Raw genomic sequence first — 72,089 nt, 5'->3', positions numbered from 1 at the left:
AGGGGCTTTGCCCTGTGCAAGTCAAATTGAGCTTTGATGAATTTTTGTGTATTCTTCTCATTGAGACGTGAGAGTTATTTAAAAAAAAAAAAAAAAATTTTGGACTTTGGATGACAATTCTTTCTCCACCCCACCCTTGATGTCAGTGGGGTTTGAATTTATGACCTCCACTGTGTTAATTAGGCTAGCTAACCAATAAGTCACGGCTCACCAATGAGAGACGAGAGTTATATGCTGGGTAATTACTACATGCATTACAAAAATTTAGATCCTGATCTAAACAATTTGCAATCAATTATGTATAATGAAGATAGGCGATAAGATCAAGCAATTGGAATATAGACATAGTTGACTTAGAGAGCATTGATGAGGTGGTTTAACAGTAGTTTAAACGATTAATTTGATCATTGAATTTAGAATTAATAGACTAATATTATTGAGATAGTGATACAAAACTACATTTCCATAGTGATAACTCTTCTTGACGTTCTTGACGTTTTAAGGGTGAGGTAGACTAAGGTATTGAACCATTTTGTCTATACAATCATCAAGCGAGATTTTCTCTCGACCTAGCAGCTCTACCCTAAACCCCAACTTTCTAGTCGGCGTCTCCCGCCATCCTTGTTCTCTTCCTCCCTGAGTCATGGCTACCATTGACGCTGTAACTGCCAGCTTTGCTGCCTCCCTAGCGCTGGCTGAAGGGGGTAAAGCCCCGGACTTGGGAAAGATTGGTGGAGGGCCAGTTAGGCGGTCTACACAATCTTTTCTTCTCAGAAAACCACTTACTCGTAAATCGGTGGATTCCAATGCTTTCAAATCTCAGTTTTTCAAGACCTGGATGGTGGAGAAGGACTTCCGCATCCAAGAAAAGGTAGGCAACAGGTTCCTCATCTCCTTTGATCTGGCCAGAGATCGGAACAAGGTGCTTAAAGGTGGTGTTTGGTGCTATGATCGAACTCCGGTCTGTCTGGAGGAGTTGATGGTGTCACCCCTATCGCTGATGTCCCCTTGAAGCGTGTCAGGATGTGGGTTAGGGTTTCGGGTATCCCTCCTCTCTATGAGGAACCCGAAAATCTCATTCTCATTGGAAATCTTCTGGGCGGCTATCTGGACTCTGACAAGAGAGAGTTTCGCAAAGGTGTTGTGCGCATCTTCTTCTCCCAGAATATTTCGAAGTCGGTTCTTCTCGAGCGTCAGGTTTTTCTGGCCCCCGGTGTAGAACCTATTCTACAGTTCCAGTTTGAACATCTTAAAGGTAGATGTCCCTAATGTGGTATGATCACACATACTGGGGCGAAGTGTGAGGAGCATGTGACCCTTTCTGATCCTAGAGTCTTGAACTGTGGTGGCGGCTCTTCCTCCTCGGGCGGTGCCTTTGCGTTCTCTACCAGGAACCCTCGAGAGTTACCTATGCTTTCTTCCTCTCTGTTGAAAAAGAAAAAGTCAACTATTCGCCGGCTAGAGCGATCCACTACTACACCTACAGGGCTTGATGGCACCGTATCAAACTCGCCAGTTTTGGAAGGTATGGACCATGGTGTTTCATTGCAGGACATGGCTACCGAGGTGAACTAGGTGGAACTGTCCGATTTAGGAACTAAGGCCCTTCCACCAGCCCCACTATGCAAGGTGGTCAGCAGCAAGTTATGACCTATAAGAAAAGAGGTCGGCAATGGGTGGCGGAACCTTCTCCTAAGAAATTCAAAACTATCTTGGGAGGCAAGATTCCCACTCTGCATGCAGAAGCTTTTGGATTGACGGACGCTGAAGATGATGTTGCGCTGGTGACATTGAATAAGAGGTTGGGCAGGCCCCTTGGAAGCAAAAACAAGGGTCCCCGGCCTCACAAGAAAGTAGTTTTGACCCCTTTGCGACTTACCTATCCTGCTGTTACTACTACCCAGGAGTTTGGCCCTAAAGCTAAAGGCAAAGGGAAACTCTAAGTTTCCTGCTTCTGTGCCTAGTGTTTGTTGTTTTTCAGAGTCTAGTGCTATGTAAGTTGGTTTCTCTAATTGTACACCAATTGAGGTTTCTAGGCGATTAGGGTTGCTATAACAAGAAGCTTAGATAGTTTTGGGTTTTGAGAATTTAGCTAGGCACTTCAATAAGTGAGCATAGTCTGTAGTGAGGGTCACTTGTCATTTGCTTAGCAGCTTGTGCGATCTAGTTCTGTTGGTATGAGACAGCTTGTGATATATATGCGTTCTGGCCATGAATAAGTTAATGAAGTTATCTATTTCTAAAAAAAAACTCTTCTTGACGTTCAAAACTTTCGACCAATGTAAGCATGATCATGAGACTGATAATCAAAGAAACATATTGCTAAAACTCTATGATGTGGTTTTTAGTAAAATTGATTTAAATCCATTTTAGCCAACTTTGACCTAGCTCTGCTAGGGTTTACTCAACGACAGCGGCGACGATCGACAAAACTCTCCAAAATGACCTACAATGGTGAATCTCCAACCAAAAAGGTGGGGCTCTTCCCCATTCTCTTCTCTGTTTGGACTAGAGGCAGCGGTGACAAAGCTTCTCTCTGTCGTGTTCCTGTGTCTATGGTATTTTACCTCCTCCTTGGTCTAGCGGTGACGAGCTTTGGAGATAAAGCTTTTAGGAGTGAAGAGGAACTTCTTACTTATCAGAGGTTTCTGTCTTTGGCTCCGGAGATGGGACCAAAGAGTTGATCCATGACTGCAGCAGTGGTGCGGCGCGACTTCGATCAGACTCCTTTCTTGGGCATGCAGTTGTTCTATGGCGGTAGTGCTTCGCTGGTGTATGAGGTGTTGCTGGTCTTTTGGGCTCGAGATTGGGATGTCGGGGATGGTACTGACACTCGTGGTGGTAGTGATGCACTTTGCTGCGGTGGCCGGAAGCTTGTGGTGGAGGAGGATTGAGGGACACCTGGTCAGGTTTCTTCTATCTTCATATGGTACTGGTCTTCTTCCGTGGCGGCGGGAGTTGTTGACATCGGCAATCTGCAGTCCTCCGATTGTAGTGGGGTGCCCTTTGTAATACCGAGCTGGAGCTTTGTGGGCTAGTGCTTACTAGTAGGCCTGCTGGGCTTGCATAATTTTAGAGGGGATGGAAGGTGACTTGTCATCTTCCATTCATAGGTTTTAGGTTTTTATCAGGTCACAAATATCATATTCTCTGAGGATTCATTTTACTATTTGCTTCAGAGGATTTTGATCTTTGTTTGAAATAAAGGTGAGTTAATTTCCTAAAAGGTGGGTGTACTGGGGTTTCCTGAGTCTTATTCTTATTCTAGAATAGGTGTTTATGGTTCCCTAAGGAACGATTCTTTCTGCTGACCCCATAGAAATGTTTTATTTTTGTATTGCTTGCTGAATTTATATAATGGACTAACATCTTTTTATCAAAAAAAGAATTAACAGACGAACAATATAATATATTACATGTTCCGTCGAAGTAACATATGAAAGTATGAAATCCTGGCTAATTACACTCCTCAAACACTTTTTAAAGCTTAGAAAGTTTCTGATGTGTATAATTGGTAAATGAAAATTTCAGGTACCAAACATTTATTGACTGTTCCTCAATAATTAGCACACGAGCTTTGTCTGAGGGTGATTGATTTGATTCAGTCCCTTAAAATGAAAGAAAGGAAACCTAGTAGGCCTAAGTAATATATCTAGTCCTTATTTCTTTCATTTACTTCCTCAACTGTTACAGAAACTCTCTTATTTTTCCAGTTCAATTCATGCAGGTATTGTCACCATCAACATCATGATATACAATCCATCAATTGTGTGTGTGTGTATTCCCATGTTAATTCGAAGACTTAGCCTCATTATAAGAGAGACAGATTTTCATGTGGAGGTGATGTAGGATGAGATTTTAGCCAATTTCAACAAAGAATCTCGAAAAGAAAGAAGCGTCTTCACATCAAGAAGAATAATTTGAATATTGAAAACTGGTATTCAAATAGACTTCTTAATGATGGAATTAATCATAAATTACTATTTTGGATATATCGTGATTCTCGAACAAAATCTTGATTGGGATTCCAATTATATATTTGCGTAATATTCTTTAGTATCTAGGATTTTATTCCAAAGACATTAACTTCAAGTAAAAAAAAAAACCCTAGGAGAGTTTTTCTCTCAACCCTAGTTGCCTACGGCCTCCTAGCCTCTCTCACCATTCTCCACCTCCTTTTACCTACTCTCTCTCTACCTATGGCATCCATTGACGCGGTAACGGCGAGTTTTGCTGCCTCGCTTGCCCTGGCCGAAGGGGGACGCGCCCCTGACTTGGGGAAGATTGGCGGAGGTCCAGTGCGGAAGTCCTCCCAATCTTTTCTCCTCGGAAAGCCTTTGACTCGGAAACCCATAGACCCAAAGGCATTCATGTCTCACTTCCACCGCACCTGGATGGTGGATAAGGATTTTAGGGTTCAAGAGCGTCCTGGGGACCTTTTCTTGTTCTCTTTCGCTGCTGCACTTGATCGAAACAAGGTTCTTCGAGGGGGCGTATGGTGTTTTGACCAAGCCCCGATCTGTTTTGAAGTGTACGATGGAGTCAAGCCTCTGCATGAACTTTTGTTTAAACATCTGTGGATCTGGACTAGGGTTTCTGGCATACCTCCTCTGTATGAAGAACCCGAGAATCTCACCTTGATTGGCAACCTTTTGGGCTGTTTTTTGGAGTATGACAAGAAGGAATTTAAGAAGGGGGTGATTAGGGTTTTATTCATTCATGACATATCTAAACCGATCATGCTGGAAAGACAAGTCTTCCTAGATACTGGGGTTGAACCCATATTGCAGTTTCAATTCGAGCATCTGCGGGGGAGATGCACTCAATGTGGTTTGCTCACACAGCCTTTCTTGCGGGGAACCCACTGCAGTAAACCCTACACCTAGGGTTTTACACTTTCCCGGAGTTTCGACCTCAGGGAATTCCTTTACCTTCTCTGTTAAGCATCAGGGAGACCTTCTCTCTCCTTCCCCAACCGTCCTAAGGAAGAAGCGGCCTGGTTTTCGTCTCGTGGAGCGCCCGACCTCAGAGCTTTCTTCTCCCAGTGAGATGGCTCCAACAGAAGTCAATATTGGGGTGGCAGCCATTACTTTGCCTCACGGTTTAGAGGGTAACGACAGTCTAGGTGAGGTTCCCGAAGTGGCTATTTCTAGTGACATTGTTATTACTCCAGGTACACAGAAGCACCAATCTGTTTTGCTGTCCAAAAAGCGGGAGCGTGGTGGTGCTTGCCATCCTAGTCCCAAGAAGTTTAAATCAATTTTGGGTGGTAAGATTCCAACACTGCCTGCTGAGGCACTTGGTCTCCTTGAGGAGGATGGCGACCTCACTTTGGTCTCGTTGAAAAAGAAGTCTGGTAGGCCTCTTGGAAGCAAGAATAAGACTCAATGTGCAAACAAGAAGCTGGATGGTACTCCCCTGAAGATTACTTATCCTACTAGTACTGGAACTTATCCTAGCCCTAGGGACAAGGGCAAAGGAAAGATTTAATCTTTCCAGCTTCCTTTGCCTTTCACTAGAAGTTGAATTTCTACTACTTGCATCTTAGTATCTCTAGTTGTACACCAATTGCGGTCTCTAGGCGACTAGGCTACTACTTCACGGGAGGTTAGTAGGGTGGTTTTATTTCTTGTGTTTAGGCTCAATAATTGAGCGAATGTGTTAACAGTGAAGGTAGCCTGTCCTTTATCTGGTAGCTTATACCATTTATGAGTTTGGTGTAAGACAATTTTGGATGTATGAGCCTTCTGGCCCTTGATATCTGAATGAAGTTATCTTTTTCTCAAAAAAAAATCTAGGATTTATTCCTGATTTTTATTTAATGTGGTTTAATTAGGTTTTCTAGTTTTAGTCTATAATAAATTATTCTTTTTGTTTTCTACTTGTATTAGGTTTATGCTATGTGCCATATATATAAGGCACCTCTTAGATTGTAATTTTCATTCAAGTTATCAATAAAAAAACCAAATATTAGAGAAGTTTTTCTATGTTTCTTACGGCTGTGCCCGTAATTGCTAGTGGATTCTATCTCATCTCATATGGCTTTCGACGCTTGACGGAGCATTTTGCTATTGTGTTCACGCTTCCCACATCATTTGGTATCAGAGCGGGTATCGCCTGCTTCTTAGCAGACGACCATTCAAGGGAGAAGTTCACTACCACCAACCTCAACGACACTGGTTGTAGAGTATCTATCAAAGAAAGTTTCGTTGAAGAGGAACATGCCAAGGGATTCGCCCTAGGACAACCTCATCAATCCAAAAATAAATAAAAAAACATGGAAAGTTGGATATTCACAACACCGGATTACGACGACTTCTGAACTACATGTATCATAAAAAACAAGGTATGTTCTGTAATAATTGACAGTGGTCTACGAGAGAACTTTGTAGCAAACAAAGTTGTGGATTATTTTCAATTACTGACAGTGAAGCTAAGAGATCCATACTGGATTCCAATTGGAGATGATGAATATGCACAAGTAACAAAGATTTGTAAAGTTCCTGTCTCTATGGGAAAATTTTATAAAGAAGAGATTACTTATCATGTGATTGACATGGACGACACTAATGTGCTTTTTGGAAGACCATGGCATGAAACCGTTAGAGGTGGTTATTGCAAAGACAACACATATTTATTTAGGTAGGAGTTGCACAAAATTAAAATCAAGCCTAGAAGGAAGAACGTCAAGTATGACCATCCTGAGGTGTGTGAAAAGGAACATGAATAAGCAACTTTGAAGATTGAAGAGAAACTCATTAAGGATAAGGAAGCTGATTCATTCATCACATCGATATCCATGTCATGCATGCCTAATTGTGTTCAAGATCAACCCAAGGAGAAGTCATTGCCCATTCCTTTTCAAGTGGAGGAGTTCAAGTTTCAAGATGCTTATTCTAAACTTGTCTACGGTATTGGATTTATGGTGATACCTTTTAATTTCGAGAATATTGAAGTTGATGGCTTATCGTGTTTTATTCCTAGTAATGGTCAAGATGCATTCAAGAGGAACTTGAGGTCGAGTTCTTTTCAAGTGGAAGAGACTGATGTAGGACGAGATTTTAGCCAATTTTTCAATATTCAAATTATTCTTTTTAATGTGAAGACGCTTATTTTTTTTTTTCGAGATTTTTTGTTAAAATTGGCTAAAATCTCGTCCTACATCAGGAGGGGTGAGGTGTCTCTCTAGAATCAAGGAGTCCAGACTCTTCCATGTCCCTCCAACAACTTGCAATCTTCTACAAGATCAGATCAATTGGCACCAGGTATATTGAGTTATTGGCCCATGCTTGCAGCCTATGGCCATGTGTACATGCAACAAATCTTGCCGTTTGTTTTTGCTATAATTATTTGCTGCTAACATTTTCTTCTTGATGCTTGGTGTGGTGGGGTGAATCAATTTTTTTGGCTTAATATGAAAGGGGGTTTCTTATCTCTTTTGTGTGTAATAGATCTTTACCTAATGTGGTCTCTGTTACGTTCATCTCGATCTATTAATTAGTGTGGTTTTTCGTCAATTTGGTGTTAAATCATGTACTTTTTCCTGCATTGCGTCTTTAGCCAATATCGTGACTGAATTTTACCCTCAAGTGCACAGTTTAGGAAGAACTTCTATATTAGGGACCAAATTGGCTAATAGAAGTGAAAAAGTAGTAAAAAACAATGATAAAGAGGTTAAACCCATGAAAAGATGTATGCGAAATTTCTTACTGCATCCAATAAATGATCAACCAGTTTCGGTCTTTCAGTCAATTTGGTGTTAAATCATGCACTTTTCATCATTATCTCAATGTGTCTTACTTTTTTTTTTTTTTTTGAGAGAATTGTCAACTCATTGCATTGATCAGCGAAATTACACATAATGACTCATCCCTGTGGGACTGTCAAAAGAGTCACTACCTAAGTAATTCAACATTTTTAAAGATCATGAAGCTCACCCAAAATCTACCCTAAAATGGTCTAGAAAATCATAAGGCCAAGACATTCCAAGTATTTTTTGCGACAAATCTCAGAGAGAACCTACGAATTCATTCCCCAGAGGAGAATAAATTCTTACATAAAAATAATCAAAAGTAAAACAATCCAGCCAAGCAACCCAGCTGTCCCATATGCCAATTAGAAGCCCAAACGAATGGGAAACCCTAGCACTAGGCCAGAAGGGTTCCAAGCCCAACTGGACCTGTTAAGGCCACCCAAACTCATGGGCACCCCAAACAAGTACGGCAGCACACCAGATCGCCTCCAGTCGACTACACCGGACGGAAAGGTCATCCCCCGCTGGACGTCGCCATCGTCGCCTCTCCCAGTAGCAGCCAACCTCCAGCACAGATCAGACCTGCATCAGTTAGCCCGGCCACGCAAACCTCCTTGTACGATGACCCAGTCCCCCGCCACCTTCACCGCCCAGCCGCTTGGCACAGAACGAAATCCCAAGGAGGCAGACCTCCCCCGGAGCTCCACTCCGTTCCCCGACGAGCCAAACCTTCCAAAACATCCCGGGCCAAGAAAGACTCGAAACCATTGCCGCTGCCTTGAAAAGCCACCCGAAACAGAAGCTCTTTAGTGGCCCCAATTTTGAGAATCCGACGACGGGGAACCCCTCCATCCTCAATCCCCTAGCGACTAGACTAGAAGGAAACCCCATCTCCTCCAGCCCAATTTGCAGATCCGCCGCCAGGAGGCCACGGCCTCCACCTACCTCTCAGAGAGAGTAACCTAAACATAAATCGTAAAAGGGAGAACTTTATTACACAAATGAAAACATACGTGCTTTTATCTCAATGTGTCTTACTTATTTAGCCAGTTCTGTTATTGTTTTTTTTTTTTTACCTCTTTAACTAATTTACTCTCTGCTACAATTACCTCTTTAGCCACGTCACATGCAGAATTAAGATTAAATTGTCAGAAAAATTGCCTAAGAGAGATAAAGTTCAAGGACCAAAAATGAAAAGAATATTATCTAGATCTTTGTCCACTGCATCTGTTACAGGTAAGAATTTCATATATATAAAAGCATGGTGACTGGTTATCATGCAGGTACTTCACTTCTGCACCTTATCTTTCATCCACATAAAGCCTCAGGCCCTCAATTTCTCAGTACAGTGTTGTGAGAAATGTGGTCATCATGGGGGGATGCTAGCAATGATAAAGATGAAAATCTCAGAGCAATATTTCTTGCCCTTCTAGCTATGATGTTAGCTATTTTCTGGTTCCTGTGGTCTAGGAAAAAGTGCTCAAAGAACCCAATACCTCCATTGCCACCAGGCCCTATAGGTTTGCCTCTACTTGGATACCTTCCCTTCTTAGGCACCAAACTTCACCGTGAATTCACTGAGTTGGCGAGGGTTTATGGCCCTATTTACAAACTCCGCCTCGGAAGCAAATTATGTGTTGCGATCAGTTCCCCAACACTTCTGAAAGAAATGGTTCGTGACCATGACACTGTGTTTGCTAACCATGTTCCTACCACAGCTGCACTAGTTGGCTCATATGGAGCAAGGGACATCGCATTTGCACCCTACGGTCCAGATTGGAGGCGGCTGCGCATGGTGTTTGTGAGTAAGATGCTAAGCAAAACCAACCTTGATGATAGCTATGCTTTGAGAAGAGAAGAGGTTCACAAGTCAATTGGTCATATTTATGACAGAATTGGCATTCCAATAGATTTGGGAAAGTTGGCATTTTCGACTGCAACCAACAACGTCATGCGCATGCTATGGGGTGGAACGATATTAAAATGAGAAAAGGCAGCTGAGGCTGGAGCTGAGTTTCGAAAAACAGTGACTGGAACGATGGAGCTACTTAGGAAACCAAATATTTCAGACTTTTTCCTTGCACTTTCCATCTTTGATGAACAAGGAATCGAGAGGGAAGCAAAAAAGCTCATTTCGGTGACCTACAAGATTCTTGATACTGCCATACAACAACGGATGCATTATACCTTGGCCAAAGGTGAAAGGAAAGACTTTCTGCAATTCGCCTTGGAATATCATAATCATGAAGATAGTGCAATATTGATTACAATGCAACAACTGAAGGCAGTACTCATGGTACAATATTCATTATCATCTTTAGTTTTAACAGATTTTAATATACTAGCCTCTCAGGAGTCAGGACCAACTATATTTTCAATTTTCCCTTCACATTAAAAGTATATGTGCCCTCTTATTGACAGGACATTGTGGTAGGCGAAACCGAGACCGTGACGGCTATAGTGGAATGGGTAATGGCTGAGATGATGCAGCATCCAGAAGAAATGAAAAAAGTTCAAGAAGAACTTACAGAAGTTGTGGGGCTGAACAATTTGGTTGAAGAGTTTCATTTGCCGAAATTACATCACTTGGATGCTGTGGTCAAGGAGACATTTCGATTGCACCCCGCACTGCCCCTTCTAGTGCCCCGCTGTCCAAGTGAATCTGCCACCATTGGTGGCTATACCATACTGAGAGGTACCACTGTCTTCATGAATGCTTGGGCCATACATAGGGACCCGAGTCTTTGGGACAACCCCTTGGAGTTTAGACCCCAGAGTTTCCTGGATCCTAGCAACAAGTTCGATTACATGGGCAATAAGTTTCAGTATGTTCCATTTGGCTCTGGGAGAAGAATATGTGCTGGACTTCCCTTGGCTGAGAGGATGTTAACCTTTGAATTGGCTTCATTCTTGCATTCGTTTGAGTGGCGATTGCCCAATGACACGAAGCTTAACCTTTCAGAAAATTTTGGGCTTGTGGTGAAGAAGATGGCTCCATTGTTTGCTATTGCAACACCCAGGTTATCGAGATTCGAGCTCTATACTTAAGGTTATCTCCATGGCAACGGAACATGCAGGCTACCATATCGTACATTATCCGTTTGAAGTTCTTGAAGTAATTGATTTGTTTTACATGGGCAAATATCATAACTTTTGAGCGCATATATGAAATGAAAGTGAAGCATGTTCTCTTTCACTATGTACATACCATTCAATCTGCATGACAGAACAGACAAGATCTTGGAAGTTTCAGTTTATTGTACAAAGAAATAAAATGTATGTATATGTGTTGCTTGATGTTGTTGAAGGATATCGACATAATGTGTGCCTCTACAAACTAGGGTTTAGAGTTGTAATAGGAATGTGTTCTAGGTATTCAATTGTATTCAGATTCTATTTCTTTTTGAGCAAGGTTCTAAAAAACGCTAGGGGCTAGTCGGGCGGTAACCCGGGGCCTAGCGCCTAGGGGCCTAGGCGGGGACTAGGCGGTTTTGTTTTTTTTTCCAATTTTATCTATATTTTTATTACATATAATTATATAAATAAATATGTAACCAGCTATTTTACTCATCCTCACATTATCTTATTGGTAACTGACTAACTATCACTTCTAATTAAATAATAAATATTAATTTTATTAAGAATGTATGCAACCACCTCTGTGTTAGCCACGTGTTGGTCTAAAATTCTTGGTTACCTCAATTCTTGGAACGTGTTAGTCTTAAGTTCTTAACTACTCAAGGGTCTTGCCTTATCTCTTTAAGTCTATCTACGGTGGTAAACAGAGATGGTGACACATCACACTTGCTTCATCAATTATTTATTTGGTTCCCTTCATCTTCGCTCCATGTCTTCACGGAACTGCACTTTTCCGGCGAAACCAGAAAATCAAACCAGAGAAAGGTGACTAATTTCAACCCCACGAGGGATCCGAAGAGGCCTATCCTCACCATTTCAACATGGGTCTGGCGCCAACTGACAGAGAAGAGTCATTGACTGCCGCTCTACCGCTGCATCGACGATCGAGAAGACTGAGAATTTGAGAAAGCCAAGCGCCTAGCCCTCAACGCCTAGCTCCTAGGACCGCCCAGCCTCCGCCTAGACCGCCTAGGCGGCCGCCTGAGAGCCCGGCGCCCAAACCATTCGCCCAGGCCAAAATCGGATCGGGCAACCCGCGCCTAGCCCCTAGACGCCGCCTAGGCGGCCGCCCAGGCCGATTTTTAGAACCATGCTTTTGAGTACCTTGTAACTCCCTATTTAAAGGGCTCCTATTATCAATAATAATCACAATTACAATTTTCCTATAACACGTTATCAGCACGAGTTCTAACCATAGCCGAAAAAAAAAAAAAAAAAAAACCCTTAATCTGCCGTAGCTTTCAAGCCCTAGCCACAAGCTCTCCTGCAACCTCCTGCCGAGCCTGCAGCCTACTGTCGCACGCCCTGCACACCTGCACACCCACCTGCACAACAGCCCACACTGCTGCCTACCTAGCTCACCTCCTCTCGCCCTTCAGCCCTGCACCTGGCTGTCTAGCTGCTGCCCCTGTAAGCCTTCGCCGGAGCTCCCTGCAGCCCAGCGCGGCTAGCCCAACACTCAGCAGCAGCCCACCGCAACCTGCTGGTCGTCGTCGCCCACGGCGTCTGAACCCAGCGTCTGAGACCTCCTTGCTGCCTAGCGCCTCTGCTGCATCGCTTTCAACTGCCAGCGAAATAGAAGAAAAAAAAACCAGAAAACAGAAGAAAGAAGAAGAAGACGCAAAGGAAAGAAAGAAAAGGAAGAAAAGAAGAAAAGAAAGAAAAGAAGAAAAGAAGAAAAAAAAAAAAAAGGGCAGGTCTGGGCCGAGAGAGAAGAATAAAAAAAAAGGGAAGGGGAAGCAGGCTTGGGCCTGGAAAGAAAAAAAAAAAAAAAAAAGGGAGAAGGGCAGCCCACTAACTGCCAATTTCTGATCAGATTTCGGCAAATTTAGCTACACGCCTGCATCAACACGCGCGTGTTCTCAAGCCCAAAATCATCACATAAGTTTTTGTAATTAAAGTTGCTGCTTTAATGTATTTTAAATTCATTTATTTTCTGCAAATATTGGAATATATGTTGCCAAATGATTTTGAGTATTTAACAAAGCGGAATTGTGGGGATTCATGCTTAACGAACTAAGAGTGTTCATATGAACTAAGAGTGTTCCTAATTAAACGAACTAAGAGCGTTCATAATGCTTGGACTAAGAGCATCCACAAGCATCAAATTGTGACCATATTAAAACATCATTGTTTGGTCTAATCCAAAAGAGATTCTTGGAAATTGATTTCTTGGTAGCATAGCTCGGAAATTTAACTCCGAAACTAATATATCTTCTCTTCTTATTTTCAGGATGTCGAATGAACCAAGACTCGACTTTCTCATGCTTGATTCAACGGGCTCAGATTACCACAGTTGGGTAACCGATGTTGAGAACCATCTCACTTCAAAAGGAATATTACCCATAATCCAGACACCTAACCCGGATCTGGGGGGCAATGTTTGAACCCAAAATAACATTTTTTCTCGATAAGGGGGACTCAAAGAAATCCGGGCCAATATCAGTGGCCCAAGCTATTTATTTGCGACAAGTTCGGAATACATTGTTTAGAGGCCAAATAAAGCCTACTTGGAGACCAAGCAATTTTGAAGCGAATCTGGATATTCATCGATTTACAATTAATTATCAAATATTTGATAATTAAATATGATGATTTGCTTGATTACCAAGATTGAGCAGGAAGGAAGGATGTGGATGTGCAAGCATGGGTTCTTATTGCTTAAGGAATAAATGGTGTGGACTTGCAGCTGAAGATATATATTACAATTAAAGATTGCCCGCGAAGATAATTAAGGACGCGAGCGCGGGCGAGCTACGTAGTGCTCGCAAAGATCGAGTTGGCCATGTATACTTCCCATGCAATTAAGGTCATTGGTTGATCAATTAAGTATCAAGGTGGGCCTAACTATGCTTTCCCATGTAATTGATGGTAGTTGGACGTGGGAGAGGAAGGAAGAATGCAATCACCTTGCTTGCAATCATCAAGGATTATTATATGATATACGTAATCTTGTTATGCATGTATAATTATCTATGCATGGCTCATTACGTGGGGCTACACACACAAATATATATATATATATATATATATATATATATATATATATATGCATAATTAAAGGCTGTTGAAGGGAGTCCTCGTGAAGATACCTCTCGAAGTCGCAAATGATATATATATATATATATATATGTATGTATATATATATATATATATATATATATATACATGCAATTAAAGTGGGCCACCAGCCAATCAATGCTTTCCCATTCAAATAGTTAGTATATGGAAGGATGCAATTATCCTTAATTGTAACAAACAAGGGATACATGATTGCATGCCGCGAGCTATGTAATGCTCGCGAAGGGCAATATCCAAGAATCAGTCCTTGGGGCAATTACATTGCTAAGAGGAAGATTACGTCTGAGATTCTAAAAGGCAATTAATCTTTGCCCATATTCTAGAGGTGACAAAGGCGGATAATATTAATTATCGCCTACGATTAGTTATCAAAACTATTAAGAGTTTTGATTTGATTCAAGGCCAATAACTGTGGCCTAAAATATAGTATTTCATTCATATTTGGAAAGTGAATCTACGAGCAGCCTATATATAGAGGCTAAAGACAACACAACAAAGGACCTCTCTCGAATCAATCAATCTCAGCGATTACAAATCCTCCCCGGAGCAAACCTTCAACCTTGTTGAAACCTAATGACCGCGCGCCAGTCCTAGTCTCTCTAAGAGCCGATTGTCAGCGTCATCAGATCAACCCGGCGACCGTGCTTCCATTCCGAGTCTCTCCAAGAGCCGACTGCCAGTGCTACTGCCACCGATACAACCAGCGAAGCAATGGTAACGCCCTTGCAACCCAGCGAAGCTAAAGTCACGCTTTAGCAAAACCCTTGCTTTCTCCAAACTTCATAGTGATTGCTCTGCTCAACCTACAACGTTGAGTATCGATTCAGTGATGCGAAGAGATCACATCCAAAGTCCTTAGCTGTAAGGTAAGGAGTCCTTTCTCGGAAGGCTAGAGAAGAACCTTGTGGCGAGGTTGGTGCTCTCCTCGTCCACAACGCTTGAAGAAGAAGTCAGGTCAAGGGACTCCCCCGACGACTGCACCCCACGGTGCTGGCACGCCTACGCACACGCTCAAAAGAGATAGTTTGCACGCCAACTGGTTTTAGGGCCAAACATTTTGGCCCGCCCAGTGGGACCACACTAGAGTCTTTTGTATTCACCATCATTGGGATGCCAGGGGAAAGTCTTGACCAAAGGAAATTCCTAAAGTGAAAAGATGGCCAATGTTGCCACCAATGGCGACACTACAACAAGAGAGACTTTCGTTCTGAAGCCTATTCCAGAGGAAGCGACCTCCGAGGTAAGGTTTGCGATCATCATGGAGAATATCGAAAATCATCGCAAGAAGATAGCCGCTGGTTTTGACAGGGAAACCGCGAAGATGAATCAGCTCATACGCGAACTGGACGAGCGTATCGCCCAACGGACTGAGGATACCAAGCGTCAAAAGCAAGTCATGGAGGTCATCGCGAACCAAAACAAGCAGACCTCATCGGAGTTCGCGACCTTGTGCAAAGAAGGTTCCAGCTTGGTTACTCAAGTCAATTCGCATCAAAGTGAATTGGAAAGTCAAAAATATGCACGCAAGGAGGTCGTTTCTGAGACTAACTTGCCTATAGGTGGCAATCAACCTAAAGGACTCACTGGTGAGTCACAGCCTTACATAGAGGCTGTGCATGGAGAAGATGGCCCACAAGAGTGTTCTTCTGACAAGAAAATAGTCTCTAAACAAATATCTAATTTCTCCACTGATTAAGCCAAATACGTGGCTATTGATCAGATACATGGGGGGCATGATATTGCCCAGGCTCACCCCCTTGATAACCAAAAGCATGTGCATAATCAATTTAATTATTACTCTGCTACTGGATGTCATGATCATGCAAAGGGCCACATGCATGATCCACTTAATTATCAATTAAGGCATGGCCCACCTCACTATTATCAATCAAGCTTTGGCCATGCTACTGGTCATGGTGAAGGTGGCCACAATCATGGCCAATTTAATTATCAATTAAGTTTTGGTCTAGAGAAGCCAATTTGTGGCTTTATTGATCAATTCAAGTTGAACTTCTTCATCTGTGCTTCAAGGCCAAACGGTGGCCTTGATATATGCGGGAGATACATCTGCAACCCACCTTGCAAGAATGGCCAGAATAATTATTCTAGTGGCCAATTTGTCCTTCGTGACCGTAAGTTTGAATATCATCAATACAAGTTAACTCTTGTTTACAATTATTCAACTTCAAATTTCTTACAAAAGAAATTTATATATGATGATACTATACAATCTATAGAGGTGTCTCAATATGATGCCTGGAAAGAAAATAGAGGCAAACAAATATTAGATATGCCTATCTTTGAAGAAGAGATCAATTCACCACTCTTTGGTGATTCTAAATATGATCTCAACATGGAGCCGATCTATGATGAGTATGATGAGAATTATAATTTAATTATTGGTTCAAAAAATCATATGCAGGAGTTTCAGTTCTTTGAGGCTCTTGATCATGAGAATTTTAACCAACAAGTGGTTAAATATAATGGCCAATCTGTGGCTTATTCTGAAGACACCATGTTTTATGACATGGTGGTTGGCGACAAAGCCGATCTTGGGACAACGTCATCTCCAAAGTTTCAATTGAAGATCATGCTGCGCCAACCAACAAAGATACTTGGGGGGCAATATTACTCTTTATACGAGCCAAATTTCTTCCAAGTTTTCAACGCGAAATATCTTTGTTATTTTCCTACAAGCTCCCACAAGAGAGGTTTTCATGTTATAAATTTTGATGCATCGGAGCTTGGAGTGAAGTATAGGTGGCCTCCCCCGTGACCTTCTAGAGGTTAGCTAAATGAGTTGCCGCTAGGTTCTTTCTTTCTTTGCTTTTAATTTTCAATTTGCATCTTTCTTTTAGTTAAAAAAAAAAAAAAAAAAAAGAGTTTCAAGTTAGTGCATCGCGGAGGATGCAAAATTTGTGTTCTTGCCTAACAGTGACTTGAATTTTTTAATATACTTAGAGGCCATTGGTTTGGCCTGGGCACATATACAAGTGGCATTTAATATGCCTAGTATGGTGTCAGCCACAGAAGAAGTCAAATCAATATTTTTGCCAATTATTGTGGCGAAAAAGGGAGGGTTGAGAATTGTTCGCAGCAAAGTGACTTTAGTTACACGTGACATCGTGAAGAAACGACTGCGAAGGAATACTAGAGGCTCATGCGCATGAAGTTATTAGAGTTTCGCGGCCACAAAATAAAGAAGAAGCTCTTTTTGGAGACTTCTGTTTGGTCGCGAAGTCCAGCGACCTACATGAGAGTTATTGAAGAGCTCGCGAGTTAAAAAAAAATAATAAGAAGAGTTCTTATTCCTTCTCGACAATAATCATTCGCGTCGCACTATGATTTGCACTTATGGCCGACATACTTTTGGAAGTTACATTAATAGCTAAGCCAACAGGTGGCTCTAGCTGATACTTGATCAATGATCATGATACATGGTCTCCATCCTATATTGGAGATTGCATGAATTTGCATGTGCAGCAATGAAGAAGTGGTATGTGCTGACACTATATATATTAAATATATAGCTACATGGTGGCTTATATTAATGGTATGAAATGGTACAGCACGTTCTTAACTTCTTATCAACAAGGCCAAGGTAGGCTTTATTGATTAGCCTAATGGTATATATATATTTATATAAAGTAACAAGGAGCACGTGGCCAAGCAGTATTAAAGGTGGCCATGCATTGTGATTCTTGAATGGGGTCATAATTCATGCATGCATTTATCACTCTGCATGGTATATACATAGGCTGCAAATTACTCGCGAATCGCGAAGACACTAGGCATAATTATCAACACTTCGCATGGAGCCAGCATAGTGGCTTGATGGCTTTTAATTAAGCATAATTGAAAACCCATGTAGTCTCAGTTTTCGCGAGGCAGCGAGTGTGATGTCTGCATATGCTATGATGGTGGCCTTGGTGGCCTCACATGCATGATCATTAGGCAGTGCAAAGCATATTCACTTTATGCGGAAAGCTTGCACTTCACGTAAGGGATGAAGGCAAAAGGGTCGCGAAGGCAGACGTATATTTTTGTCATGGAATTTTACAAGCAGTATGGTTAAAGGCCGCGAAGGCTATTCATTTGCGATCAAAGACAGCCTCTTTTAATTCTTCGCATGGGGGGCACGTATGGGGGAGGTATTTCAAAATTTTTGTGGCATGAGTTTAATGCCAAACTTTACGATTAAGACTTGTTTAAGTGTCTTAATATCAACAAGGCCAATATCAGTAGCCTTTATTGGAAGCATCCATTCTATCTTAACATATTAGACCAAATCTTCATGGCAGATTGCTAGAAAAATGGTTTTTATTGCCAAGAGCAACATTTTTCGCGTGACGGCGAGAGTTCATTAGAGATAGAGCATCTGTGATTAAAGTCCAAGGTACTCATGTTAATTATATGGCGTGTGCCATTCTTTCTAATCCATCTCACCGCTTGTCAAGGCGGTGACAATCAAGCTTCATGGCCTATTCTAGGGGCCTATATATGGAATCAGTAAGTGATTTACAATTATCAATTTTCAATTAAGCCAATTCAAGTGGCTTTAGAACAACCTTATTGCAAGACTAGTGTTGACTCAAGACCTCTTCAGTCAAAACGGGGAACTTTGACTTCTAGGTCTGGGGGGCAATGTTTGAACCCAAAATAACATTTTTTCCCGATAAGGGGGACTCAAAGAAATCCGGGCCAATATCCGTGGCCCAAGCTATTTATTTGCGACAAGTTCGGAATATATTGTTTAGAGGCCAAATAAAGCCTACTTGGAGACCAAGCAATTTTGAAGCGAATCTGGATATTCATCGATTTACAATTAATTATCAAATATTTGATAATTAAATATGATGATTTGCTTGATTACCAAGATTGAGTAGGAGGGAAGGATGTGGATGTGCAAGCATGGGTTCTTATTTCTTAAGGAATAAATGGCGTGGACTTGTAGCTGAAGATATATATTACAATTAAAGATTGCTCGCGAAGATAATTAAGGATGCGAGCGCGGGCGAGCTACGTAGTGCTCGCAAAGATCGAGTTGGCCATGTATACTTCCCATGCAATTAAGGTCATTGGTTGATCAATTAAGTATCAAGGTGGGCCCAGCTATGCTTTCCCATGCAATTGATGGTAGTTGGACGTGGGAGAGGAAGGAAGAATGCAATCACCTTGCTTGCAATCATCAAGGATTATTATATGATATACGTAATCTTGTTATGCATGTATAATTATCTATGCATGGCTCATTACGTGAGGCTACACACACTCCCTTCAACAACCTTTAATTATGCATATATATATATATATATATATATATATATATATATATATATATATACATACACACATGCAATTAAAGTGGGCCACCAGCCAATCAATGCTTTCCCATGCAAATAGTTAGTATATGGAAGGATGCAATTATCCTTAATTGCAACAAACAAGGGATACATGATTGCATGTCGCGAGCTATGTAGTGCTCGCGAAGGCAATATCCAAGAATCGGGCCTTGGGGCAATTACGTTGCTAAGAGGAAGATTACGTCTGAGATTCTAAAAGGCAATTAATCTTTGCCTACATTCTAGCGGTGATAGAGGCGCATAACATTAATTATCGCCTACGATTAGTTATCAAAATTATTAAGAGTTTTGATTTGATTCAAGGCGAATAACTGTGGCCCAAAATATAGTATTTCATTCATATTTGGAAAGTGAATCTACGAGCAGCCTATATATAGAGGCTAAAGATAACACAGCAAAGGACCTCTCTAGAATCAATCAATCCCAGCAATTACAAAGCCTCCCCGGAGCAAACCTTCAACCTTGTTGAAACCCGGTGACCGCGCGCCAGTTCTAGTCTCTCTAAGAGCCGATTGTCAGAGTTATCAGATCAACCCGGCGACCGTGCTTCCAGTCCTAGTCTCTCCAAGAGCCGACTGCCAATGCTACTACCACCGATACAACCAGCGAAGCAAGGGTAACTCCCTTGCAACCCAGTGAAGCTAAAGTCACGCTTTACCAAAACCCGTGCTTTCTCCAAACTTCCCAGTGATTTCTCTGCTTAGCCTACAACGTTGAGTATCGATTCAGTGACGCGAAGAGATCACATCCGAAGTCCTTATCCATAAGGCAAGAAGTCATTTCTCGGAAGGCTAGAGAAGAACCTTGTGGCGAGGTTAGTGCTCTCCTCGTCCACAACACTTAAAGAAGAAGTCAGGTCAAGGGACTCCCCTGACGACTGCACCCCACGGTGCTAGCACGCCTGCGCACACGCTCAAAAGAGATAGTTTGCACGCCAATTGGTTTTGGAGCCAAATAGTGTAAACACCTACAAAGCATGCTCAAGCAGTTATCTTGATGCGACGCCATATGGACAAGGTACTCAGATTGGAGTATATGTCGATCAAGAATGCAAGAGAGTTATGGGTAGCGCTAGAAGAGCGTTTTGGCAATGTTCAAGATTCCCTCCTCCCTGACTTGAAGGTTCAATAGAACAATCTACGCTTTGCTGATTTCAAGTCTGTAGCTGAATATAATTCAGAAGCTCTTCGCATACAGTCTATGTTGAGGTTTTGTGGACAACCTGTCATAGAGCAAGAGCTAATTGAGAAAACTCTCTCCACCTTCCCTGTTTCAGCTATTGTGGTATCAAAGCAATATCGTACTGAAATCAATGCTGGACGGATCACGAGGTTTCATCAGCTTATCAATGTTATATATGTAGCTGAGAAACATGACAACATACTCGTGATGAATTATAATTCAAGGCCTATTGGAACTAAGAGCGTTCATGAGGCGAATTATAATGCCCCCAAAGGAGGGCGCAAGGAGCGGTACCCTAAGAATGGGGGACATGAGGGACGTATGAGCCAATATAACAGCCCTAACCAGAAAGGAAACCGCAAGTTTGGTGTGGATACACGTGGTGGTAATGCCACACGTGGGAGAGTGGGTCGTGGTATCCCTAGCCATAATGGTGGCGCCATGGGTCATGGGGGTGGCACCAACCCTCCTAGGGAACGCCCGCAACTTGCACAACGTGCACCTCAATTAAATGGAGGCAACCACAATGATGAGTGTCATCGATGTGGATCAGTTGAGCATTGGTTCAAGCAATGCAAGGCAAGCGAGCAACTAGCTGCAAGATACAGGGCATACAGGGACCTGAGAGAGCAAGAAGTGTACCTTGCAGAAGAAGAAGAAGATGGTGGAGATGTCAATCTCACCATAGAGGACTTCAAAACTGAAGATGAAGTGCACAAGGATGCAGCAGACTTTGATTAGATTAGTCCTTTTATTTTTCCAAGAACTTTTGTAATGGCAATATGCCTTAGTTAATAAATGACAATTGTATTAACTCTCTCTTATGTGGTTGACCCAATAAAATGTGATGTCTAGGAAAGTCATTGAGATTATTGGTACTTAAGAGAGCCTCGCTCCACCAACATCTCTCTCTACTTTCGTGGTCATATTTGATTGGAGTTACCAAATAGATAGAGTGACTACAATGTGTCTTAGTTTGATTTTATTTTGGATTTGATTTTGAAAACTTTGATGTAATCATTGGCTATGAATAAGGTGTCAATTCTTTTACTTAATGTCTTAGACATACCTTAATTCAAACTTTATTATATAAGAGCCAATGGTTTTCATGTGGAAACACATTATGAGAATTGACAGTGTTCCTTTGCATCACCTCTAATGACTATAGACATAAACGAGTATTAAAGAAACTTATGTGTCGCTCTAGTGGGTTGCATGCAACCACTATTCGAGTTATTGAATCCAACCATATCATGAGAGACGACTTATAAGATTGGGATTCTGACACAAATAGGATTTGGCATGATGATTCGTGTATTAAAGACTTTACACAGACATCCATTTTCAGAACGAAGAGAAGTAAGAACCAAGAATTGGTTCGAGGAGCTGCACATGCGCCTCATGGAGCCACGATTATGCAAAGACAGGCCACACATGGCCGGCGCTGCCTACCCCCTGCGGCAAATACATGGCATTGACACCATAAACCCTTATTCAACTCCTCTCCCTACTTCTCAAGCCTATTATGACATTTTGGCTTAACCAAAACTTTCATTGGTTGATTATAAGGCCCATGTTTTGTTCTGTAAAGCCTGTTATTTAGGATTGAGACCATCCTATGCAAAGGAGATTGAGGAAATAATTCCATTCTAACAAAGAATCAATGGGAATTATGTGGATTTGATCAACCAACTTGCGGACCGTATAGATGTTTTATGGTGTTGGTTGATACGCAAACACGCTGGTCACGTGTTGTGCCATTATCCACTCATAGTGCTGCTTATACTACACTCCTAGCACATAACATATAGCTATGGGCTCACTACCCAGATCATCCCATACAGTCAATTTGACTTGATAATGCTAGAGACCTTACATCAAAAATTTTCGATGACTATTGCATATCCTTGGGTATTGATATCAAGTATCATATTCTCATGTACACCCAATTGGTCTGGCAGAAAATCCACCATTAAAAGACTACGATGGTAGCCCGGACTTTGGTAATGCGCACCAATATTTCCGATTGGGTTATGCAATATCGCATGCAGCTATGCTTATTCGTCTACGACTCATAGCATTCACTCAACTTTTATTTGCTTTACACTAGTGACTGGGTTCGAGTCTAAATATCTCGTACTTATGCATATTTGAGTGCGCGGTTTATGTGCCAATTGTGCCGCCACAGCGCATCAACATGAGTCATTGCAATGAATGCATATATATATATATATATATATATATATATATATATTTGTGTTGGCCATAGGCCTCCAACTACAAGTCCGCTATGTAAAACCATTGACAGGTGATCTCTATTTCGCTGGATTTGCGAATTGTCACTTTGATGAGATAGTCTTCCCGTCGTTAGGGGGAGATTAGAACGTCAATGTTCAACAGAAATGACAGAAATTGTAGTGGTCTGTCCCCACTATGTCTCATCTTGATCCCCTAAAAGTGACGAGATCACATATACCTGCTGCAAACATGCCTGCAAGGATTGATGTCCCCATAAGAGGACATGGTGCCACCCATAAGATGGGTACGGCAACACCACCATGGATGGTGGTATGGTGACACCACAAAGATGGCATAATGGCGTCATAGGCCATGGGTTCCGCTAGAGAGAGTAGGAGACTCATAGGTTCGATGGATTCTCGCCTTAAGAAGAGAGCGAGTTTGGTAAAACTTGATCCATTGATCATTGATACTCAAAATCCGTCTCATGAGAATATTTTGGATTGTGTTTATGTCCAAGAGACATCGTTGGGGGACGCCTCAATGTTAGAACCAATTTATGAGAATATAGAGATCTCTACGAACTACACTAGTGTACATGAGGACGTGGAATTGTTGAGACCAATGACATCGAACCTTACTCCGTTGAAGAATACCCACGTAGAGAAAATTGGCCTAAATGGAAAGATGCGATCCAGGTTGAATTGGATTCACTAACGAATAGGAAGGATTTCGGGCCTGAGATGCAAACACCTCCTAATATAAAACCTATTGACATTAATAGGTCTTCGTTAGATAGCGTGATGAGAAAAAGCGATAGTAATCTCGCCTTATGGCGCAAAGTTTCTCACAACGCCCTAGAATCGACTACAAGAAGACATATTCTCTAGTAATGGATGTCATTTCATTCCACTACCTTGTCAGTTTGGTAGTTTCCAAATAACTGAACGTGCAGCTTACGAATGTGGTCACTGCGTATCTCTATGGGGATCTAGATACGGAATATAATGAAGGTTCTTATGGACTTCATTTACCCAAGTCAAGTGACTTTAGACCATAGAGTGTATTTGCAACGAGGTTGAAATTCTCACTAAATCGACTACTTGATTGAGAAGGGATATAATAAACTATGCCCACGCGTTTCCATGACAAGTTCCGGATTTGCAATTGTCGCGGTTTATGTTGATAAACATAATTGAAACCCTTGAGAGTTAAGGGAAACCGCTAAACACCTGAAATCCGAGTTTGAGAGGAAGGACCTTGGAAGAACACGGTTTTGTCTAGATTCAGAACTTGTATACCGTGTCAATAGAAGCTTTGCATTTTGATAAAGTAAAAGATGCACTCTTATGGTCGTCAGTAGTGTAGACCCTAAAATGGATCAGTTTCATCCCAGGGATGATGACAAAGACGTGTTAATAGCAGAAGTGCTTACTTATGTACAATAGGCGCATTATTGTAATTAGCACAATACAAGACCGGACACCTCAATTATTATGAACTTGGTTGGCTAGATATAGCCCCGCGCCAACGCAACGCCATTAGATTGGTATAAAGACAATCTTTCGATATTTGAGAGGTACGATTGATATGGGCTTGTTCTATCCCTACAAAGAGAAAAGAAATGACAATAGTGTGGGATAGAAACCCACAAAGCAAAATGCCACCTTCCGTGCTCCTCCTCCCCTCCATCAAAATGACAACAAGCACTTCTAAATATTGAAGTGAACCAAATCCGATCAGAGGATAATGTAGCGGACTTATTTACTAAGTCGTTACCAAAATCCACCTTCGAGAAACATGTGAAGAGCATTGGATTGAGAAAGTTATCTGAACTCCCATGATTGTAGCAATCAGGGGGAGGCACAATGTCTACATGTTCGATCTTGAAGAGTGAAGGACGTGTTGTGCTCTTTTTGTCATTCGACCAGGGTTATTTTTGTCCCACATGGTTTTTGTTAACTGGCAAGGTTTTTTAACGAGGCAACAATCAAAGCATCATCACCAAGTTTGAGCGGCACAAGGGGGAGTGTTGAAGGATATTGACATAATGTGTGTCTCTCTACAAATTAGGGTTTAAAGTTGTAATAGGAATATGTTCTAGGTATTCAATTGTAAGCAGTTTCTATTACATTTTGGGTACCTTGTAACTCCCTATTTAAAGGGCTCCTATTATCAATAATAATCACAATTACAATTTTCCTACAATAGATGTGAGTTATTTGGTTTGCTGATGCTTTTTCTTTCAAGTGAAAAACGTTAACCTACTATATTTTAGAGAAATGGTTTTGTTAGTCATAACTGATTTTTTTTTTACTGAACTATATTGAATGGATGACCTTTCTTACTAAAAAAAAAAAAGTTAAAAAAATCATGGACAAAAGCGTCAAAAAAAAAAAAAAAAACTTCAACTGCCCATATTTTGAATGTGTGTGTTTGGTTTGGGTGGTAAAACAATGGCTTTCCATTTAAGAGGTTATGTGTCCTCATTAAAGATAAGAAATGATAAATTTAAAATAAAAAAAATAAAAAACCGCCTACAAACTCTCACAATTATCAGATTCATCAGGTGTGCAGACAATTTCTAATATCTTTTTTTATGTATTGCATTATACATGTAAATATCCATTTAGAGAGAAATATCACCAATGATCACTGAGTTATGACTTATTCGACACTTAACTCACTGTATTTTCAACAATATCACTTAACTCACTCAGTTTTACATCTGTATTTCACTTAACTCACTGCCGTAAATTCTACCGTTAGAAGCTGTTAAAATTGAGCGTATATTTGTCAAAACACTTAAAATCATTTTTAACTTAAAAAAAAAACTACATTTATTAGACTTTTTTTTCATTTTTTTTAAATTTCTGAAATTTCTAATAAAAAAATGATTTTTTTAACTTAAATATAATTTGAAAAAAAATTTGTTTTTTTTTTTAAAGTTAGAAATGCATTTTTTTAGTGTTTAGACAAATATACCCTCAATTTACATTTATTAGACTTTTTCAATTTTTTAAATTTCTGAGATTTCTAATAAAAAATGATTTTTTTAACTTAAATATAATTTCTACTAAAAAAAAAAACTTAAATATAATTTGAAAGAAAAAAGGTTAGAAATGCATTTTTTAGTGTTTAGACAAATATACCCTCAATTTTAATAGCTTTTAACGGCAGAATTAACGACAGTGAGTTATGTGAAAGACAGATGTAAAACCGAGTGAGTTAAGTGATATTGCTGAAAATACAGTGAGTTAAGTGTCTAATAAGTCATAACTCAGTGACCATTGGTGATGTTTTCCCTATCCAGTTATGCACACATTTTATGTAAGTATGGGATGGGTATGGGCCTAGTCTTTTTGGTTGTGGGCATTGTGCTAAATGGACCCCTTCTACTTCTAAAGAGAAGGCCCAATTGGCTTAATGGACTAGAAACGTAGACATGGATATGTCTCTTCGGTATAGTTTTCAGGTTTCCAGTTTTTGCTTTCCTAGCTGATCTCTACCAAAAACCCACTAATCTCTGTAGCCATGGCTTGCCAATTGCAGTGCAGGTGATCATAGAAGTAAATGGATATCTGACAAAAAAAAAATGTGCATGGATAACGAACAGTACACCTTGTATGTATGTAAGCTTCTATTTTGGGCATCGATTCTATTTTTGTAGTGAAATTACTACTCCCATGCACATGTACATTGAAAAAAAAAAAAGGAAAAAAAAGTACTCTTGTTGAATATCCTCAACAATAGAAAGGAAATTACTTATTTCCCGTAAGACAGATGGAGTGATGATCCTCCAGAGGAAGCGCTCATCATCCTCATTCAAATTTCTATTCATGTATCAAATTGCTTAACATCTACACATGTTTGTCTCTTTTTTAAGGGTGTCGAGTCAAGATGTTTGCAAAAATGATATAAGATCAAGCACAAGGAAGTGTTTATGGACGGAAAGAATGCACAAAGAGGTTAAGACGCCGACAAATGTGTTCATGGATGGAATGAGTGCATGAGGCTAACACAAAGTATTCTAGCACTCCGTACGTAAACACTCAAAAATCCTATTCAAATTAAGCTCAGAATTAGATCTTTACACTAGTTTACAGACTTTACACTAGTTCAGGATGATACCAATTAATAAACTCCGTTATTGAGCACTGGAGTTTTTAAAATAGGTAAGCCAATTATTATATATGGATTTTTGGTCCCCTCTAATAACTCTTATATGTAGCGAATCTAGCTATCTGTAATTCTGTATAATGACAAAGCTTAGACGATGACTAAACTGTTATATATTATAAATTTTCACTAGCTAGATATTAATCCATACCCAATCTGGTCTTGTACTTGCTACAAATATCTTGGGCTTTTGTTTTGTGATGGTTTGTGCAGTAAGTCAATAATCAGGTAAAGTTATCATTTTCAACTATCCCCACAACCAGGAATATATGGCCATTCCCACCTTATCTGTAATCTCATTAGTCATTTCAGACCAGAAAATGAGAAAATCTTGCAACCAGGCTAACCTGCTGAATACAAACAGTCTGTGTTTTCAGTTTGCTTAGCAATGGGGTCATCACTGTGGGTTACTAGCAATCATGACAAAGGGGAAAACCTTCCAGCAATTTCCACACTCTTGTTCATGGTGTTTACTCTGCTCTGGTTCTTCTGGATTTGGAAGAAACCGAATAGGAACCCTACACCTCCATTGCCACCAGGCCCTCGTGGTTTGCCGCTACTCGGATATCTTCCATTTCTTGGTACAAACCTCCACCTAGAATTCGCAGACATGGCAAGGGTTTATGGCCCAATTTACAAACTCCAACTTGGTACCAAGTTGTGGATTGTGGTCAGCTCACCTGAGCTTGTGAAACAAGTGGTTCGTGACCATGACACAACATTTTCAAACCGTGATCCTACAGTTGCTGCTCTAATTGCCTCATATGGAGCAACCGACATAGCCTTTGGATCCTATGGTTCAGATTGGAGGAAGCTGCGCAAGGTGTTTGTGGGTCTGGTGCTAAGCAAAACCAACCTTGATAATTGCTATGCTCTGAGAAAAGAGGAAATGCACAAGTCGATCAGTCAGATATATCATGACAAAATTGGAACCCCAACTGATTTGGGTGGGTTTGCATTTTCCACAGCAATCAACACAATCTTGCGTATGCTATGGGGTGCCACTCCACAAGGTGAGAAGGGGAGTGACTATGGGAAACAGTATAGAAAAGTGATGGCAGAAATGGTTTATCTACTTGGGAAACCAAACATTTCGGACTATTTTCCTGCGCTTGCAAGGTTTGACATACAAGGAATTGAGAGGCAAGCAAAGAAGGTTCAATCCGAGATTGACAAGATTCTAACTTGTGCCATAGAAGAACGGATGAAGAAGCTGGCCTCGGGTGAAAATGGGGGAGTACAACAAAAACATGAAAGGAAGGACTTTCTGCAGTTGCTCTTGGAGAGCAATAATTCTCATGAAGACGGTTCAACATCCGTTAGGGTGCAACAATTGAAGGGCATGCTCGCGGTATGGTATTTTAACTTTTGGCTAAATCTATGTATGCGAGAGTGGTAATTAATATGTGTCGTATTAAGTTTCATATTCTAATTCTTTTTGAGTGAATTACAATAACAGGATATTGTGGTGGGCGGAACTGACACTAATGCAACAACAGTGGAATGGGTTCTTACTGAGCTGATGCAGCACCCAGAAGAAATGATAAGAGTTCAAGAAGAACTGACACAAATTGTGGGGTTGAACAACTTGGTTGAAGAGTTTCATTTGCCGAAATTACGTCACTTAGATGCTGTGATCAAGGAGACATTTCGCTTGCACCCTGCATTGCCCCTTCTAGTGCCCCGGCGTTCAAGCCAACCTACCACCATTGGTCGCTATTACATACCAAAAGGTTCCACTGTGTTTCTCAATGCTTGGGCCATACACAGAGATCCAAGTGTTTGGGACGATCCCTTGGAATTTAGACCCCAGAGGTTCCTAAATCCAAGCAATAGCTTTGATTACCAAGGAAATAAATTTCAGTTTCTTCCATTTGGTTCTGGGAGGAGAGTATGTGCCGGGATTAACTTAGCAGAGAGGATGCTGATCTATGCGTTGGCTTCATTCTTGCATTCGTTCGAGTGGAAATTGCCTAATGACGAAAAGCTTGACCTTTCAGACAAATTTGGGATTGTGACAAAGAAAAGCACTCCACTTATTGCTGTACCAACACCAAGGTTATCCAATTTGGAGCTCTATGCTTAAAAACATTTGCCTTGGTGCCAATGTTAAACATGCAGCAAGCACTTATATTAGCTATAGGTTTTTCTGGTCCAACTGTTCCCTAATCCTTAATTGTTGTATGCTTCGATATATATTGTAAGAATAAACGCAGAAAGTTCGAAAACAAACATTTTGTGGTTTCTCTGGTTTCATGAGTGATATTTGTTGTGATTTTTTATAAAACCTTATTCAGACAATACACCAAGTCAGATGATAAGCTACTTGATTACAGGTTCTGTCCCTAATGTAGAACATAAGAAAAAAGTGTGATGTTGATCTAATAATACCTTCAGAAACCTTGGTTCTCTAGTCAGGAGCAACTGGTTGCTTTTGCAGAACCTCATTTGTTCATGACCAATCTACTCTGCCCAAAAATAGCCCGAGCAGCCTTGGTCGAGTCTCTCCTTGCTTTAAGTAGCCAAACATGTACTCAAAGACTCTGCAACAAGTAACAAGATTGATCAGCTGACTAGAGGGGACTCCGTAGTTGCTTCAGAATACAGTTTGGTACCGTAGTTGGCTAGCTATGTCCACACTCTGCCGACCGACTTATCTGGTGGGGTGGCAAAAAACTTGTCCATGTGTATAAGCATGTTTAGTTTGTAGTTTGTAGTATTGAAACTTCTGCTATCCACCTTGGGTGGTCATCCAACTGGGTCTCTTTGCCGTTGATCTATGGCTGAGTAGATCTGGAGCAAATTTGGCCGTCCATTTTCTGTTAGTGTGGGTTTGTAGTTAACGTAGTGTGAGTTTGTGAAACAAGATGGAGGGGCAGGTATCCATCGATGGCAAACTCGTCTCCTCCAATTGATCACCATGAAAATCTAGTTCAAAGACTTCAACAAGAGTTTCGCAATTCGCACAGATCAAATCTCACATCTCTCCTCCGCCTAAACCATCACCAACCCCGCCGAGATCCTACCCGATTCTGGCAACAAATCCATATCCCTCGCAATCAGTCGTCTCCCCGTCGCCGGAATCAAGAAGTACCCGTGCAAGGACTCGGCCAAAAAGTCGAGGGTGAAGCCAGATCGTGTTTGATTTAGAATATATGAACTTCAGAGTTAAATTTCGAGCGGATTTTGATGGGTGAACAGTTGGACAACTGTTATGGAGGAGTTCGAAGTAGCTGATAATAAAAATACTCCGAAGCACATAGAGACAAACTAGTCCCGATGGCCTTGATTTGTATGTTGAACCCAGAACAGGGTTTCCTTGATAATAAATAGACCCAGCCCAATTAAACTAAACAAAAGACAAGAAATGGCATTTAACAACGGTGCAGTGGCTGAGCCGCTGAAGGCACATTTTTTTTTGAATGAAAAGGCACATAGTATTAGGGAAGGGCCGGCAGATCAGGTTCGAGACACCCCATTTTCTTTTGCTTTGTCCTCTTTTCCTTTTCACAAAATATAATAAGTTGAATTTGTTACTAAAAATTTGTTAGATATTGTTTTCATTTCGACTACATTAGTTTTTTTGACGCATTTCGACGACATTAGTAAATAAAAATAAAATGGAAAGAAAATTTTTTAAATAAATAAATAAATTTTCTAGTTAAGGTTGATTTGATTAAATTTTATGTATAATTTAACATTTCAAGTGTTTAGAAAAACTAACCGTCAAAGTTAAATCTCTCCAGTTGTTGTACATGGGTAATAGAGGTATACCATATGAGAATTGGTGATGAAAAGTGCTCTTATAGAATTCATGATGGATTGGCAAATTGTGTTTTTAGTGTTTAGGGTTAATGAGATATTGTGGTTTACCGCGTAAATTGTTGTTGAAACAAAGTCGAAAATAGATAATATTTTAAAAATGAACATAAAATAATTCAACCATTGCATCGAATGGTTGGTTTTTCCAAAGTCTTATGTCTTGATGGAGTTACCCTTAGAGAAATATAATTAATAAATATAGTGTTATTAAGGTGTCATCGGTTGACCTTATGGATCAAAGTCAAAAGATGATGAAATTGATTGATTTTTTACAATAAACATATAATATTTTAATCATTTCAACTAACGGTTGATTTGAAAAAATTCAATTTACTCTTCCTTGTTATTTTTGAAAAGTCTGCGTCAATGTATGAGCAACGTAAAAGTTATACAACACTAGTACACACATAAATATTTCTAGTGATCCACAAACCCATAATTAAAATCGATAGATTTGATATTACCAATGAATTTAAAGTGTATTAATAGGTACCGTGTAAAAAAATTAATCATGTTGACCTTCATTTTCTTATAAATCAAAGGGGTTAATCCAATATAGGCTTAGGCTTCTCTAAGGAGAGCTGAATTATGGAGAGATAAACGTTCCAAATTTTTTACATAAGCTGATACACCTCGTCCCCACGAGAGTGTAAGCGCTAACGGATCAAGAAAATAAGTTGTGAGGGAGTGGTTACGATCATTTTAGTTTATGGGTAATAGGGTTTAGGGTTGACCACACGGATCGATGCCGAAACAATGACGGAGACAGTAATTTTTTTTACCATAGCCATATATTGGCACCTTGATCACATCTGATGGTCGAATTTCTGAATTTTATTTCCTCCACCTTGTTCGTTTTGGAAGATATACTTTTCCCTGCAACCAATAAACATGCTAGACAATATTAGTAGGCAAATAAAGATTTTTTAGGATCCAAATAATCAAAATTGAAAATTGATAGATTTGATATCTATGTATGCAATGTACATTAATAGGTACCATGTGTAAAAATTAGCCTGATCAACCTTCATTTTCATATTAATCAAATGAGTCAACCTATTATACACTTATGCTTTCTTAAGGGAAGCCGAATCACGGGGAGATAAACGTCTCAAAATTTTTACATAGGTTGATACACCTAATCACCATGAGTCTCTAGAAATTCTTGAAAAAAATTTCCAAAACACGAGCTATTTATTACGATTTTCGGAAGTTTTAGAATCATAAAAATTACTGGGTCGTCCATCTCTCCTCTACTTCATCACAATCATTTAAATTCAGTTAGATGGAGGATAAGTATCTAATCAGAACAAACATAGAGCATTGGGTCTCATTACGTTTCTAGGAACCCTAAAGAACCCGACCCGACCTGAAATTTCTCCCTCTGACAGCTTCCTGGCGTTGGCTCTCCGGAAATTGGCTCGCATGGATAGTACGAAGAAAACCTCAACACCAGTTGTCCAACTGTCTACTAGAGGAGGAAATTTAGAGTTCGAAAGCTTCGAGTTTGTCCGGCGATTCTTCTACAAATTACGACGATTCTCCTCCAATCCGATTCATTATATTCTCTGCCTTTTCTTTTTCCATCTAGCATTTATAGAGTCCATGTTTCTGCCATCTATGAGACAAGTAATAAACATATTTCAGTTGTCCATAGCTACTGTGAATCTCTCTCTCTCTCTCTCTCTCCCCCAAATCTTTGAAGATCCCAAAATCCCAGTTACAACCAAAATTCTCTAAAGAAAGATTTGAAATATTCTTGACATATTGAGGAAACCTCACCTATCAATTAAAACTTCTAAAACCTTAATAAACCCAAATCCAAACCAATATCATAGATGTCCATATTAATCTCGATCAATAGAGAAATTTGATTGGCATAAATAGTCTCTATGCAGAAAGAGTATGCAGACAAAGGAAAGAGACCAAATAAAAAATACTTGGGAGGGTGATGGTTTTGAGGTGTTTCAAAAGGTGAGGAGACAGCAAAGATTAAAGAAGAAGAGAAGAAGAGGAAAAGGACATGTAAATCATGGTTTAATCATCCAATTTTAGGGGTCATCATGGGCCGGCCCTGACCTACCCTAAATTTTAGGGCTTAGGGTCGGGCCGGGCTGGGCCGAGTCAAAGTTAACAAAATTTAGGGTCGGGCCGAGGCTTAAATATGCTAACCCTTACCCGCTCGAAAGGCCCGAGCCACTAGGGCCGAAAGGGTCGGGTCTGGCCGGCCTTCCGAATAGGGCCGAAATGGGCCTTAATTTGTTAAACAAAAAGAAATATATTATTTTTATTTTTATCTCAAAATGTGGCTCAATGGTTATATAGGTAATAGAAAACTCATTGTTTTTTGTTGATCATATTTAATATAAATATATATATTGACATTAACTTATAAGTTATAACATTTATAAATATTAGTTAAGATGGTTATATTCAATTAACTACCACTCTAAATCTCCCAAAATTAATTGTTGTTTAACAAAGGAAAATTAAAGAAAATAAAGCTTAGGAAATCAATTACAAAAAAAAGATAAGTTGTATGTTATAGACTAAAGAGAAACATATTTAAAAAATAGAAAAAATATAAAATTATTATAGCATAATTGGGCGGGCTTAAAGGGCCGGGCCGAGCTTGGCCCTAATGGGCTCAAACGGGCCGGGCTTCATTTGCATGACCCTTACCCTACCCTATTTGAGAAAGGGTAGGGCTGGCCCGCCCTAATGCAAGGGCCGGGTAAGGCTTCGGCCCTACGGGCCGGGCGGGCTTAGGGCCAAAAGGCTAAATGATGAGGCCTATCCAATTTGATGAAGTTAGGCAGCACATGCAGTGCATGTGATTGCAATAATTATAATTTTAATGACCTTAACATTAACAGAGCGTGTAAGACACAGACTGTTAAACTCCGGTTCGATTTCCAACCCGGGTGGTCAGCAGACGCTCTCTTGTAGTATATATGTAGAATTGTAGATACTTATTCATTCAAACATTTGATCGAACACTTGGGAGTGCGGCCATCCTAACGAGCTGCCAGGGCCGGTCCTGAAGTTGTGGAGGCCTGGAGCAAAAATCTAAATGAGGCCTCACTAATTCCAACATAAAAAAATATATTATAAAAACTTGGTCAAATTAATATAACAAGGCAAATAAAAATAATATATAGGGAAAATTTTGCAAACAGTACATGAACTAAATGCCACTAATAATTTCTATACATAAAGTTCTAAACCAAGCATTTCGGTACACGAAATCTAAAGCCTGACCCACTATCTAGACACGAAGTCACTAATGTCGTTTCATCCTCTGCCACCTGGCATAAATTGAGGGGTAAATTGGTCTCTCTCTCTCTCTCTCTCACTCTTGCCACCCATCTCTCTGTCTCTCTCGTACTCTTGCCACCTATATATATATATATATATATATATATATATATCTCTCTCTCTCTCTCTATCTCTCTCTATCTCTCTCTCTCTCACTCACACACACACACACACACACCTGCTTGCTTAATGCAGCACCACCACCCTTTCATCATCAGTTTCTGCCACATGGATGGACCTCTGCAACCACCTCCTCTCCCGCCACTATAGCACCACCATCGTCATTCCGTCCACTCCGTCGTCCACCATCCCCTCATCTTTTTCCTAAAATCTACTCACCCAAATCCTCCAACTCACCACCTCTTCCGGTCATCCCCGATCCGCTCCGCCACCAAGCCGCCCAAGACCTCGACTGCCACCTCGCCAACTGCCTAGCCATTGATCCCTGGCCTCTCTGCGCCATAATCGACTTCCAGATCAGCTGAACCAAGGATCAAAACCTCTAAACAGCTCCACAAGATTTTCTTCTCTATTCCTCAACTCAAATCCACCTCACTGTAAAGTAACTGTACCCATAAACCCCACAGTCCCAGAAGATCGAAGAGTCCCAGAAGAAAACCAATACTGAAAAATGTAAACTAAGACCCATAAACTAAATCACTTGAAAAAGGTGAAAACTTCAAGACCCAGAAGATCCATACGACTCCACCTTGGAATCTGGGGCTATTCCAACCACTTTGTGTTCCATTCAATTATACATCAAGGTTTAAAGTATCAATCTTGACCCAAAATATAGATGCATCCATCATAATTAACAATACCCAATATTGTTTTCCTATTCTCAGAACCATTGCAAACATTGAAAACCAATACATAACCACACCCAAATCACCAAAACATGAAGAACAAAAATAAACCCAGACCTTCAATACTGGAGCAAAATATTCCGAGACCGAATGAAACTGAATAATTGTTGATAGGGGTGAGGTCGTAGACATTCAAGACCACTGGAGTCTCAGAGATCTTGTTGTTCCGGTCAATCCCACCGGCCGAACTCGGCACTGTTGTCCTCCACAAATCTATTCGAAATTTTAATCGGAGGTGGTTGAGTGACTTGGGTCTGTGGAGAGGAGAGATCCAAAGGGTACTAAATTACCCTTGAACAAATGACTAATGACATAGAGTTAACGGCGTCATTAACGTCGTGTACGAATAGTGGGTCGGGTTTCATATTTCATGTACCAAAATGCTCGGTTTGGAACTTTATGTATAAAAATTATTAGTGGCCTTTATTTGGTGTATTCCCTAATATATAAGAATGAAAAACATAATAGATAGGAAAATTAGCCGAAAAAGAAATGAAAAGACATGAGAATGTAAAAAGGAAAAGCAAAAAAATGAAAAAAAAAACATAAATAAAAGAGAGATTACTATAGATCAAACACAGGTCATGGGTGGAAAATGGACAGTGACTTGGCCAACTGGACTACTTCGAGTTTCATTAAATTGTTTGACATTTTTTGTTAATATATGTTATATACACATATTCTGAGATCTGAGGCCTCCCGAGATTGGAGGCCTAGTGCGGCCGCACCACTTGCAATACCTCAAGGCCGCCCTTTGCGGGCTGCTAATAGTGACAAGATGAAAATATTATGGCAACTCTCACGAAGACTGGCATGGAGAAACTTTTAGGGTCGCAAGAAGTTAAGGATGGGCTTGTCTGTGGAAAAGTTATTGAGTCTTCCCTTAGGCCTGCACCTACAGTTGGGCTGGACCAATTAATTAAAGAAGGTGTTTTGACACCCTCAAGGCCTCAATTATTATTACTTGAGTTTTGAAGCCTACATTCTATGAAGTGTTGTTACGTTTAGTTAAAAAGGATCCCGGATACCACAATTGAGTGGGATTCTCACTCATTTTAATTTTGTGTAAGAGGACTAGTCATAGTCTCGTAGGCTTATTGATGAATGAGTGAACTTCAATGTAACAGTGGTGATGAGAGAAAATTGCACACAGTGAGCGAAAATGTGACCCAACATAATTTCACTCGTATTCATTTAATGAATAGAGTTTTTATTATTTTGGGTTCTACCCATTCAAGACAGAATGTGTCTCTTAATTATGATCCCTTGTTACAGGGAAACACCCTTTGATTCCATTTATGAATAAATCAATTGTGGATGTGTGTTTGTTTATTTTTGCGGCTACACTCGGATATTTGAATGGGTTGCCTACGTATCCTTGGAGAGGGATCAAGCCACTCGTAGTTCAAGAGTTCCAATGAGTGGATGACTCATTGGAGAGATTTGATTTTGTAATTAGAGTAGTGTTTGGGATGAATTTGGTTTAAGTGGACCAGGGATTCGATTTTGTGTTTAGGACGCGGTTGTATCTAGATTATTTTGTTTCTAGATTGCCTACATACTCTTTGCAGGATCAAACCACATGTAGTTCCGGCTTTTGAGATTTAAATGGGTAAATGACCCATTTATTTTGAACTTGTGTTTGGGGAAGGGTTTAAAGCCCTTGAATTTGGTTTGGATTTTATTTGTGTGATTTGGAATGAATTTGATTTTTGTGGTGTTGGGAGAATTTGACTGTAGTAAGTGATTCATTTGGGACTGGTGGAGTCAGGGATTCTGTTTGGAGTTGTGGTTGCATCTAGTGGGTCGCTAGACTGCCTACATACCCTGTGAAGGGATCAAACCATTGTAGTTCATTTATTGTGGAATTTTCGGTTTTGTACCATTTTTTTTATTCAACGGATATATATATTTTTTTTAACCATCGAAAGAACACTTTTTTTTGTGGGCACTCGATTTAAAAGGAATGTCCACTGATTTGATTCGGGCACCCAAATGCCGAGCTTTTAACAGGCCTTGAGACTTGAAACTAGTCTTGGGCTGCTCTGAAGCTTGTTGAGAGTGATATTGATTTGAAATAGGCTCTATAGTGCTCTGAGACAACCCCAAAGCTTGCAGTGCATAGATTGACTTGGACACTCATTAATTTCACATATGCACCAAACTTGAGCCGAATTTTCATCTTCAAGAAACAGAAACTCGAAAGACCCTGCAATAGACGTCATCGCCATCCAGATAGACTCGATAAGCTTTGTCTCTTGTCTCTTGGAGATATCTCTAGCGTGATTATCAATCTAGGACAGAGATCGAATCGGGGATGGAAACTAGCCATTTCAGTCCGATCTTGTTGAACTCGTACTATGTAAGCCTCTTTCCTCCAGGACCTCTTTGTTTTGGGATGTAATTTTAATTAATCTGCATGCTTTCATTTGTCAGTCCTGCTTATCGAAGATTCGAAGCCTCAGCTTTGTTAGGATTGCATCTCTTTGGAACCCGGAATTGGTAAGAAATCATCTTTTTGAAACTATTCTGGCCAATTGAAATTGCATGAGTACAACACTGCTTCAATTATGCTTTTTTATTTATGTCATCGATTCAATTGCATACTTTATGTCTCTTTTTCAAAAACCTGGACATTAGCTCTTTGTCATTTTGCTATTTAATCCCCATTTCAGAACAACAGCACCATGCTTTGACAATTATGCTTAATTGCATAATGAGATTTTTGTCTTGATGCGTATTGTATATTGATTAGCTTTCCACTGCCAAAAATTTCTTCACAGAGGACATTATTATCATCACTTTGGCCTTGTCTCTTTATGCATCAAAGCTCAAAGTTCTATTGGATTTTTTTCCAACACCACCGCTTGTCTTTTTCTTGTATTTGTTGCTTCAAAAGCTTGACTACCACGATTAATTATTATATGTCTTAATGTGTAGGTAACAACTCCAACCACAAGTTAATCATCAAGGTAGATTATCAGCCTTGCATTATATTTTGAATATTGCTTTTGTTTTCTTTTGACTGAGAAGAGTCCACGTAGTAGACATTGGTGTTGGACTTGCATGTCGTATGAATTTGGGGAGTGCCTTGTTCCTTGTTCCTTTCTAGCTTTAAATAGAACAAAGTTGCAGCATAGCACCCTCTGGCTTCAGATTGTCATCTTCTCCTTCTTTTCCTTTCAGACTCAGTTCTTTTTTCCATGCTTCAGAATCCACTGTCTGATGGAGCCTTTTGTGAACGCTGCAGGTATAAGTGCAAGCAGGGACTTCGACAGCAAGTGTAGGCAGGAACTTTGACAGAAAAAGCCATTTCCTTGCTGGGATTTGGTGGAGGAAGTGATTCCAGATTTCTTGTGGAGAAGTGAACAAGCTTCTGTATTATCAGCTTAGTCTCAAGTTTCTGATTTCCTTTCCTCCTTGATTGCAGGCTAGCTACTGGTCTGTTCTTTGTGTGGCTTGTTTTGCAAGTGGTGCAAGACCATTTGTTTTGTTGCGTTGGAAAGGAAGGCAGGAGGTAGGAGGCTTCTTGGCGGTGGCCTTGCTAATTTTTGGAACCAGTGAGAGTCTTTGTGGAAGAAAAGAGGCATTGGAGCCTTGTTTTCACACTGTTCGGAGGTTTGCTGACACTTTGGAGTGCCATCACAAGGTTCTGAATACAACCTTGATGGAGATGTATTGGATTCGCTGCTGCAACGTATTCCATCGGATTGGTCATACTCTCGTTGATACATAAACACTACTACACAAAGTGAATCACACGACATGTAACAGACGACATACGATATTTTGGTGTCGTCTGAGTTAGTCAGACGACATATTAGTTATACTTGTCGTTTCTTCTCAAAATCAGCCAACACATTGTAATCAATTGGAGTTTGGTGAAATTGATAACTGTAAGACAATAGTTATTAGGACATGTGTTGTCTGAGAAATCAGAAAAAACAAAAAAGTTTAATTTATATTTATTTTTGTAGCCAAAAGCCCAAAACACAAATCGGTCAAATCCTTATCTGCTAGCTCAAATATTCCTTCCTTGGTCATATTGAAGCCAAAAACTTCCCTCCGTTTCTTGAAAGAAATTAGGTCATTCTCCCTCCTTTTTGCTCTCACCATCTCACCATCTCAGCAGCCTATCGAAACCAGAAACCGATACACTCTCTCGCTCTCGCCTCACTCTCTCTCGCTCTCGCCTCACTCTCTTTCCGCCTCTCACTCTCACTCTCTCTCCTCTCGAAGTCTCTACCTGGTCGAGCTCGAAGTCGCCGAAGCTTAGTCGCTACCCAGGTGGTTTACTCTCTGCGCTGCCTGAGCTCGAAGTCGCCGAAGCTTTGTCGCTACCCAGGTGGTTTACTCTCTCCGCTGCCTGAGCTCGAAGTCGCCGAAGCTTACGGCAGCATCAACTCTGGTCGATTAGTCTACAGGTACTATATCCCTCTTTAATTGGGCCTTTGTTTTATTAGGGTTTGGAAATTTTCAATCTGGGTTTGTTGGGTATGATTGGGTTTGGGTTTTATTTGAGTTTGAGATTTTGAGATGTTGATGTCATTGCTTGTTCTAGTTATAACGTGAATTGGGTGGTGTTTGGGAGGTCCAAGGGTAAAGAAGGATAGCCGACTTGTCTCTCTTCTTCTCCTATGGTCTGTCTTCATCTTCTTGTTATGATTTTGGTTTTGCACTTGGTTGAACTTTTATAGAGAAAATGGAACTGGGTCTTGCTTCACATGTTGTTTTTGATTTAAGGAAGAAGAAATTAGAGAACTTTCTGAGTGGTCTGGCTTATTTTCTTGTAAATTGGATGTTCGTGGAAATATTATATAAGTATCATGAGACTTGTATGCAACTTGTGGACTCAGAAGCTGCATTTGAATTTGTTTAAAGAGTTATATTTTTAAACACGTACACTTAATATAATGGTATAGTACAAATCTGCAATGGATCCAAGGCTCATTTGGAATCCATCTCCTCAAAACCTTTCAATTGAGTTATGCCATCTAGAGATCAGAATGTCAAATGTTTCATTGGTACAACAAAATGATTTGGAATTTGCATCAGGTTTTTTTTTCCCAACATTTGTTAAGTTTTTTTGTTTGGTTACTGTCTTTGTAAATGCTCATAGTGATGTTTGTTTCTAACTGCTTTTACTAGACCAAGACCCCAGAATGTAGGTGAGTCCCTAATCTTGAGACATTTCCTATTCCATTAGCATGAATCATGTGTTCAATGAGATTGGATAAGATTGGTTCTCTAATCTTGGGAAACGATTATCAAAGGTTCACCCTGCAATTGGCATTTCAAATATCTGGTTTTATTGAGTACGAAGGTTGTGAAAGTCTAGAGCAGCTGGGGATTTGGAGGCTGGAGTTCAAGATTTGTTTCATGTCCTCATACTTGCCTCTGATCTTGGTTAAGAGCTGTAGGGGTGGAACCCAATTTGAGTTATGTTGTTTCTGTTGTTCAAACTCACTTGGAAGGGACATCTTCTCTGTTGCCTTATATACAGCTGCAAAGGGTTATTGGGAAGGAATTGAATTAGTCTCATGTGTCTCCTCCCCCATACAGAGGCAGCAAATCTGTGTTGCTCCTCTCCTGAATTTCCATTTTAGTTGAGCATTTTTACATCAATTGCTGCACTGCACCAGCAAGAAAAAAGGTATTGCATTTTTGGTAGTTTAGGTATGTCAAAGTTATCATCAGACATACCTAAAAGTATAGAATCATTATAGAAGGATTGAACCATTGGTATACCTGACCTGACTGCAGTTATAGCTGTTAGGCTTCCGGTAGATATTAGAGATTTTAGAAGGTCTGCTGCTATCCATCATTGGACTTCTAGGAGATTGACAAGATGACACGTCCCTATCAGAAGCTAAGATCTTGTGGCTAATGGTATTGTATCTATAAATTTCTATTTTCCGTTCCTTGTGTACTCCAAGGATGGCACTAGTAAATAGCTGATCCAGCATCTTGTAGAGGACAACGCTAAAATTTTCTTATATTGCTCATGCATGAATTCTTTGTGTACCAAAGACTTCATTTTGACAAGCTGGTTGAGATGTTTCTTAAATTTAAAAAAAAAAAAAGGGGGGTGAAATTTGCACCCCCAAAATTACAAACCACACCCATCTTTCATTTTTTAAATAATATTTCATGTCTCTATCTTAATACTTCCTAAAACACCCTCTTTTGGGTCTTTTCTTCTCTCTTTCTCCCCTCCCCTCTCTCTTCAGACGACCACCAAGGTCCTCTCTCTCTCTCTCTTTTCTGGGCAAGAGGTGAAAGAACCCACTCTCTTTCAAACCCACAAGCTTCACAGCCCCATCAACCCCATCAAAACCCCGAAACAGAGCTTGAATGTCCACAAACAGTGCCGCAAATCTCCACTAGTTCTCAACCGTCTCCACCGTAATCTCGCTGCCGACCCCAATTGCCATTCCGAAATCAAACCTAGATTCGGGCAGATTCGAGGGGCAAATCGGGTCGCAGGCCACCCGCTTCAGAACCCGATCCTGCTGGCCTTCCCCCTTGATTCCAGAATCAAAATGCGCGTGGGACAGAGTCATCCTGCAATCGGATACCACAATCGGGTCGCGGCGGACCGAGTAAGCAAAATCTGACCCGACTTTCGATACCAGATTGTAGCTCACGGAAACGCCGTCGAACACGTTGGAGATGAAAGAAGCAGCCCCGTCGAGCATCTCGGCCGAAATGATGCAGTAGCGGATGAGAATGTCGTGGCAGTAGTTTCTGGCAATCAGGCACCGGGGAGGGGAGGAAATGGGCTGGGTTCGGTTTCTCCCCATAAGGGGTGGATTGGGATTCGTGATCCATCAGTGCGTGTTAAGATCATGGGTGGGAGACAATAAAAAGGGCGCTAGGGTTAGAGAGGCGTCATGAAAGAGAGAACTATATAGAGAGGAAGAGAGAATAGAAGAAGACAAAGTTGGGGATTTCCACAGAGAGAGAGAGAGAGAGAGAGAAATCGCTGGCCAGAAGAGAGAGAGAGAGATCGCTGGCCCGGGCTAGGGGAGCACCGCCGAGGGCTAAGCGACGGTGACGGCGCCGTAGAAAAGGTACCCAACTTGGATAATTTTGGTTGTAGAGAACAATGTGTGAGAGATAGAGAGGACCTTGGTGAAGATCGGGGAGAAGAGAGAGAGAGAGGACCTTGGTGGTGGTCTGAAGAGAGAGGGGAGGGGAGAAAGAGAGAAGAAAAGACCCAACAGGGGTGTTTTAGGAAGTATAAAGATAGAGATAGGAAATATTATTTAAAAAATGAAAGATGGGTGTGGTTTGTAATTTTGGGGGTGCAAATTTCACCCCCCAAAAAAAAAGTTGTTTCTTTAGTTAGCAGATAAAGATGGTGGCAAATTGATAGTAAACATATTCTTGTTCTTCAAAAAGCTTCAGTTCCACATGCTAGAGAGATGTATAAATCGTCATTTCATTATGAACTAGAGTTTTTAGCCCTATGAATTGCTCACATGGATAATAAAGCTACAGTTTACTTGAACTGACATTTTTGGATGGATAATTTTCGGTTATCCTAATACTGCAGTTTTCTGATCAACAAATTCCTGATCTTTTATCATCAGAAGCTATTGGTAGTGCGTAATAGATCAAAAATTTATATCACTTGGCTACACTTTTAGCTTCTGAGCAGTTCTTTTAAGGGTTTTGGTGTTGTCAACTAGGTGGTGATCACTTGTGAAAACTTAGGATTGTACTTAGAGAAATGTTTAAGAGTCATTGAATGCGATTTTAGACTATGGTGTATATGATTAGCCTCATCTTTGGGATAACAGTAAACATAAAAATGGAAAGGTCAACTAAGGTCAAGTGGGATGCAATTAAGTCAAGAGTCCATCTTTGCATGACTTCATATAAGTGGAACCAAGCTTGATTACTGAAACTGTGTTCAGCTACCTTGTTTTCTAATATGCGATTCCATTTCAATTTCTGTTGTTTTAACTAGGATCAAAAGCTTCTGGTTGTTGCTCTTAAGTTGTCATCGGCTTTGCTTCTTTTCAACTCATATTTGTAATTATGTATTGCCAACTCGATTTAGTTCAGGATGAAGCTGGTTAGTTATGTTTCATTATTCAGATTGTGTGTGTGCATTGACTTAGGGAGAGGAGGTTAGAAACTTAGAATTGGATCTGGGTTGTGTTGGGTATTAACCTGCTGTATAGGTTTGAAATGGGAAACTGCCACTTGTAGACCTTGTAGTGTGAAGAGAGTATCATGCTTGGTTTGTCTTATCGTCTAATAGCTCGGGCTTCCCTTTGTATTTTTTGCTATGCTTGTCCTTCATCTTGTCAAGACTATTTGCCACACGTTTTGTTGAGTTGTGAGCATGCTCTGAAATAATAACTTGTATACCGAAGGACCTCTCCTTGTTATCTAACTTAAAAAAATGCAACTAATATAAACATGATACTTTATCAAAATAGAGATATATAGTGAATTCAATGGTTGCTTAATACTTTGCAGTAAGTGAATTGTGTGATTACTAGCATTAATTTGTTGCGCTGGAGCAAAGATGTGGTTATGATATTGATCTTGAAATTTGTTACCATGTTAGGTAGATTTGCCTAAAGTTCAAAGGGTTGAAGAAGGTCAGCTGGTGTTGGTTAGACTAAATTAAGCTTGCTATCCTTAAGGTATATCACTTATTTTCTTCTTTGGACATGAATGTATAAAAGGCCTCATGACTGTGGTTTGCTGCTTGTGGTTGTCAGTTATGTAATGTATATATATGCTTTATAATATGGCTTAATTATCCTTAGTCTATAAATATAGTAATGGCCGGTTTGGAAATTAAAAGAGAATATGTAGCAGTCTTCTAATATGCGACGTTTTATGTTTTGGTGGAATACGGAAACATTTGAATTGAATTGGCTTCTTCTGTTTTTTGGTTTTCTTCATCTTTTAAAGTAGCTGCATTATGTTGATACATATATAAGATAATGCTTTTTGAAGTTGGCAGATGTGAAGTTTTTTTTTCTTTTTAATATGGATAAGTACTCGTGTATATATTGTGTTGATACATTAGAGAATGCTTTTTTAAGTTGTCTAAACTTAAGTTTGTTTTCTTTTTAAGATGGATAAGTCTTGGATGCATGCTGATAGGAGATCACATACATATAAGCTAGGTGTTCAGGAATTCCTTAAGTTTGCTGTAGAGAATGCAAGCGATATAGATCATATCTGCTGTCCCTGCGCTAAATGTGGGGGTACAGATGGGTTCTTATCAGCTAGGATGATAAAAGATCATCTATATTGGAATGGTATAGATGAGAGTTACAAAGATTGGGTATGGCACGGACAACCTTCTAGGGCAATGATGAATGCCATTGAAGGGATATCTGAAGCTACTGTTGATATGGTAGAAGATGGAGATGGGGCAGATAATATAGGGCTGGAAGATCAGGGAGAAAATAGGGCTGGTGAGGATGAGCAGTTTATCGATAATGGTGAGGAAGAGCAGTTTGTTGATAATGGTGAGGATGAGCAGTTTTCAGTAGAATCGAATGACTTCATGAAGCTAGTTGAGGATGGAGATAAAGCTTTGTACCCTGGTTGTACGAAGCACACAAAATTAAATGCACTTATACAGACCTATAACCTTAAAGCAAAACATGGCATGTCTAATGTGTGCTATTCTGACATGTTGATCATGATCGCCATGTTTCTTCCTGAAGGTAATGAGATACCAAGTTCACATTATGAGGCCAAAAAGACTTTGGTTTCATTAGGAATGGACTACAAAAAGATACATGCATGTCCTAATGACTGCATTTTGTATAGAGGACAGCATGCTGATGCAACTAGTTGTCCTACATGTGGGGAGTCAAGGCGGAAATTAGGGAAAGATAGTACTGTGAAGCAAGGGGTACCTGGGAAGGTATTGTGGTACTTTCCCCCAATCCCAAGGTTCAAGCGCATGTTTCAGTCCACAAAAACTTCCAAAAGCCTAACTTGGCATGAGTATGAGAGGAGGAAGGATGAGTTTATGCGTCATCCGGCAGATTCCCCCACTTGGAAGTTAGTGGACCAAAAATGGCCAGACTTTGGCAATGACCCTAGGAACCTCAGACTCGCACTTTCATCCGATGGTTTCAATCCCCACAGCTCGATGATGGTTTCAATCCCCACAGCTCTTTGAGCAGTAGATATTCTTGCTGGCCAGTTATACTAGTTACGTATAACCTCCCACCATGGCTGTGCATGAAAAGGAAGTTCATGATGCTAACTATGCTGATTTCAGGACCTAAACAACCCGAAAATGACATTGATGTGTACTTGCAGCCCTTAGTTGATGATTTAAAAGCTTTGTGGGATGGGATAGATGGAGTCTATGATGCATTTAGAGGAGAATACTTCAAACTGAAAGCTGTTCTCTTTTGGACAATTAATGACTTTCTCGCTTATGGGAACTTGTCGGGCAGTGTCACTAAGGGATACAATGGCTGTCCTATATGTTGTGAGAACACAAAACCTCATCGGTTGTCTCATGGACAAAAGATGAGCCATATTGTTCACCAGAGATGGTTACCGCGCCATCATCCTTATAGAAGGCAGACTAAGGAGTTCAATAACCTACCAGAATATGAAACTGTCCCTGAACCTTTAAGTGGAGAAGAGGTCTTGCAAAGGGTTGAGGGGATGAACCTGCCATTTGGTAAAAAGAACCCTTCTCCAACATATAAGGGTCTAGAAGATGAAAGCAGACCTTGTTGGAAGAAGAAGTCCATATTCTTTGATCTTGAGTATTGGAAATTTCTTCCGGTTTGACATAATCTCGATGTCATGCACATTGAGAAGAATGTATGCGATAGCATTATCGGTACATTATTCAACATTCCTGGAAAAACAAAGGATGGAGTCGCTGCTAGGTTGGATATGGTAGATATGGGCATAAGGACTGGTTTGGCACCAGAACCTGGGAAAAAAAAAAAGACAAGCTGCCTTTGGCAACTTGGAATCTGCTGGTAGAAGAGAAAAGAGTAATGTGCATGTCTTTTTTCAGCATGAAGGGTCCTTACGGAATTTCCTCAAATATAAGGAATCTTGTTTCCTTGGATAACCTAAGGCTGGTGGGGCTCAAATCACATGATTGTCATATGGTCATGCAACAGCTACTTCCTATTGCTATACGTTCAAGTTTAGAGAAGCCAGTCCGGTATGCAATCATTCGGTTTTGTTTGTTCTTTAAGGCTATATGCAGTAAAGTGATAGATGTTAGAGAGCTAAAAAAAATGCAAGAAGACCTCGTTCTGACAGTTTGTGAGCTTGAAAAGTATTTTCCACCTTCGTTTTTCGACATCATGATTCATCTCACAGTTCATCTTGTCAGAGAAGTTGAGCTTTGTGGACCAGTATTCTTTAGGTGGATGTACCCTTTTGAACGGTACATGAAAACCCTCAAAGGCTATGTTAGAAATCGAAACCATCCAGAGGGTTGCATTGCTGAGTCCTATATTGCTGAAGAAGCCGTGGAATTTTGCTCAGAACGTGCACTTTCTGAAGATACAGTTGGCATCCCATCAGTAGGCATATTTGATGTAACTTGCAGCAAACCCTTATCTGGTGCTACTATTGTATCTGTCTATGCAAGAGAGTTGGAGCTAGCACATCTATGTGTGTTACAGAATACAGAGGAAGCAAGACCATACTTCGAGTAAGTATAAATTACACTTTCAATCTATTGTTTACATTTGTACAGCTTTTCGCAGTTAAAAATGTTAGTTTTGATCACATTTATAATTTTGCAGAGAACATATGGAGATTTTGAAGCATACCTATCCAAGGTTCAAAAAAAATGAAAATTGGCTGACCAATAATCAAAATTTAACTTTTGTTAGCTGGATAAAGGAGAGGGTACGTGTCGTTAACAAAAGTATCAATTTTAATACCAAGGAACGTGATGATGTTAATATGTTTTGGTGGCTGTGCATTAATATGTTTATATGTTTTCATAGGTTCTTGAAGAATTGGGCAATCCTAATAATGGAATCTCTGAAACTTTGAGGTGGATTGCAGATGGACCGAATCCGGATGTACCTAAATTTTGTAGTTACATGGTCAATGGGGTTCATTTCAATACCAAAGAACGTGATGATGTTAGGAAACTGCAAAATAGTGGTGTTTTCCTAAATGCCCGTGCTTTACAAGTATCTAGTGCGAAGGACAAAAACCCCAAACTGGATGATATGCAATTTTATGGGGTGATTACATCAATTTGGGAGATGGACTATCAACAGTTTAGAATCCCTGTGTTTAAGTGTGATTGGGTTGAAAATGCCAAGGGCATTATAGTAGATGAGTTTGGGTTTACGTTGGTAAACTTGAATAGGATAGGTCATGTGGCCGATCCATTTGTTTTAGGTAAGGATGTGAAACAAGTATGGTATGCATCTGACCCTGTTGATGATGATTGGTCAGTAGTTATTCAATGTTCTGATAGAGATTATGCCCACGATGGGGATGAAGAAGAAGAGCTTGACAATCTGGAACTTGAGCAACAGCCCTTTGTAGCAAGAATGCCAGCAATTGAGTCGTATGACAATGCAGTTGGTGATGATGAGAATTGCTACTTGCAAGAAGGGAATGAAGGGATATGGGTTGATAAATGATTACTCTCGAAGTTATCTGTTTAAGTTAGGGATTTAACAAATCTCCCCTAAACCCATTTATAGTATAGGCAGTTAATGTTGAGGCACTTTTAGCATGTGTAATGATCATTTTTTGATGATGTCTGATAATGCAAAATGGTTGAATTCTCATTTACTTATCTGACGTTATAAATATTATGAACTTGATTGTATTTGCTTTTGTGTTTATTTTTGTATCGCAACACTTAATTATTATAAATGAAAAGCTGACTGTATTTGGTTTTGTGTTTCAGATTATGGCACCTTCAACGCGAAGACCTTCATCTCAAGCACTAGCAATGGCTCAGAGAATGAGAGAAATTCAGTTGGGGACAAGGTGTACTACCAAGAGATCAAAGGGAACCAGTAAGGCTTCAGTACACGGTGCATCAAAGGCCTTATCATTGAAGCGACGACGTCATTCGAAGGGTTCAAAAGCTGTCAGAAAAGAAGGACTGAAGTTGCTTAAACGAGGGTGTGTAACTATGTGTCGCATTGTGAGGAGAAAAATTATTGGAAAGAAGATGACAGTTAGCTTTAACGATAAAGGAGAACCAATAGGGAAAGCTGGTAAAGAAATGCAGTCATATATTGGGGTGTTAGCTCGCAAGAAGGTTGCAATCTCGAATCCTACATGGAACGATGTTTTAATGGAACATAAAAACAAAATCTGGGAAGGCGTAAAGGTTTGATCCATATTTCCTAATTTTTGATCTTTCGGTATTTCTGATGTGTTGCATATGATTGATGCTTACTTGTTCAGTTACTTATGCGTTGTTGGTTGCTATTTTCATGTATATAGTTGGCGTTTCTATTGCGTCCAGAACACAAAAGAATGGTTTTAATCTCAGCAGGACGGAAATGGAGAGAATTCAAGAGACATTTGACTACCCGCTACATTCTCCCTTATAGGGATAACCCTGAAATGATCGAGTCTCGTCCAGAGGACTATCTTTTCATTAATCAACGGGATTGGGAGATTTTTGTAAAGGATAGGTTGTCTGACACATTCCTGGTAAGTAAGAACTATTTGGCAGTTACTATTTTGTACATATTGATTGAGTGTTTACAAGTTAAGCATGTAATCAGTGGACCTTGTTATGTAGGAACTGCATGAGAAACAGAAAAAAAAAAAAAAAAAAAGGGCCTTAAATAAGTATCCTCATCGGATGTCACGTAAAGGATACGCTGGATTGGAGGAAGAACTGGTTAGTAATCAGTTGCATGTTTCATGGTTTGTACATACTGATTTATTATACAATGGTATAAATATTGACTTGATCAATTTATATAGTCTGGATGTATGAGTGACTCTGAACTTGATCGTGCAACGATGTGGATTAAGGCATGTCAGGACAAGAATGGTGGGTTTAAAGATCCTTTGGTAGAGGAGAAGGCCAAAAAAATTGTAAGTCGTTTCAATTTGGTTTGAGATCAGCCATTTGAATGTAATGTTACACCATTAATACTTTCGTATATATATCTCACCCCCAAACACATGTATTTTCAGGCTGCTTTGAAGAAAAATGAGGTTGAGGGAGAGTTAAGCACTTCGGGTGCAGATGATGTATTAACCTTAGCATTAGGAAATCCTGAAAATACTGGAGTAGTAAGAGGAGTGGGAGGTAGTGTGAGGAAATATACATATTTTAACCTCCCAAAACGTCGAAAGCAAAGTGTTGAACAGACTGTTAGGTTAAGTGTTCAGAAGATAATGGAACAAGAGAGGGAGAAGATATTAGCAGAAGAACGAGCAATTTGGGAGGAGAGATTTAGGAGGTTAGAAGAGAAGCTTGGTGCGAGTGCTTTGCAAACTGAGTCCCCCAAAGTTTCCACCATTGACAAGCAAGTGGGTTCTGGACAAGGAAGTTGTTCAAATTTGCAAGAGAAGGCCGTTGTGGGAACTGAAAAACAGATTTCTGCCACTATTAAGAAGTCTTTGGATTTAGAACATCTTCAGGAGCCATCAAAAGAATCTTTGGAATTAAAACTTCCTCTTCAGGAGCCAGTAAAAGATGTGAATCCCATTAGTGGAGTGAAGTTGAATGCTACTACGAAAGATGTCAAAAATAGTCAGGTGGTTGTTGATCTGGAAATCCAGAAGGGTTCAATTCAGGTAATTGTAAATGTGTTCTACATTAAACCATTGCATCGTTCAGTTAGATGATGTGTTATACTGCCATGTTACATTATTTGATCAACTATCTTATATAGTGTCTCATTATAACACTTAATCATTTTTAGGTAGAAACAATTGGGAAAGAGTGCCGATTGGCTACAGGTTCAATCGATAATGTTGTAGCAATTGCAACAATTACAGAAGTCAATGGTGAAAACAATAGCCAGCTTATCCATGGTGTTCCATTGCTCAAGGGAAACAGGCATGTGTCAATTGTCACTTCTCTAGTGGATGAAGCTAAGCTTCCATTTCTGATCAAAGATGAAATAGTGACTGTTCGAGATGCTATCGGGACTTATGTGGCCTGGCCTGAAAACCTTATAATTTTTCAATGCGAGTCTAAGGTAACAAATAGTACTTATAACTTCATTTAAATGTACCTTAAAGTTAATTCTTGCTTTGATGACTTGTCCCTACTGATTTGTACCATTTTCTGTTACACAAGTAGACGGCAGCAAAAAGTAAAGGATTGAAGAAGAGAAAAATTGCAGATGAAGATGATGATGAAGAGGAAGATATAGACACTGCATCACTGCCACCAACTACTCCTGCATCTCTTATTGCGGTATGCAATTGGGCCAAAGAAAGAATGAGAAATGCGCAAACAATTATCTGCGAGTTCGATGAAAAGATTTTCGGACACCCTTCCAAAACTTTTATTTGCAAACATGATATTAATAACTTTGTTACCATGAAGGAAGCATCGGGCAGCTGCATAGGCATCTATATTCGGTAACCTACTCGCATTATTTGGAATTTACATATACGTGTCATAAAACTTATGGTTTAAAGTTGCGTTCTTTCATTTGTAGCTACCTATATTGTGTGTTGAAAAAAACAAAAATGGTAGATATGGTTGGATTTATGGACAATACAGATGTTGGTGCCATTGGGTGTGGCAATCCAATTGAGCGTTCCTGTGCTATCGCCGATAGGCTAAAACGAGCAAAGCGTGGTCAGATTATTTTAGTGCCATATAACTCTGGGTATGTAATCTTCATACATTGGATACATGCTTTCTGAAATTGATATGGTCCTGAATATATTGTGATTTGATGTCTATTGTCTTGAAATGTGATTTTTTTTTTCTGCTTTGAAGATGTCATTGGATGCTAACTGTACTCAGTCCTGAAGAAGACATTGTCTACTTCATGGATCCATTAAAGAGGAGACTCTGCACAGCAGAGTGGAAGAATATTGTTGATAAGTAAGTGGATGTTTTTAGTAGTAATGGACTTAATTTAAACTGATGTTTTAGCTGCATATTAACACAAATTTTCTGCTAATTTTAAAGTGGCATCAAAATACATAATGCTCAACTCAAGAGGCAGGGCAGAAAGGAAACTACTTGGGAAAACTGTGCGGTATGATTATGAAACCTTTTATGAAACAGTTTTTATAATTTTTGTTCGAGAAGTTGGTTATTCCCGAATGAGTTTTGCCCATTGTTGGTATTTAATATACTTTTTTTAGGGTATTCCTGAGCAAAAGACGGACAAAGACTGTGGATATTATGTAATGAGATATATGAAGGAAATAGTGGAAGATAAGAGCTTAGATTTTTTCACCAAGGTAATTAAAACTAGTTGAGGTTGCTTGGAATATAGTTACTGAAATTTTGGTTGCTGTTGTGTTTCATGTGTTTGGGTGAATATGACTTTTGGTTGGTGTTGGTTGCTTGGATTATGTCAAGGTTGTCCAGAATGCTTGAAATTTTGGTTGCTGTTGTTTTACATGTCTTTTTTCGAACAATGACATGTATATGTAATTTTTTGGTTAATGTCGATTGCTTGGATATGTCAGGAAAGTCCAAAATCCCTTAAATTTTGGTTGTTGTTGTTTTGAATGTGTTTTAGTGAATATGTCATATATATAATAACTGCATTTGCTGTTGGTTGCTTGGATTATGGTTATTGAAATTTTGATGTCAATTACTAAGTGGCATATATGCTCAGATTACAAAACTTTGTCAAGGTTGTCCAGAATACATAATGCTCAATGACGTACAGCTATAGATTCTTTTTGCAAATTTGTCCATTACTAACTACAAACTAATTTATTTCAGTGGGAGAGAAGAGGCAAAGCAACATATACCCAGGAAGATATTGATGTGGTCAGAAATGAGTGGGCAAAGTTTATGGTGAAGACATATATGTAAGCATTGCACTTGGTACTTATGGAGCTATATCTTCTTTTTTAGTTCAGTTGAAACTTTGTTCTATGGATTTGGTTGGACATGAGTTGATGCTTGTACTTTGAATTGATAATGTAAGATTTGCGAGAATGATGTATGAGAATGATGAAGTAAATGACAACTTTGAATTTCATATCTGCCTATTTCCAGATCAATTGTGCAAACTCAAGTCCAACAACATATATATGAATGTAACTGTTGTAGTGCAAACTATCACACAACACAAAAGAAAGGTCCAAATAAAGCTTATTGTCTGAGAAGAATTCAGACAACACCTTTATATACCAACTTGTCATCTTAAGCCATTCAGACAACATAGGCATCTACTAACTTGTCATCTCAAAGATATTCAGACAACATTGGCATCTACCAACTTGTCATCTTAAGCTAGTGTAGACAACAATGACATCCAGCAATTTGTCATCTTAAAGGAACACCGACAACAAGAAGGAAAGAATATTGTGATCTGAGGTTCATTCAAGACAACAAATTCATCAACATTAATGTTATCTTAAATTACATTTAGACAACATCAGTATCATCAAACTTGTTATATAACTGTTAATTCAGACAACAAGAAAAAAAAATGTGTTGTCTGAAATTCATCTGATACAACACATGCTTAATTAATTTTGTTATATTAATTGAATTTTAGACAACATTGGAATCTAGATAATTGTTATCTTAGAGATATTCAGACAACATACGGTAATTAAAGATGTAGTCTGAGGTTCACCCGAGACAACACCATATCGAGCAAATTGATATTTGTAATACATTTCACACAACATTTGGTAATCAAAAATGCTTGTGTGATGTTTACTTCACACATCAGGTCTCATACAATATTGTCGTTGAAAATATATAGCAGACAACAAAGGCTTGGAAAGATTGTTGTGCTTGGTGAATTTCACTCAACACTCCGACAATAAGCTGTTGTCTGAGTTCATACCCGACAACAGACTACCGTCATGAATCGAAATTTGGTAAATTTAGACAACACATATTTAGGTACACATGTTGTGTGAATGACCAGAGAGACAATTAAAAAAGAATGTTGTCTGATGGGGGAGATCAGACAACACGCCAGTTTACAACATCTCCATTTTCATTCAGACAACAGGCTTTTGACTGTTGTCTGATTCACTTTGTGTAATAGTGAAAGCGTACCGTGCACGAGATTGCGACCGCTCCTGGGACCTCTATGGTGACAAGAATAAAAGAGATTCCTGCATGAAAAACAAAGGAAGTAGCACTGGTAGATCAGAGAGATCTCAACCTTTGTATATGCTTGTTGGCTCCTCGAAGCACGGTCGAAATCTCTGAACACTTCTCTTTGTTCTGCAGCAGGTCTTCGCCGCTTCGCCTCTTTCTTGATGAATTTCGTGTTCCTTCTCTCTAGCTTTTTCTGCTTCTCCTCCGCCTCCCCTCTGCTGCGTGTCCCTTTTATGCTCTCTCTACTTCTTTTTATAGAGAGGTAATGGATGAGGTAGAGTCAAAGATCTCTCAAATTTAAATTTGAAATCATATCAATCGGTTTGACTAAATTTGTAGGCAGGAGCGGATCCAGGATTCAATTGTTGTTTAGGCTAATTAGAAGTGCACAATTTTTTTTTTTTTTGAGGTTTGGAACCCAGTGGGAGGCTCATCCTCACTCCTTTATTATTTTCAATCAAAATATACAACGGAGGGGACATAAAACCAAACCCCATAAATTAAAAATTACAAGCATACATTTGTTGTAAAACAACAATAAATTAACTAAATTGTACCCTCCGAGGCCCACTCACTTCAAACTCAGCAATCACATAATCATTATCAATGCTATCGGCAAATTCTTTTTCGATGTAGAGAACCATCAAATCATCAAAAAACTCATCTTCCATCTTATTTCGAAATTTGTTTTTTATGATGGTCATAGATGAAAATGCTCTCTCTGTTGTTGCTGTAGAAACTGGCAGAGTCAGCACAACACAAATCAATCTATAAATCATAGGAAAGAATGCTGACTTTCTTGATTCAACTAACCGCCAACACAAATCAGACACAGTAGTTGTGTTGGCAAATCTTGGATCCTTCTGAATATCTGCTAGAAAATACCCACACTCCATATCTAGAGCAAGCATATCATATGATGTAAAATCATGAGGATAAAACTTCAAAGCAAGATTGCAAACATCTTCACATTTAAATGATCGAAAATTATCACGTGGATCTAATGTAGCACTAAGAATAAGGAGCTCCAACGAATTATCTGCAAATCTACTATCCAACTCCGTCAACTGAAAGTATTTCACAACATTAAGTGTATTGACCAGATAATAATGCTCATTTGTAATATTTTGTTCACAAGCCCTTGTACTTTTCTTGTAAGGAGCAGACATATCTGGCTACATTAAATCATCCCAACCATCTTCTCTCATATCTTGAAGTTTTGATTTTGTTATTGAAAGAAAATTGAGAGCATTGAAGATGTCTATGGCTTTTTTTGCAATGACTGATAAAGAAAATCAGTAATATTCATGACATCATACATCAAAAGCAAGCAAAACACAAAATCAAAACGCTTCATTGCATTACCTACACTCTTTGCTTCTCCTTGTACTTTATTTAGTCCATTTGCAACCAAATCTGCAAGAGTTGTTTGGGTAGCTCCAAATAACTTAATCAAACTTGAAATAGAGTGGAGATGTGAACCCCAACGATTAGCCCCTGCTCGTTGCAAAGTGCAAAGCTGAATAGCACCTCTACCAGTCTCAAGTGCTCCAGCAGCCACTAAATCTGCAATTTCTTCTTTTCTGATAACTCTCAAAGCTGAATGTCTTTTTGCAGAAGAATTAACAAAATTTACAATCAAACTTAGAGTTGAAAAGAATTCCCAAATATCATGCACCCCTTTAGCTGCAGCATTTAAAGTCAATTGTAAGTGATGAGCAAAACAATGAACATAATATGCATATGGACACTCTTCACGAAACAAAGCTTGTAAACCATTAAATTCACCCCGCATATTGCTAGCACCATTATATCCTTGCCCACGCATATTTTCTACTTGAAGATCATATTGAGTAAGAACTTTGGATATCTCATCTTTTAGAGTTTGAGAATAAGTGTCTGCCACACTAAGCACTTTGAAAACCCGTTCTCTAATAAACCCATCAAAATCAACAAATCGAAGAATGATAGCCATTTGTTCCCTATTAGATACATCAACAGCTTCATCAATAAGGATACAAAATTTGGCATCTCCCACTTCCTCCCAAATCTTGGTTCTAACTTTGTTACCTAGTATATTTAAAATTTGTTTTTGAATAATGGGAGAAGTATACTTGGCATTCCCAGGAGCATTTTGTAAGACTCTGCGAATATCTATATTCATTCTTCCAAAGGAATCCACAACCGCATTGAAATTGCCACCATTAGATGAATTAACCGATTCATCATGGCCTCTAAAAGCATCCTTGGCGTGCCAACAACCTTACACTCTCTATAGTAGTAATAAGCCGGAGTCGGTTATCTGCTACTTCTTGTGATGATTGTGTGCTAATCACCCTTTCAATATGCTTAGATGGGTTTCTTAGTGACTCCCACTTGTGCATGGCAATATTATGTGGGGAATTTAAGACTCCCATGTGAAAGACAATGCCAGATTTTTTTGACATGACATTTTTCCAACCTTGAAACCCATGCTTAGTAAATGCTGGATGATGGGATGGATAACTATCAAACAAGAAACAAGGGAAGCAAAATGCTTTGTCCAACTCTGCAGAATACTCAAGCCACGGCCATTCTTTGAACCACTTAGGATTAAATTTTCGACCTTGACCTCCGTCAAATGATAATGGGTAACTACTTAAGTGAGGTTGATACGGTCCTAAGACCACATAAGCTCTTCGAATATTGTCAGGCTCATTCCTGGATCACGTTCTAGAGAACTAACATCAAAACTTTCTTCTCTCTCAATTCTTTCATTATAACACTCTTCTAGTGGAATAGATGAAGAAGGGTTTAAAGGGACATCATTAACAGAACTCTCAGTCACATTTCTACTCCCACTCCCACTTCTAATCTCATCGACACTATCACTTGATGGAGTACCACTTGTAAACCATGACAAAAGATTTTTGTACCTCTTGGGTTTCCAGTGATCTGTCATTATATTCAATACCTATAATATTATATAGATACCCCCATTAGAATTATACAACTATAACTAATTATACATTACTATTAGTTACTAACTAGCAGCAGACTTTAATGTCCAATGGATTTAATATGTGCCTCCTTAACATATATATAATAACATATATATAATTTTAATGGGTTTGTGAAAAAATATAAAGTTAGTAACACTAACCAGATGGAAAGGGCATCAACAGCAATCTCGGTGTTATGCATAAACCCAGACACTATCACCAAAACTCTCAAATAAAGACTCTCCAATCTGCAACACAAAATGCACATCTATAAATAAATCACAACATAAGCCAAAGAAAGCATCAAGAAATCCCAAAGCCCAACAAAATTACAAAAGCTCATTCACTTATTGTTACTTGATTTTTTTTTTTAGTCAGTAATTTATCATCAATTGATCAACTAAAAATAGTTAAAAACTTAAAATACAATCATGAATTGATCAATTCATCAAAGCCTCATAGGATATCCACGGATCCACCGACTGACCGAGTCAACGAGAGACGAGAGTGGAGAGTCCGAGACCGATCAGGCGTCCAGGCTACCATGATCAAGAATTCAAGATCCTCACTTCCTCAGTTCGGCAGTTCCTCACTCCTCAGCGGCTCACTTCTCAGTTCGGCAGCTCTCTCTGTCTCTGTCTCTGTCTCTCTCCGTGACTCCGCCACTAGTAGCATCCTAGAAAACAGAATCGGCGACGGCGAGACTCTAGATTTGGGCTGACTGGGCGAGACTGCGACTCTACGAGAGGAGATCTGGGATTCTGGGAATCTGGGAAAAACATAGCAGGAAGAAGTGGAAGAACTAAGAAGAATAATTTGTGTGAGTAGTGAATACTGAGTTGCTGTGAGTCAGTTTGTGTGAGTGTGTGAGTGTGTGAGGCACTGAGGCTGCGAGCTTGCGAGTGGTGAGGAGCTGCTGTGATGGATAATTTTTTTTCTTCTTTGGGCTGGGTATGGGCTGAAAGGTAGATATATATATATATATATATATATATATATACCTAGGGGTTTTTAGCCCAAAATCTTGTCTATGCTCAAGCCCATAGAGCCTTCCATGTCGGTCCGCCTCTGTTCGCAGGCCTTTAGTGCATTCCCATGCAACCGACTAGGATTTAAATTGACTTGGTCATAGCTAGCTTGGCTTTGATCTTATCATGATTGAAAATATCCAACTAACCACCTTGGACATGATCTGCACGCCTATTTTTTTCAATTAATCATCCACTTGTTTGCTGAAGTTTGATGACCTTGAATTTGAATTTGAATGTAAATATCCAAATAACTGTCTTCACTTCAATTTGGACGATAAGGTTGTGCTACACATGCTTCTCATGAGAAAACCAAGTAGTCATGCTTTGAACTAGCTCTGTATCTTTATCTCCATTACATTATTTGAATAAACTTGTGAGTTTGTTATGCTCTCTTCATGAAACAATCAACTCCATAATTTTGCTGTGTGTGTAAAGATCCTTGTTGAACTTGTGATTCAACAAGTTGTTGGTACTGGTTTTACCTAACTGCTTGGATGATTAAGAGCATAGAAAAATATTATAAGTGTCATTCTGATTTTTAATTGAATTATCTATATCTTTACTCAAAAAAAAAAAAAATCAAATGATTATAAGTTTATAACCAACAAAAATGTTGAGTAAAGAAATTTTTTTTTTGAACGAAGAACAATAATTAACTTATTAAAATAGGATTAGTTGTCTTATAGACTAAAATAGGATTAGTTGTCTTATACATTCAACTTGAGTGGTTTGTAAATGATCCAGATTTCTTACTGGATGTCCTCATGTACGATCTTAATCGTATCTAGTAATAAAATCTTCCTTTAAAAAAAAAGATTAAAATGGAAAAGTAATACTTGATAAATAAATAAAATGATAAATTTTAATTACTTTTACAATTTTGACCATATTACTCGAGTATGGATATTTATTATAGAATTTCACAATTTGCTCAAATGAGTTTAATGCAAGGAAACTTTAGTTGATACAGCATAACTATTGATGAGTGTTGCATTTAGGATTTAAGTGTGGTAACCATTAGCTAGCTTAATTGTAACTAAGCTTGCTTGGGTCTCTATTATCTTGCACTCTAGGCCTCTAATTTTAGATATTGCGGCCTTAACCGGCGTAATGCCTAAATTAGAGAGTTGATTGTGGCCCTAACCGGCATAATTGATACACCAAAAGGATAATTGGTTTAGTAGCCTTGACCGGTACTAAATACGGGACTTAACACATATAGGAAATGCATGCATTTGTGAAATTGACATCGATATTTGCAAGAGAGTTAGTGTGAATCACCCGACACTCCTATGTTCCCATTAATTTGAAATCCGAATTTTAATTTCTTGCTTGATAATTAGTTGTTTGCTTTTATTTTAGTTTGCATTTAATTTAGTTAATTCTCAATTCAAAACTCCCAAACAAAATTCTACCTTCCATTGTGCATAACTCATTTGGGCTACAAGTTAGTGGCTTTGATTAGGCTTAGTGTGAGCTAAGCCGAGCATTGCCGAGGCTTGGTTCCTTATGAATATTATTTTACTTTATTTTATTTTTATTTTTCATTGTATGCATTTGAGTGATTCTAGCGCCAACACCTAATCCCCGAGGTACGATAATCAAGCTTCAAATACTTCCCTTACTTGACAACGATTCGTACGCTTGCGAAAGTTTATGCATCAAGTCAATCACTTACGATGAAACAAGTGAAGGCCTTTCTCACGGTACGTTATCTACAAAGTGCTTCAAGTTCCACAATTTCTTTTTCTAGGACATATTATTTGTTAATGTTTAAAGTTCAACGGTAGCTAAACTTTTACTAACGCAGGTCCAATGGGCGGACCGCTATGTACTATACTCTTTAGAGCTCCTGCTACCTGTCAAATGAAATACAGAGAGCGTCAAAGAGAGATCACGCTGGGCGGTCTTCTCTTCTCCGATGCCTAAGTTAGTCAATGTATTTGTGTTGACAAAGTAACAGTAGGTAAGTATTAAATGCGTAATTAATGAGGAGAGAGGAGAGAACCTTTTATAGGTAAGGAGAGAGCTGATCTTCTCCATGTTTTCGATGTGGGACTGATATGCTTCAGTCCCCAGCTTCTGGAGCTTCTGATGTTGTCTTAGCAAGGCACGTGGAGGCACGTCAGCGGTGATCTGGGGGCAAACTGGGGCTCTGGTGGTAGCGCCTGCTTGGTTGTGTTCCCGTAGGTTACTCATTTGGAGGGAGTTGGTACCGCTAGTGGTAGCATGAGCGTGGCTCATTATAGCTAATTATGCTTGTAAATGCCTATGTAAGTACAAGTCCCCAAGTCCCCAGTCAAGGAGGGCAATCTTGGTTGGGGAGTTGCCCAGTGGTTCGAAGCGTTGCTTCCGCCAGTCTTGCAAAAGCATATTCAGCGTCAGTGCGTTGTCAACCATGGACTTACTGAGCAAATGCTTTATACCCTTCCGGGTGGGCCCTTGCTAGGCCCCCTAGGGAGTCCCCTAGTCCCCGGCGAAGATAGACCTCCGTTTGGTCGGTGTATTGTTTGTTGAGGGGAGCTGCACTAAGCAGAGGGTGTTGGGTAGCGAACCCAATCTTGGATACCCATGTGGCGGGGGTTAACATGCCTGATCAGGGCCGTGGAAGACTGTTGACGCATCCCCCTACCTGTCCCAGATGTCTATGTTGACTGCAATGCCGCGTTGCTGTCGTTGTCAAAGTGAGGCGTTGCCTCAGGAATCGCCACTGGCGGAAGTCCCTCCGCTGATGATAAGTGGCTGGCAATGTCATGGGGACCTTCCTAGAGTCAGCCTGGAGCATGGCGTTGCGGTCAGCGGTGACGGTCCTCCCAGGTGTTGAGGGAGAAGTCTCGCTAGCGGAGTTGCATTTAGCGGAGACTATCTCGCTTGCAAGATGGAAAGAGAGAAGTTCTACTAGTGGAGTTGCACTTAGCGGAGACTATCTCGCTTGCAAGATCGAAAGAGAGAAGTTTCGCTAGCGGAGTTGCGCTTAGCGGAGACTATCTCGCTTACAAGATGGAAAGAGAGAAGTTCCGCTAGCGGAGTTGCGCTTAGCGGAGACTATCTTGCTTGCAAGATGGAGAGAAAAGTTCCGCTAGCGGAGTTGCGCTTAGCGGAGACTATCTCGCTTGCAAGATGGAAAGAGAGAAGTTCCGCTAGCGGAGTTGCGCTTAGCGGAGACTATCTCGCTTGCAAGATGGAGAGAGAAGTTCCGCTAGCGGAGTTTCGCTTAGCGGAGACTATCTCGCTGAGTGCTTCGATGATTGACGATTTTCCTTTTTGATGGTTACCTTAGACAGACGCTTCGTGTGATGGTGCCTGACACGTGGCCTACATGTATTGGATTAGCATGTGCGATAACGTCTCTTCAGCACTCCCGTCATCTCTTCATTAATGCGAGTAATTATTGATTTTGTAACCGAGGCGTCGCCTTGGTTAATCCGGAGAGTAAGTGAGTTTGTGGGGCACGTGTATGGTTGTGGTGCGATGTCGTTTTTTGGCAGACGGCCTAGATTAGTTTGATGTTGACATAAAAGAGAGGGAAACCTTGTGTTTTGGCACTTCGTACTTTTTATCTTGTGTCGTCGTCTTCAAGCTTCGCCCTGCTTTCCGAGAAGAGGATTGCTAAGATTCCGTGAAGGTATCCAGTTTTGAAGCACGAAGATCTTCTGTAGTGAAGAGAAGCGCCTTTGACTGCACCCAAGTTCTCACTTTTGAGGTTGGTACTCTGAATCTCGTCCCTGTTTTATTGAATTTCTGCGTTTGCTTTTGTCAGTTTCTGGGTTTTTTCCAATTTGGGGTACTCTATTCCTCCCTGGTGTGCTCTGAGGGTGTAAAGAGAGTTTTAGGGATGGGTTTTGGCATTTGGTAGACAGTTGGGGTTTAGGAATTTGCTGGATGGTCGAATCTGGGTTGAGTATATGGGTACTTTCTGTTCTTGTTTTGGTGTTTTTTGGGTAAGTGTTCTTGATGCTCCTGGATGTAACTGATAAAGGGATAGCTTAGATCCTGTGCGAACTAACTGGTTTGGATTTTAGGGTTGTGGGACGGCTAGCGTCGTAGATATCTCCAGCGGTAAGGATTCCGGGTCTGACGAGTCGCTCAACGTGGCGGATAGGGTGTTTATTGATTCGTTGCGTTCGTCTGCCCCTGCAGAAACCTCCTGGTCCGAACCTCTAGACATTGAACCGCTACAGACCATACCCTGGGCAGTTTCCATGGGTCATGCTGGTCGTCCTGAGAGTTTTAGGGATGGAGAGGATGTCGTTACTCACAAAAGGCGGGAGGAGAGGCTAGCGAGCTATAGTGCCACTAGCGGCTCTGCTGATGGGGTGAGAGAGGCTGGCAGGGAAGAGGTTGAGTTAGCCTGGGTTCTCCGCGACGGTACAGCTATTGACGAGGTGGGAGGGCCGATGACGGTGGCTGCCGTCAACCTTGTGAAGCGGGTGTTCCGCCTGCCCTGCGTTGTGAAGCTGCGACCGCCGCTGAAGGATGAGAGAGCGTCGGTCTTGCCAGCCGGGCACGTAGCCGTGCACTAGGCGATCTTCCACCAGGGAGTGACATTCCCGCTACTGCCAAATCTCCATATTTTGTTCTGTGAATTTGGCCTCGCCTTTGGGCAGATTTTCCCTAACATATGGCGGTTGCTGATGGCACTCAACTCACTATGGTGGTTGTCCGGCTGTGAGGGTCCAACTGTGGCGAAGGTGTTACACTTCTACGAACTAATATATGTGCAGCACCAAGGTTGCGGTGGGCAAGTGAACTTGAGCCGTCGTCAGGGGGCGCCCAAATTGGTCGAGAATCTAAAGGATTCTATGTCACCTTGGCGGGGGACCTTCTATGTTGCCACCGATGGATTGGAGTACCAAGCGGGGTTGAATGCGGGGGAGCCGACATTCAGGATTAAGTCAAAATTCCAACCTACCTGAGGTTGTCGGCCTGCCGCTGTTTAGAGTTGCTTTTTGTTGCGTAATAATTCCCTTTTGTAATGACCATTTTGTTGTTTTTTGTGTAGCAGGACTGCGCTATAGCCTGAGGCGCGAAGAAGAGTGCCGCTTAGCAAGGATCTGCGGTTGCTAGCAGAACCGCAATTTGCTAGATCTCCGCCTACTTACCGGCTGGGAGTTGTTGGTTGATCAGTAGTTGACACGAGCCCTTGGTAAGTATCATTCTCCGATGAGTGTTTTAGTTTGTTGTTGTCAAGCTAACTATTTCTTTTGTATAGATTCTCCGCCTGGAAACAGAGCAAGCCGCGAGGCGTTTGAGAAAGCCATGGACCGTGCCGAGATCAACGACTTCTTAGAGAGCATGTACGCCTTTGGGCTAGAGGCTCAACAGACTGTCGTCGACCTCAAACATTGGCGCTGAGCCCATCTGAGGTTCTGTTTGGTCCATAATTACCTAGTAATTATTCCCCTAATCTTGCACTTTTACTTAACCTTTGTGTTCATTTATATCTATTGATTATGTTTTTTCTTAACATGCTAGGAAATAATGGAAAAGCTTGGAAATGCATGAAAAAGTCAATCTTAGGATATTTTCCTGCTCCGGCTAGGAGAAACCGAGCTAGGCAAGGAAGGAGAAGCAGCAGACTGAACAAATGAACTCCAAATGAGTTGAAACTTTCCAGATCTATTTTAAACATCCTAAGGATCATTTCTTATGAAGAGTGAAAGAGCTAGTTCTGAGTGGAAGGTTGTCAAAAGATCGATCCAACTTTCTGACTAAAAGACGAAAACTGTAAAATCGGACCTGTACGGATTCCGATGGTATTTCTGGCCACACCACAACTAAATAAGCTCTGAAATTTTACCCAGAAGATCTACACTCATGGAGGAACATTTGGTATGAAGAAACCGAAGGCCGATTCCTAAGTCTCGGTGGAGATTCAATTAAAGGAAGAAAGGAGAAGAAAGTGCGCAAACGGACAAAAAAATGGGTCAATGGAGGTCAATGCCGAATTTCCAACCATTTCCAGCCAAGGACATGTGTGGAGGGCATGGAACAGCTGTTGACTAGGGTTAGAGAGTTTGGATGGAAAAACTTTAGGTATAGGTTATGTAGATACCTCTACTAGCATGACTAGTTCTCTACATCACAAAGCATAAGTAACACCCACTTTAGGACATCCACAGGACATGGCAAGGCCCAACCGCGACATCCATCTTGTAGCCCTATGTTCAAGCTACGCTACGGTATCCGGAAGTCACAAATCCTTCCCCGGGAAGCCACCATCCCGGCCTTGCCAAGTTGCCTCCACAATATGCTTCTCTAGACTAGAATAGTAACTTTGAGTCCCACATCTAAGAAAATGTAAATGAGGGAGCCTCCTTCCCCTATAAAAGGAGACTCCTTCCCACTTACTCAACATCTCATTACATCTCTTATAATCTTGTTAGGCCGCAAGGCACGACACACTAGTACACATTCAAGTGGACGTAGTTTCCCGCCAAGGCGGGAGACGAACCACTATACATCTCGTGTCATTCTCTCTCTCTCTCTCTCTTACTTATCGTTAATTAGATCCCCACGGATCCAAACGTTAACATTCGCGCCGTCTGTGGGAAGCCAACACATTGGCTTCGTCACCTTCCATGAGCTAAGTCTGCTTAGCGGAACTCAAAGAAATTCTTCCCTCCTTCTTTGAGCCATGATTATACGCATTTATATGCGTGTAATTATATCTAAAACACTATAAATAAGCAAATCCTCATGTCAATTAATATGTAATTAATCCATTTTTATTTACTTTGTAGAAAATAAGCGGAATTGCGAAAACGAGAGAAAATTGTGTGAAATTGGAGCAAATTGGAGTTTCCGACAAAAGGACGAAATTGTCAATGCGGGTCGACCGTGGTCAACGCCATCAAGGGAGCGGAATTCAATTACCTCCGGTAGTATGTGCGGAATCGCATTGAGAAGAGAGAAGAAAGTAGAAGAAGAAAAGAAGAAGAAGAAACAAATTAGAAAAAGAGAGAGAGAGAGAAAGGAAAAAAAAAAATTCCTACCCTGACGTCATGATGACGTCAGCAGCACCACCATCAATTTTCCTTCCCTTTCTTTCCTTCACGTGGCTGCTGTTCTCTTCCTTTCTTTTTCCTTTTTTTCTTTTCCTCTCTCCTTTCTTGTTTGGCAGCTAGCATCTCATCTATCTCTTCCTCTCTTGAAAGCCACCAGACGACCACACATATCAATGAATCAATTAACCAATTTTTCCTCTCCTCCCTCTCTCACGTCCGGATTCCAATTATCCCTCTTCCTCTTTTCTTCTCCCACGTAAACCAACCCACCTCCAACACCTCTCACCACAATTCCTTCTCCTCCTCACCAAAATCTCTTCCTTCTCCATTTTCTTCTCCTCACCAAAATCTCTTCCTTCTCCATTTTTCCTTCCTCACCAAGATTTTCTCCTCACCAAGATTCACTTCACCTCACCAAGATTTTCTTCTCCTCACTAAGATCCACTTCACCAATATTCTATCTTCTCATCAATTTCACAAAATTCAAAGGGGAAGCACTTCAAGCATAAAGCAATCACCACTTGGGTAAAAGAGAGAAATTATAATTCCAAGGCTTGTTATGTTTGCTTTTTAGCATTTGTAACTTGTCTTGGTTGTTCTCCCTCTTCTACACCTTTTCCTCTTTTGTTTGTATGAAATTGATGGAATTGATGATGTATATATTTATGGGTAGTGAGTAGAAATTTTGTTGGGGGCTAGGGTTGTGTGCCCTAGCCCAAATTTTATGTAAAGGATGCCTATTTTAATGTCATGATGCAATTTAATTTGTTGGATGCTTATATCAATTTTTGTTGGGTGGAAATGCATGTCTAGGAGCCTAGTCAACTCTAGGGTATGTATTTTGGGCATGTCTAGGATGGAGTTAGAGGCTTGACCCCCTCTAATTCCTAAGCTAGAACCCTCAATTTGGTATTGTAGGGGTTATAAGTATGGTGATTTACACCCGCCGCGTGATTGCGAGGGTGAATCGCTTAGTGGTCTAATTCTTGAGCTTTATGCCAATTAGAGCAACTTAGAGACCCTTGAACCGGCTCTAGCTCTCTCTAATTGAGTTTGTGTGACCCTTGAAACGGCACATTAATACCGTAATTGAGAATATATGGTCCTTGAGCCTTGAACCGCCTAGGATACGACTACCGCCAAATGAAGAATTTTGCATCTACATTAGATTAGCTTCCGGCACATAGGATTTGGGTGAAGGAACCTCCCTAGCACCCAACACTCTCTTGTCTTGAATTTTTTCGCAAACTACTTTAGCATTTCATTTTTATTTTTAGCAATTTTCTATTTTCGGTTCTTAAATTTAGTTTAAGTCTTCACAATTAAAAATCACAATTTCGGATACTTGTTGCTAGGATAATTTGTATTTGTGCTTAGTTGTCCGTAACTAAGTGGGGGTTCCCTATTCCCTTGGGTACGATACTTGGAGCTTAATTTATTTGCCCTAAACTTGATGACCGTGTTGTATTACGCGTGAGGCGCTAGTATAGGCACCGAATCAAGCCATTTCAAATTCATCGGTCACCCATTTCTCTTTAGTCATTCTTGAGTCTTCATTGGTTCCCAGAGAGTTTATGTTTGAATTTGTGCTTCTTGGCGGTAACTTTTGCCAAAGCATGATCAATAATACCTCAGCGGTAAAACCAGAGATTTGCATCTTAAAAGGCTAGTCAACAGTGGTCAACGCCCAGGGGATGGTCAAAACTGGCTGAAACTGATCAAAACACCAACGCATGGGCTGGTCAAGGTTGGTCAACGCCGGAGATGGTTGGTTAACGCTATTCAAAAAAAAAATAAAGTCCACACTTGGCGGCAAATCTTCTCTGGACACCCATTCTCTTCAACAAGGCCTCGTCTTCCTCGTTGCATCGCCCAGCAGCATGACCAAGCCACCTCCACCGACCAAGGCTGCCTCCTCTGGCCATTACTGCCGGATAGCTTCGCATCCGAGCTCCACTATTGCTGGCAACCTCGGCTGCGCTCCTCCGCCCAACTGTAGCTCCGGGCCTCCGCCGAGCTCCGCTCTCCAGGTCTCCGCCGAGCACAACGGGATAAGCAAAAGCTCCGCTCCGCCGAACTTCACCTCCGCTGGACTGTTCACCGCTGAACTTCTCTTCCGCCGACCAGAGCTCCATCCACGAGGTCTACTAACTGAGCATAGCTCCGCTCCGCCGAGCACCTCCGCTAGCGAGCTTCACTGACCCATTGGACTGCACCACCGGGCACCCTCCGCCAAGATTCTCCGCTGGCCCAAAACCCCACTCCGCCTATCCGTCGAGCTTCACAGCTCCGCTCCGCCGAGCTTCTACTAACCCGCGCTTCTGCCACTAGCCAACCTCAGCGGCCCCGCGGAACCGCTAGCCTCAAACCAGAGGAACCGGCCTCCTCCGCCCCCTGTCAGGCTATCCTCCTCCACGGGGCATCACCGCTCTCCGTCGCTGAACATAGCTCCACTGACCGCTAGCCAACCTCCGACGGAAAATCTTCTGCCACACTGTACACCGCTAACAAGCGGCAGGTGTCCGCCAAATCTCCCTGACATAGCACCAAGAACTCCATCACCACCGCCCAACTGCCTCCGCTAGAGCACCACCGCCAGCGAAGCTCCGCTCCGCCAAACTTCCTCCGCTGGCTACCTCAGCTAGCTAAAGCATCCTCCGGACACCAAAACTCCGCCGAGCTCCAGGCCCGCTGCACTCCAGCACAGCCGAACTCGGATCCTCCGCCAAGCTCCAGGTCCGCTGCACTCCAGCTCCGCCGAACTCGAGCTCCGCTGTGCCACTGACCAACATATGCTCAACCAGCCAGATTTTCTTTAAGCAACCAACGATGCTCTCTACACCCAGGTTATTTGAAGCAGAGAACCTATTTTCTGAAGCATCTTCCCTCACCCTCCTCCGCTGGCATCCCTCTGGCCATTCCGCTGGGCAAACTCCATCACTCCCCGACGGTTATCCCCCGAACTCGGCAAAATCTGCAGAACTAGAATTCGCACCTTGATCGGAGAGAAAGCTAAGTTATCTTCTTTTTTATATGCAGTCGAGTTATATATATGCTGGAGTCGCACATTGCTGCACATTCATACTGTGTCCAAAGCATAGTTTGACAGCAGTACACACCACGTGCCTGCACTTTGCATAACATCAATGCCACTTAGTCCTATAAAAAGCATACACGTCGCATTGAGTAGTATTATATGCGTTTATTGCTATGCAGGGACTACCTCTATTTAGCCTCTTACACCATCACGTGTAGCTAACTGATAGAGACCCCTAGGCTCTAGATATTTCAATGCATGTGCAACTCCTTTAGGCAAGTCAAAAGCATGCTTATTAAACAAACAAGGCTACATGACACATAGATCCCTCCATGATCTATTAAATTACACCAGCTTGCTTATTACATTGCATTGCTTACAATTTGCCGGCCGCACATTCACGTTCCTGCCACATTGCTCATCATATAACTTTTTGGTTAATCAAATACAAACCACCAAGGCCACTCTTTTGTTCTCTTCTGCAAACTAGCTGCTGTGTATGACAAAGACTAGCTCATGATCCATGCTTAAATTATCATTATATATGCATTTGAGCTATACATCCATGCCTTCAATTTTTACAATTGAATTCCAATGTATTTCTTATTCTCCCAGCAAGAACAACTGATAGATCTCCCACAATGAACCTCACATGCATAAATGGTCTTGTTATATCTATCAATTTCACATTCAAAATAGATGCACATATACATTTGTCGTCAACTATCTATAAACATGGCTCGTACACTTCGCTCAATTGATACATATATTCAAATAACTTGTCTATTTTTTGCAAGTTGCCGATGGTGATTTTACAAATCCACATATTAATCATATATTTTTGTTTCAAGGAAATTCAACTATTTCTTTCGAGCATTCAACCTCAAATACGAGTTGACGGACATTATCGGAGTATTTTATCCACCACGAGCAATGGACCGTCATGATCAGCCAACTCCGCTAGCCTCCAAATCGGCATAAGATAAGTCACTATATCTTATCTCTTACGCTCTTGCAATTAGAGCCTTTGCCATGACTATACATGTCTCCATGAGCCTTGAGCATGCCTACAAAATGTTATTAGCAACCACATTACAAGTACATGTTGCACATGCCATGCTTCTATCTAATTGCAAAATTAAATAAACATGGGTCAATCAAACAAAATTTTATTACTTGCTCTATTTTGTTTGTCATGTTTCATACAAGTACAAACTTTAAGAGTCTGTGGTCACCGCCAGGCGGTAAGGCAACGACTCATAATGACAATGACCGCTACGCGGAATTGCAGTCAAGTTTCTCCTCCGAGAAATAGTAAAGGGACTAGTTAACACAGCCCACGGTAGCCATTGATCCGGCAGTTAACCCCGACGCTTGGGTACCAAAGATTGGGCTCGCGACCCAACACCCTCTGCTCCGTGCAGCTCCCCCTCAACAAACAATTTACCGACCATCCGGAGGTCCGTCGTGGCTGGGGAGTGGGGGACTCCCTGGCGGGCCTAGCAGGGGCCCACCCAAAAGGGCAAAAGCGTTCGCTCCAACCAATTCTAGACGGACAACGCACTCGCACTAATTATGCTTGATATACGGCACAAAGCTACGCTTTGGTATCAACCCGCAAGAACACCCTCCTTGACTGGGGACTTCGGGGACTTGTACATACAGCCCAGCATAATTAGCAACGGTCACGCTCATGCCTCAGGGCATCACCTTCGAGCTACCCGTTAAAGCCTCAGCGGCATCCACGAGCTCTCACGCTCTCGCCACAGCGGTACCGCCGAGCTGTCATGCTCTTGGCTCAGCGGCATCCTCGAGCTCTCACGCTCTCGCCGCACCGGTACAGCCGAGATGTCATGCTCTTGGCCGCCTTCGCGGCACCCTTGAGCTTCCGCTCACGAGCTTATCGCCCCCGCCTTCGCGGCACCCTTGAGCTTCTGCTCTTGAGCTTACCGCTCACGCCTTCGCGGCACCCTTGAGCTTCCGCTCGCGAGCTTATCGCTCACGCCTTCGCGGCACCCTTGAGCTTCAGCTCACGAGCTTACCGCTCATGCCTTCGCGGCACCCTTGAGCTTCCGCTCACGAGCTTACCACTCATGCCTTCCCGGTAACCCCCGAGCTTCCGCTCATGCATATGCCTGTTTTTTGTCTTTGTTGTGCAGGTTTACGAGTCCCTTCTTGCTTACGGAGTTAGGGGACTTGTAGGGGCTCCGTACCGCCCGGTTACTTATGCTTGATGAATTCATGATTATAACTCCCCAACCAAAAAGCTCCTCTTACTTGGGGACTTCGGGGACTTGTAGATACCTCTACTAGCATGACTAGTTCTCTACATCACAAAGCATAAGTAACACCCACTTTAGGACATCCACAGGACATGGCAAGGCCCAACCCTGAGATCCATTTTGTAGCCCTATGTTCAAGCTATGCTACTGTATCCGGAAGTCGCAAATCCGTCGCCGGGAAGCCACCTTCCTGGCCTTGCCAAGTTACCTCCACAATATGCTTCTCAAGACTAGATTAGTAACTTTGAGTCCCACATCTAAGAAAATGTAAATGAGGGAGCCTCCTTCCCCTATAAAAGGAGACTCCTTCCCACTTACTCAACATCTCATTACATCTCTTATAATCTTGTTAGGCCGCAAGGCTCGACACACTAGTACACATTCAAGTGGACGTAGTTTCCCACCAAGGCGGGAGATGAACCACTATACATCTTGTGTCATTCTCTCTCTCTCTCTCTTACTTATCGTTAATTAGATCCCCACGGATCCAAACGTTAACAGGTTATTTTGAAATTCAAAATTTGAACGATGACAAATGGTCCTCCTCTTACATCTTACACCTTTGTCTCCCAATGACCCTTCTACCCTTACTTCATCTCTTCCACCAAAATATCTATGGGCTTCCTAAGTCATTTTCATGTGGAGTTAAAGATTAGATCCACATTTTATGCTTACACATTTGTTCTTTACATCTAACCCTTCATTTCCTTTGATCTCCACCCTTCATTCATCACTCTTGACCTATAAAAATACCCTCCCCTCATGGTGGACGTTTCTCATGTTCTTCTCTCACTTTCTCACACATCTCTTCACACATTTCTCTTAGTTTCATAGCTTTAGTTCATAGTTTCTTAGTTTTGTGTAGAGATAGGTGTATAGCTTCTTGGGTTCTTGGTTTTTCCTTATCAAAACTGAAGTATCTATACACTTTTGATCAATCACAACTCCAGTTTCACATATTCGAGTCTTGCTCATCATACTTCTAAGAGACTTAGTGGAGTTGCATGGTGTTTTTGGATCCTTTCTCTTATTAGAAACCAAAAATACCATGCTAGGAAACATTTCTCACCTTATTTTGCATCTTAGAGGGTAGAAAGTGTTCTTAGAGGTACGGTTTGGTTCTTTTTGGAACCGAACCCGTGGGTATTCCTTCCTTTATCTACTATTTTCTCTCTTAACTTGATGCTTTACAAGTTTATGGCTTTAATTTATGGAACTATGAGTTATGAGTAGAATAATTTTGGGGCTAGGGTTTAGCCCTAGCCGAATTTGTGTACAAAATATGTAGTTAAATTTAATATGGATCATGCCATGAATTTTTACTTTTCTAGTTTAATTGTTCATCATTTATGCTTCTTAGATTCGTCACGTAAGGTTGGTAAATGTTGATAATTTCATGGAAGTATGCTAGGCTTGACAAACTTAGTAAACTAAAGCATGTTGCAAATGTAGAAATGGTAATCTTGTGATAATCAAATAAGGTTGCCAGGGTCCTTACAATTGAGCTTATCATGTGGATGTGGCTTAGGTGTCCGATAATCAAGGGATCTTAGCTTGCATCTACATAGGTCTACTTGTGTCTGATAATCAAGGAATGGGTAGAAACTAAAAGGATTGTAGGAGAGTTATGTCCGATAATCAAGGGGTAGTTTCGATACATTCTCTAGTATAATTGTTTCTTGGTTACTCAATAATCAAGATAACCGAGGGGGATTCCATCTTGGCTTGAGCATGTTAGATTTCATTACTTAGAATTTGCACAAAGGAGGTTAGGTGTGATGCCTTAAAACCCCTTTTATCTCATTTGATCAAATCTCTTACACTTTGTTAGTTTATTTTGCTTTATTTGCACTTTAATTTTAATATAGTTAAAATTAACTCAAAAGCTGATTCACTAATATCCATTGTTAATATCACTTTTGGTAGTTAGGCTTCCAAAGGGCCAAAACTATTGAACTTGTAAAAAGGTAGACTTTGCATATGTTTTCTAGGTTTATTTTCGTGGTGATCTAGTTAGGGTGAAGTTTCCCCCAATCCTTTCCCCTACAAAAACTTGACCTTCTACACTTGGAAGTAAGGAACATCATATACAAATTTTCACACACTTTCACACTCAATGATGTCTCCAACAGGTTCCCTTAGTGTTGCCGATGCCTCATCACTCACACCTCAGCCCCGACAGCTCGCCCGTGGTGCAGGCGGGAGCTGGCGGAAGCAATGTCCCTGCTGCGCTAGTGCAGCAGAAAGAGAGGGTGCCCGCCATTAGGCGTGGGTTGCAGAAGGGGAGGGTGGCGCCCACAAAGGAGCCAATGACTATTGCGGGGCTGGAGCCGTAGATGGGAGTGCTCCCCGTCGTCGCTGGTGTGACACAGGTGGTACGCCAAGGGAAGTGGCGACAAAATGACCCGGTTGACGAGGATGATGTGACTGACGTGGAGACCATTGGGGTCCGCCAGCGGAAGAAAGCAAGGCAGGCCCCCTGGAAGGCTACTGTGACAGCTGGGCCGGAGGTATAGACTAGCGACCTCAACTCGTTTGCCATATATGTCGAATTCTTGTCGGAGCCT

The 72,089-nt window shown here is 40.7% G+C and overlaps 4 protein-coding genes, 3 long non-coding RNA genes and 1 pseudogene across 7 annotated transcripts; 5 read left to right on the top strand and 3 right to left on the bottom strand.

Moving 5' to 3' along the window:
• The first annotated feature begins 9,113 nt into the window (after window positions 1-9,113).
• On the top strand, window positions 9,114-10,801 carry LOC112175302 (annotated as a pseudogene).
• Window positions 10,802-27,210: 16,409 nt separating this feature from the next.
• Window positions 27,211-29,178, top strand: LOC112180395 (flavonoid 3'-monooxygenase CYP75B137). The gene is made up of 2 exons (XM_024318935.2): window positions 27,211-28,285; window positions 28,394-29,178. The coding sequence occupies exons 1-2, from the start codon at window positions 27,323-27,325 to the stop codon at window positions 29,018-29,020; spliced, it is 1,590 nt and encodes a 529-aa protein (XP_024174703.1). The 5' UTR covers window positions 27,211-27,322; the 3' UTR covers window positions 29,021-29,178.
• Window positions 28,903-30,392, bottom strand: LOC121050780. The gene is made up of 2 exons (XR_005803844.1): window positions 29,550-30,392; window positions 28,903-29,477 (listed from the first exon to the last, which is right to left on the bottom strand). It is a non-coding gene; the product is annotated as an uncharacterized LOC121050780 (long non-coding RNA).
• Window positions 30,393-37,053: 6,661 nt separating this feature from the next.
• On the top strand, window positions 37,054-38,916 carry LOC112180572. Its single transcript, XR_005804120.1, has 4 exons — window positions 37,054-37,302; window positions 37,377-37,442; window positions 37,881-37,912; window positions 38,191-38,916. It is a non-coding gene; the product is annotated as an uncharacterized LOC112180572 (long non-coding RNA).
• Window positions 38,917-41,323: 2,407 nt separating this feature from the next.
• LOC112177554 (inositol 3-kinase) lies at window positions 41,324-41,743 on the bottom strand. Its single transcript, XM_024315836.1, has one exon. The coding sequence runs from the start codon at window positions 41,741-41,743 to the stop codon at window positions 41,324-41,326; it is 420 nt and encodes a 139-aa protein (XP_024171604.1).
• Window positions 41,744-44,043: 2,300 nt separating this feature from the next.
• On the top strand, window positions 44,044-45,108 carry LOC112177552. The gene has a single exon (XM_024315835.1). It carries the CDS (start codon window positions 44,044-44,046, stop codon window positions 45,106-45,108), a length of 1,065 nt encoding a protein of 354 aa, XP_024171603.1.
• A 6,007-nt stretch (window positions 45,109-51,115) lies between these two features.
• On the top strand, window positions 51,116-52,106 carry LOC112176198. The gene is made up of 3 exons (XR_002926855.2): window positions 51,116-51,139; window positions 51,249-51,347; window positions 51,841-52,106. It is a non-coding gene; the product is annotated as an uncharacterized LOC112176198 (long non-coding RNA).
• A 2,339-nt stretch (window positions 52,107-54,445) lies between these two features.
• LOC112177551 (zinc finger MYM-type protein 1-like) lies at window positions 54,446-55,348 on the bottom strand. Its single transcript, XM_024315834.1, has one exon. It carries the CDS (start codon window positions 55,346-55,348, stop codon window positions 54,446-54,448), a length of 903 nt encoding a protein of 300 aa, XP_024171602.1.
• Window positions 55,349-72,089: the final 16,741 nt, after the last annotated feature.

The sequence above is a fragment of the Rosa chinensis genome, chromosome 7 (assembly GCF_002994745.2).
Source record: "Rosa chinensis cultivar Old Blush chromosome 7, RchiOBHm-V2, whole genome shotgun sequence".
NCBI lineage: Eukaryota > Viridiplantae > Streptophyta > Magnoliopsida > Rosales > Rosaceae > Rosa > Rosa chinensis.
The sequence above is the reverse complement of the archived record's forward strand: the minus strand, read 5'-3'. Positions and strand labels throughout refer to the sequence as shown.

Coding starts and splice junctions, on each gene's coding strand:
- LOC112180395 (XM_024318935.2), top strand. CDS start 27,323: ATGGGGTCATCACTGTGGGTTACTAGCAATCATGACAAAGGGGAAAAC. Junction 28,286..28,393: donor AATTGAAGGGCATGCTCGCG/GTATGGTATTTT, acceptor TTACAATAACAG/GATATTGTGGTGGGCGGAAC.
- LOC112177554 (XM_024315836.1), bottom strand. CDS start 41,743: ATGGGGAGAAACCGAACCCAGCCCATTTCCTCCCCTCCCCGGTGCCTG.
- LOC112177552 (XM_024315835.1), top strand. CDS start 44,044: ATGGATAAGTCTTGGATGCATGCTGATAGGAGATCACATACATATAAG.
- LOC112177551 (XM_024315834.1), bottom strand. CDS start 55,348: ATGAATATAGATATTCGCAGAGTCTTACAAAATGCTCCTGGGAATGCC.